The 72,089-nt window shown below is 27.7% G+C and overlaps 1 protein-coding gene across 2 annotated transcripts; it reads left to right on the top strand.

Moving 5' to 3' along the window:
- Window positions 1-46,046: 46,046 nt before the first annotated feature.
- Window positions 46,047-67,334, top strand: LOC129984222 (nuclear factor interleukin-3-regulated protein-like). Of its 2 annotated transcripts, none has more exons than XM_056094047.1 (2): window positions 46,047-46,320; window positions 63,425-67,334. In XM_056094047.1, the coding sequence occupies exon 2, from the start codon at window positions 63,444-63,446 to the stop codon at window positions 64,884-64,886; it is 1,443 nt and encodes a 480-aa protein (XP_055950022.1). In that variant the 5' UTR covers window positions 46,047-46,320; window positions 63,425-63,443; the 3' UTR covers window positions 64,887-67,334. The 2 variants fall into 2 exon arrangements, with proteins under 2 accessions (XP_055950022.1, XP_055950023.1); XM_056094048.1 differs by lacking the exon at window positions 46,047-46,320 and adding an exon at window positions 60,327-60,645.
- Window positions 67,335-72,089: the final 4,755 nt, after the last annotated feature.

Genomic DNA, 72,089 nt, shown 5'->3' with positions numbered 1-72,089 from the left:
TTTTTCTTATATGTTTATATTTATTATTTTTGCATTTTAAGTTTATTTATGTAGGTGTCTTTCCTAAAAAAACATGATTTTGCACAAAAAAAAAAAAAAAACTATTTTTATAACTAACTATTAGAGCCTTTTTCTGTCTGCTGACAATGTCATACAGCGCCCTCTCGGACACAATTCCACCTTGGCAAAACTGAGTGTAAATTCAAAAATATAAGTAATGATAGATAAAATGTAAAATGAATTCTGTAATTCAGCAGATTGTTTGAAATAACATATTAAACTAAGAGCATTGATGATATTTTTTATTTAATCGACCAGTTTATATGTAGGTAAGATTGAAAAATATTCATATGCAATCATTATGTGATTCTTATCTAAATATTTCCCCCCCCCCCCCAAAAAAAAACGCTTTTACAAAAAAAAAAAAAAAAAAAAGTTGAGTAAAGTTTGGTCTTTCAGATATTAATAATTATACACCTTTTTACAACTGAAAAATATCCATAAAACTAAGAAGTTATCTTACTTGCTCTAATAGACTTATTCTCATCTTTCTTCTAGTTAAAAAATTTATCAAGATTTGGCAGTGTAAACTTCAATTACAAGAAGTCTGTGTATATTTCTAATGCTTAGAAGTTGCCGTCTCACCTTCACATATATTCACAATGACAAAATCTCCAATCGGTATTTTATTATGAAATTCGAAGATCTTAGATAATACAAATGGAAACTTTTCTGTGTTTGTGATAAGGGTTATTAAGAGAAAAATTTCATAACAACTGGGAGCAGTTTTTGATTGTTTTGTGCCGTTTGTTCTAGAGAAAAAAAAATGATGGATTTTATGACATGAATAGATTTGGCGTTTTTAAGTATGAATTCGTAGCCTTTAATCCAGTTTTTGATTTCGAAAATTGTATTTGTTCAGTGGAACCCTGCTAAATCTCAAAAATTTGAAATGTTAAAATTTCACTTTCTTACAAATTTTGTCCTGTTTACAAAGTAAAAACATGAGAGATAATCCATTGAAAACTGCACTGAAAGTTTAAAAAAAATTGCTTTTAAATTACAAAATACTGAAAACGGCAATCACGTTGAAAAATTGACTAGTAAAAACTGGTTGTCGATACTGCTACATGCAGTATCGACATGTAGCAGTCGATACTGCATGTAGCAGTATCGACTCTAAAAATCTAAAAATCACTCACATGCGCCATCTCAACATATACTCTAAAAATCACTCACATGCCCCATTCATAATAAAGAGCGTTCCGTTATCGGCAATGAAACCGTTAACTAGTCTCGTTACTGGACTGCCATAGAAACTGGTAAATCTACATGCAAATGAACGGCAGGTAAACCCGTAATCTAGATAGGATCCTTTAAACATTTCGAATCATTGATCTTTAATTAAATTTGCGTGGCCTTTCGGGCAACACGAGAATTATTTTGAGATATCCCTCAAAATTTCAAACGTGTCAAATAATGAGGGCGATACATGATCGGGCTCCCTCTTTTCCAAATTTTTCCATAATCTAATTCGAACCTGTTAAACTTCTGGGCCTATAACCAACTGTTATCCTTCTAGGCTCATAATCAACTCTGTTATACTTTAGGGTAAACTAACCCAAACATTAGTAAAGCAAGCAGTGAAATTTTTGTGTCAAGAAGGCATAAAGATGAAAGCAGTTTCTTAAAAAAATGACTTTTATTAAAAATCAAGAATAAAGTCAATGTGCTCGTAACTGGAGCAAACAAAATAATAAGTTGAATAATAAAAACTTAAATCAACATTACCAGACCTCAGATTTGAACCGTCTAAAATAACTAATCGGCATAGTTAAAATGTTGAAGCAACAAACAGTTGCACAGCCAAACAGTCGACGCTCTCTCTATCTTAGAGCTAAAACACATTTTCTCATATCCTTCTCCTCCCTAAAAACTACGACACGAGCCGAAATTAAAATAGTCGCTCGATTTGCAGTGCGATTGCTGCCAACCACAAAACTAGCAAAAAGATCGGGTTCGAATCATTGGTTTGTTTACTTTCATTGAGATCATGGAACGGGATTGGAAAAACAACACATGAACCGTAAAATTCGGATCCGAAAATAACTTTCGCATGGTTTTTCTTTAAATGTCTAACAGAACCTCTGCTCTTTAATTAAATTTACATCCCGTTGCGTAAGAATAAGATAATTATTTTGGGATGTCCCTGAAAATTTTCAAGCGTGTTCAAATAATGAGGACGGCATCTGATCCTATCCCCTCTTCTCCAAACTTCTACACACATCAAAAGGCGACAGGACTCTAATGAATTTAGCGTTACAACAGCTGCTTGAACTACCACGACCGAATAACTGGTCTATTCCTTCACGGAAAGAAGAAGAAATATTCACTTTGTTAGAAATAATGAATTAGAACAGTTTGTTACCCAAAACTGAAAATCTTTCTGAGCGGAACTTCTCTGACTGGTCAATTCTAAAATAAATTAAGGGACAGCATTGTTGAAATGGTTCATTATGTATGGTTTTACTCGATTCTCATTGTTTTATCTGATAACTTTTGATATTACAGTCTAAACAAAGTACCAACAAATTTGCTTTCCTGTTTTAATATAAAAATAATTGCAATTGACGTGCGTTATTCGTTTGTATTTAAACTAAAAGAAATATGAGTGATAGATGCATTCCAACGTTCATCATGGTATCTCACTACACGTGGCTTTGTTATGTTAAAATAATCAGCAGTTTTCTTTAGATAACACATAACTTTTTTTCTCTGTATTTTGATAAGGAATTGGTGAAACCAGAAATATGATTGCATAATGATTCATCGATAAAAAATATAAAACAGTAGTTTTCATAATGAATGAATTGAATGCTTTCACACAAAAATATTTTGCAAGCTTTTTTTATTTCACTTTGTTATGAATCACTTTGCATACAGTCGTTTGCAAATAAGCAAGATTTTTAGCGGAATAAGCCGGTAAGGTTATTTTAGATGAATTTAAAAAAGAAAAAAAAAGTGTTAAAATAGTTTCAAAATTGTATATTGAAAAAAAAAATGCTTTGAGAAAATTAATTAAACTTTATAATATGACAATAGCTTATGTTTAAATACAAATATCAAATTATATTAAAAAGTGTAAAATTTGACTTTAATTAAAATTATGCTATATTGAAAAAAAATCTAAAATTAGATTAGATATGTTTCTGTAATTGTTATGTAAGTTTCTATAGCTTATATTACCAACTGCTTACGTAATTATAGCTTATATTGATAATATGCTAACGAAATGCAATACATCAGTTTATAGCAATTTATAGCGTACCATACTATATCTGTCACATATCAGCTTTCAGTAACCAAGTCCTACAACATTATTGAGCCCTAGGCCATATCTAGGAGAGCAATTAGCTCATGTTGGTTATATAGAATTTTTTAATGTATCTTCATGAGAAAAAACTTAATTTTCCTTTAAAAATCATACATTTTTTTATTAATTCTTAATAATACATTTTAAAAATCATACTCTCTTTAAATTCTTAATCATACATTTAAATCTCTAGACACATTCAAGTATGCTAATCTTGTCATTTTAAATTTTATGTCTTTAAATCTTTTAAATTCTTAATATACTTTCATGTTTCTTATATTATTATGATATACTCTGTCCCTCTATTGATAATAAGGCAGAGTATATGAGTATAGAAGGGAAAGTCATTTACAGGGCAGGTCATTTATTTTATAGCTATCAAATTTGAAACAGATACATATTGGAGTTTGGGAATAAGCATCTAAAAGTTATTTTTCAAAATTCAAATTAATTAATTTAATTAATTAAAAATTAAGGAGCCGGCGTCCTGGCATAGGGGTAGCGCGTCTTCCCCGTGATCTGGGCGTCCCGGGTTCGAGTCCCGGTTTGGGCATGGTTGTTCTTCTGTTGTTCTATCTGTGAGATGTGTGAATGTGCCCTCCTGTAAAAAGGGGTTGTGCAAGCGAATGAGTGATGCGTGAGTAGCAAAGTCGTACTCTTGGCCCTAGTTGGCGCTGCTATAAAAATAAGAGACGTCCCCCTCAGGCTTAAATCGCTGTCTTCGTAACAGCGGGCTTGTCAGTGGCAAGTGCTATAAGAAACAAACAAACAACAAACAAAAATTAAGGAAGAGTTTGGCTTTCTTCATGGCAACTCCCGAAAAAATTTTCACATTAAATTAATTACCAAACCATCTTAGAAATTTTTTTATTGTTTTTTCAATTATAATTTAGTTATTTCGTAAATTTTTCCTGAATTTCAGCAATTTTTCAAAACTATTTTCCACAATAAATTACATTGTTGCAATGTCGATCAAACAATTTTCCATATTTCATTAAATACTTAATAGAGAGATTTCCTTCCATTATTGAATATTAGGAAAGGAGAATTCTTCTAATTCTCTGCTTAGATTATGTGAGGAATCAAAAAGTGAAATTAAATTACCATTTACAAGAAAATGGTAATTGAGTGGTAATCGAAATATTAATTTAGTATTGAATGGTAATCGAAATATTAATTTAGTATTGAATGGTAATCGAAATATTAATTTAGTATTGAATGGTAATCGAAATATTAATTTAGTATTGAATGGTAATCGAAATATTAATTTAGTATTGAATGGTAATCGAAACGAAAGATACGGAATGCATTTTATGTCTGAAATAAATGATAATGAAATATTTTTTTTCGCTTTTATATGTATAATCGAATAAACAACTCTTTCTTCTATATGAGATAAACTTGATCACATTTTTCTTTCCTTATAAATAAATTTTTACACATAAACCATTAGTTACAAAAAAAGTAGATCTTTCATCAATGAAGAAAAATCTGTCGTTCATTATTAATGAAACGTCTGTTGTAGATTTCCTTTTTTTGTGTATTTTTCCACGATAACTTCCGAAAATATAATTACACAACAGTAAGGTTTACTCCATTTTGCAATTCAAGAAACTCATTGTTCTAACAACAGTAGTTTAGTGATTATTCAATGCTTTCCTGAATTTTAATGTCTTTTTTAAAAAATTGTTTTGCATAATTTTCAATAATAACTCTCAATGCTGTAATGAAATTCAAACTATTTTCATTTCTTCATCAATATTTAACTTCTTTATTTATTTACATTATAGAAAACTAACGATGAAACAGTCTATTTATCAAGTGTGTGGTTTACATGAAAATTTTTTTATGATAGACTACGGTGTTTACTGAGAAGATAAATTACCCAAAATGTTACGACTTTAATGGCACTATGTCATAAGACTTTTTTTATTATTCATTTACACTATAGGCAGAAAGGATATATAGGTATTAAAATGACATGGTTTTGATGCTTATAACAATTTGATGTTATAAAATACTTCCATAAAAGGAACTTGAACAATTATGTATAACGGATTTAATTGAAATTAAAAATAACCAATAGTATAGAAGAACAAAATGGTCACCAAAAGAGACAAGAATATAACATATTAAATTAAAAACTGCATATACAAATAATGCTAATAACGGATTTAAAAAAAAACCCTTAAAATTAAATACCTTATTGAGTATAAATAATTTAAAATTTCATAACTTTTTCATAAATAAACTTGAGAAATTTGTTAAAAAACATTTTTAATGCATTTCAAGAATGATTTTTCAGTAATAATAATAATCGTGTCACTGTCGAAGTGACAGAATCACCTATAAAATATATTACTAGATAGTTATATTTAAAATAATATATTCGAAACATCATAATAAACGAATTAGTCATTATAAGATTCAAATGATGATCATGAGAACCAAATTTGGTGATGAATATTCCAGAACCAAAGAAAATGATTAATGGAAAGAAGTTGAAAATATGAATTATGGGGGCATAATTAAGCTTTCTTTGCATAAACAATTTTCAATCCTTATTATACACTAATTTCAACTTACTAGTAATATAAGAGCCATTTGATCACAACAGTTGATATGCCATTGCGATTAAAACAAATAAGGTAAATTTAAGAATTCGAAAGCAAATAAAATACAATGTTTTCGAAATATTTCGCTTTTTTCTCTTAAATTTCCCCTTTTTTGCATTCTACCTTTCATCATAATGACAAACTTATGCTTAAACTCGAATTTAAAGATCTAACAGAAGATCTAATTCATTTTTAAAGATCTTAAAAAAGATCTAACTGAACTCCTCTCTCTTATTTTCTTGCTGTTTCGTACACAAAGCATAAATGTGTATAATTTTTCATGTTATCAGCCATATGTCTTTGGTCATGATCAACAATAACAATTGCTTTAAAATCAACCACAATCTTGCAATGTTGTATAAATACGATTTTTTGGCATATTAAATTATGGGTATTTGCTAAAATTTTAAATAATCTGATATATTTTTGATACTGTGTATTTAATTGGATACATATATAGAGGAAAAATGGCATACTGACTCACCAATTCCAATAAAACGCATGACCAGGTAAGTTAAAAATCACACATTGCCCAAAAAAATTTCTAATCCGCATTCGGGACTTTCCACTAGTTTCGGATAAATGAGACATTTACTGCAATAAAATTAATTTAGCCCAATTAATCAATTTTAAAATGTAAATATTATTTCCTTTTCGGTAAGCTAAAGTCTTTATAATTAAAAATATCTAGAATAAAATTGGCATTATTAAAAAATTATTATCTGTCTTGTAGTCAATACACAGAATGATATAACAATAATAATTTTAACATACATTTTAGCAAAGAATAAACACTGTTACTAAAACAGATTACTGATTTATTGATTGACATAATTGGCTTGAATTTCAGTACAACAATTTAAATTATTGCTGCGAAACGAATTAAAAATATTTATTCGTTTTTTATTTAAAAAATTGAATAGTGGCTAAAATTATATAGCAATTTTTTTGAATTTAAGATTGTAAAAATAATTTTTCATACTGTAACATTTTCAGAAAGCTAATGAATAAATGCCGTAGTTTTACATCGTTTTTAATAAATTGAAACTTAATTAAATTATTTAAAAAATCACTTTAAGCGAATATATTTATCATAGTATGTCTGTGCAAAATTCAAAAGCTTTAATCTTTTACCGACTGCTGATAGACAGACAAACTTTTGTTAATAGTAAAAATAATCAATTTCTTTTCGGTTTTGAAATCGTTTTTGACAATTCAAATGTGTTACCGAATCAATAAAATTATGCTCCATATCCAAATGATCATTTCGGTTGGTTGCCCCACATATTAAATATATTATTTATCATCATATGAACTTTGAACAGACAGTTATTATTTATTATCCTGATTGTAAGCGTTTGATGTAAGCCCTTCCCAAAGGTTTTCGGTTTTTATCTCCTACACGTGGATTCATTACGTTACAATCAACACTCTTCTACAAAAACTGAAGGCCTTAGATAACACTTAGAAACGGAAACTCTCAACAACACAGATAAGAGGATACTCGCGATGATGACAAAGTTACATTTATAGCAAAAATAAAGAAAAAAGAATCAGAAAGTGACGTTAGGTGTCAGCAAATAAACAATCCCCCACAATCTTTAAACGGCCCTGAAAGAGCAAAGTTGCCTCAATATCTTAAACTCTCAGTCGGTCAAGGAATTTACGGAAGAAGTCAAAGCACTCTGGCGAGGCTAACTGATTCCTGCCTGCTTTGACTGTCCAGCCACGAGGACACGAACGCCTTAGTTGGCAAAGAAGTATTTTTAACGTACTATCTCATATTACTAATTGCCTTATGTGGCAGTGATTCAGTCATTCCTTTTTTTCCATCTGATTTCGAAATATTAAATGATATATGTATGGATTTGGAAATGATTTAAATAAATTTCCCTTGGGGTATTCAAATTATCTTATGGATATTTAATACTGGGTTTGTCAGAAATTGCAATTCTTGGTAACCGTTTTACTTTCTGTGTTGGAATTGGAAATGATTCACTGTTCTTTCAAGGTTGGTGAATTTAAGGATTGGTTTGAACTTATGGTGGTATAAATTAAAAATATATTCGTGGGAATTTAAAATTAACGAGAATTGATATTTGGAAATTTAACAATATGAATGTTATAAAAAAAAGAAATGTTTTTAAAAATTAATTTGGATTACTGAAATTATACACTATAGTTTTTTTTAAAGATTTAAATTAATATATTAAAAGTAATAGTTCTCAATTTCTATAAATCTTGTGCTTGTTAAAATTAATTAATTTATCAATTAATTCTAATTTTGGCTTTTTTCACTTTCTCATGTACGAAATATAGAGGAAGTATAGGAATCGTCAAAAAATTCGAACCCGAGATTTTGACCATTCTCCATATTTTAGACTTTACTGAATTCGAAAAGAATATTTTTTTTAAAATGTCCGTCTGTCTGTGACATAGATAACTAAAAAAAAACTTGAGCTAGATGGATGAAATTTGATATGCAGACTTAAAATCAAACTTTCAGATTTCTATCAAATTTTTAGCAACACATATTTAGAGAAAATCTGTCTGTCAGGCTCTTCGAATTTGTTAGCACGATAATTTCAAAATAAAGAGAGCTAGATAGATGAAATTCGGTACACAGATTTATTATCTTTAGTATAGACGCCTACTAAATTTTGAAGGAAATTTAATAAAGGGTTCTGTTCGTCTGTCCTTCTATATTTTCAGAAATATGTAAACGCGTTGACTCAAATAATGAATGACTTAAATCTATCAAATTAGGTACGCGATTTTGCGATTAAGTTAGTTTTATATCAAATTTTTTGTTTCAGTCGATCAGAAAAAACGCGTCTGAAATCCAAATTCGATTTTTGGACACTATTAACCGCATTCAAGGGATTATTCACCAAAAATGCGCCAAGGATGGCGCAATAGATTAAGTAAAAAAGCCAAATTCAAGCTAAAAGTTAATACTTCGTAATTATTTCGCGTCAATGCATCAGCGTATTTTTCATGCAATGTCAAAAGATAACACCTTTATTGCAGAGGGTGCGAGAAAGTTTTGAAGAGACGATTCCCACTGGTATCATGGATTTTGAAAAATTTAAATAAATATTAATAAGCCTTTTAAACTTATTTCTATATTTTTATTTCCTATTCTATATTATTTTCTATTCTATATTTTTCTATTTTCTATTTTTCTATTCTATATTATTTTCTATTCTATATTTTTCTATTTTATATTTTTCTATTTTCTATTTTTCTATTCTATATTTTTCTATTTTATATTTTTCTATTCTATATTATTTTCTATTCCATATTTTCTATTCTATATTATTTTCTATTCTATATTATTTTCTAGTCTATATTTTTCTATTCTATATTTTTCTATTTTATATTTTTCTATTCTATATTTTTTTACTTTATATTTTTCTATTTTATATTTTTCTATTTTCTATTTTTCTATTCTATATTATTTTCTATTTTATATTTTCTATTCTATATTATTTTCTATTCTATATTTTTCTATTCTATATTTTTCTATTTTATATATTTCTATTCTATATTTTTCTATTCTATATTTTTCTATTTTATATTTTTCTATTCTATATTATTTTCTATTCCATATTTTTCTATTCTATATTATTTTCTATTCTATATTTTTATATTTTTATTTTCTATTCTATACTTTTATATTTTATATTTTTTTATTCTATATTTTTATATTTTATATTTTTCTATTCTATATTTTTATATTTATTTCTATATTTCTATATTTTTTTAATACATCGTATGAAAACTGTTTGTATTTCAACAATTAATTTTATGATTTTTTTTTCCTTTTTAGTGTAGAAGAGGAAATATTAGGATAAGTAAAATCGACTTGGAGAATTTGACAAATTTGAACGCTTTAGATGCTCAGAAGCAAAGCAAAGGAAAATTATAAAAATTATGAAATTATATTGAAATTATGCCTATCCGAGAATAAAACACATAATTTCAAAAATACTAAGTACTATCTCTTTCTATTTTTGAATTTATGAAATCATGCAAGTGATTATTAAACCAAAATTGTTGTTTAGAATCGAAAAGTGGCAATAACCCATTTTCATTAAGGGATAATTAACTTTACTCCACTTCAGTATAAAACAAGTAAATAAAAAATGCATTTACAAAAAAATTTATTAATACTTACGCATCGCAAGTCAAATTAAACAAAAATTATATAAAGCGCTAATTATATGTATAACAAGGGACTGTCGTAAAACGACGTATAATGGAAAAGGCATTTGTTGAAATTTTAATAAACAACTTTGATTATTACAAATTTGTTACTATTTATACAAATTCATCTAAAAGTAGAAATATTAAGAATTTTGAAAATTAAAAAAACAAAACAATAATGAAATATTGTCATTATTGTTTTGTGAAAAGTGAGTAAAAATAAAAGAGAGAAAAATCTTGTTTTTATTTGTTATTTTTATTATTGTTTTTGAGTACAAATTATTCATTTTTTTAAACAATCGATAATTATAATTTTTATAAGAAATCTTTATTTATCTACTGATCAATTGATTTTCTGTAAATATTGAATGCAATTAAATGCAATAATTAATGCAATTATAAACAGAAGGGATATATCAACGAATTCTAAAACCCTTCGCTTTTTTGTGCATGCTTTAGGATGGGTTTAATTCTTCAAAGATGAGAGGGATGAGAGGAAAGGTGAAAAGAGGAGATGTTCACATATAGCAATAAAGTAAACTCGGATTAATCACGGAAGTAAAATAAATTTTGAATTAAAATAAAATCAGATGCCACATGATACTCACATTCATGTGAAAAAAAAATTGGGCGAAAAAGTATCGAATAGGGCGGACATCAATGTCAAAGAGTAACGAAAAATTTCGGATGTGCTCTCATCTCTCACCACTTGGGTCTTCCGGGTCTCACCCCTTGGTGAGATAAAATCATCGAAAAGTTGCAGTGTCAGAATACTGAAACAAACAGCAAGTGAATTGATTGTTCTCAGATAGTCTTTTAACAAACAAAATAAGTTCGAAACTTTTTTACTTTAATCCATATTCCAAAAAAAAACCCTGGTGTTTTGGCATAGGGGTAGCGCGTCTTCCCAGTGATATGGGTGTACAGGGTTCGAGTCCCGGTTCGGGAATGATTAGTTTTCCTCTGTGTTCTATCTATGAGGTGTGAGAATGTTGCCCCCCTCCCCTATAAAAAGAGTTGTGCAAGCGAATATGACGCATGAAGTAGCTAAGTCATACTGTTGGCGCTGCTGAAAAAAAAAGAGACACTCACTCGGCTTAAATTGCTGACAGATAACTATCATCGTGCTTGTAAAGTGCCATAAGTCACAACAAAAGAAAAAAAATTCTTTTCATCTTTATTTCCAACTTTGCATGAATTATTTAAATGGCTGGGAGTAAAAGGATGTTATTCCGCCTGTTTTCTATTAAATTTACCACTTAACATTAATGGAAAAATAATTACTGCAGCAGAAAATTTGCGCATTTGAAAAAGCAGGAAAATCATTGCAATGGCTATGAATGAATCAAGACTGTCTATGATGAAACTACCGGTTACGTAATCGGCATATAAATAAGTAACTCATAAACAGTGCTTCAATGTAGGTATTATGTATATTCTTTACTATCTTACTTTTTTACTTGCGATTTGTTACTTAATCCGATGAAAATATTATACAGATATTTTGTCACTACGCTTATTTGCATACTGGCAGGCTGCCAATTCTTTATGATTAAAAAATGATTTTTATCTGCATTATGATTATAATTTAAAAAATGAAACAAATTTTGTAAATCAGAAAATGTAGAGCACCACACTCAAACTGCTCATTCTTGAATAGAATAGTATTCAGGATAATGCAAAAATGCATTTATTTTCGGATAATACTTTTTAAAATATCGTAAACAAATCCATGAATTGGAAAATTAAAAATAATAATAATAATATCAGCTAAAAAATCATTTACAGCAAAAATAATTCTGTGCACGTTCAAAACATTTTTCTTAATAATCACAGAGATAAGTAGTCTATGGAGTTGATATCCTTAAATGAAATTGATGGCAGTAAAAAGAACTGGTATTACTAAAATGGAATTAATATCGATAGGATTTTTCTAAATGGAATTTATGAAAATTAAAATAAATAATAATAACAGCTAAAAATCATTTACAAAAAAAATAATTCTGTGCACGTTCAAAACATTTTTCTTAGTAATCACACAGATAAGTAGTCTATGGAGTTTTTGATATCTTTAGATGAAATTGATAGCAGTAAAAGGAACTGGTATTACTGATATTCTTAAATGGAATTGATATTAGGGAAACGTTTAAATGGAATTAATATCGATAGGTTTTTTAAATGGAATTTATGAACAAATTGATAGCTGGAAACACCTATTTTGTTGTGACTTTTTTCTTCGTGCCTAAGGATTTGCCTTCCGTTTTTGTGATTTTTAAAGAAATATATTCTTGTAAATTCAGATTACTGTTTTCAAAACCTCGTTAAAAGTAGCCGTGATATATATATATAGCCCATGTGCACATCATTAAATTAGAATATTTGCACATTCTCGATACCCTCTTCTAATGTAATCGGACAATTTGGATTTTTAGGAAATATTATCCTTAAACTGGAGATCACTTTTTTAAAATCCTGTTACAAGTAGTCGCGAAATGAGACATGTGCACGTCTCTGAAATAGAATATTTCTACATTCTCGTAATACAACAAGCCACTAATCTCTCTAATAGCAACAGGTCACTAAATTTAACAAGGGCGCCATCTACACCAAATGAGTCCTAATTACAAGCAACCACCTTTCTAGAAAGAATCCAAATAGAATTTATAGATTCCTAATCTTCATCCTCTGAGATTCATTGCCTAGTGCAAATGGACATCACAGTTTGGTTGAACAGGTAACATTGCATATATTTCATTGACATGCGGGTTATTTCTAAATTTGTTTTAACCCTTGAAAGGGCCATTTTTTTCTAATCATGGTATATTAAAATATTTTCAGGATTGAGATTGGTTTAAGAAAAGTGATTCATTTAGCTTATTAGATAAATTTATTTTTATTAATTAATTAATCATTTTAATTAATAACTGAGTAACAAATCAAACCATATCATTTTGTGTGATATTAGGAACTGAAGCCTCTGCCTTTTTAAAAAAATTGTCAAATTTTATGCCAATTTACATAACTTCATACAAAAATTGATGAATTTGTTGGTAAGCATACTTTAATGCTAAGCATATAAATGGTTCAATTTCTCTTTAACTTACTACTATATTTATAATCTTGGATGGATTTTTAAACTCATTCGCCATCATTGTAATAAAAATCAATGGGTCTCAAAGCGTTAAAGAATCCTTGCCAAAAATTTCTTATGCACATATTGTTTCATTTCACTTAAGTGTTCAAAGAAATAGATCATCTATCAACTAGACAGATCCGAGACAATATGACTGTAAGACCCGCGGTTATTCACATATTTTTTTTCATATTTATTGATCTATTTTATTCTATATGACAATTCTGTCAGATGCATCCGTTATAAATATTTTGATTACTGTTACTATAATATATTTGAGAACTTCAGAAATTACTTCCATATTTCTCAACCACTTCAAGAAAGATTACTTTATTTCTTTGCAGTTGGAAAAGTAATAAGAAGACTGGTGAAATCCGACTCAGAGTCACATGATTCTTAGAAATATGGAACAAATCATTTCTGAAGAACCCGCAAATATATAATATTACAAGTAATACAAATATTTTTAACTTTGTACTACTTCACCCTCTAAACAATAAAAATATATTAAACATAGCATTTATACATTTTTATAGCTATAGATGTATTTTAATAATTAATAATTTAATTAATATTAAAGTCATTTGAGTCTTTGATACGATATGGTTTTTATAATAATCATTTATATATAGTTTACATAGTATTAATTGTAACATTCACATTTTTGAAACTATCCGTAAAATGAATGTAATGGGTGAAAAATTTTATATATTCTTATTATGTATTTCAAAATTAGAATAAACATTTATTCTGAACAAAAGTGACTTGCATATTTATATAATAAATTAAATTTCGAAAGATAGTGATTTGATAGATTATAGTTCCTGTTTCTAAGTTAAATGAGATATTTTGAGACAGATAACATAAGTTTCAACCTCGGTCAGATGTTATGTTAAATCAGATGCTAAAATGCTTAAGTTATTCAAGTAGCCTCCAAACTTCTAAGCTTCATCATCATGAGGATGCTTAATTGCTGAACTCATCTATATTTTCTGACAAATTAATATATAAACAAGTTTATTTTCGGAAAATTACAAGATAAGCCGAAGCAGATAACTTAGATAGCTTTTTCAAAGAAGATACAATCTGATAACAAAAGCATTGTAAAGTAAATTGAATATGGGACATTGTAAATTCATATCTGTTAAGTAGCCAGAAATTTCAATACCAAGAAAGGGCGTTTATATTTTTCATATGTACACGTCTTTTGCTTTTACACATCGTTTCATCAGAGACTCCATTCATAACTACTTTTATAATGATTGCTTGCATTCAGAGTTTCCGTTATGCGTCAGTTTCTGCCCTTCAAAAAGTTGCTAATTTCTGCTTAAGTCATTATTTTTCAGTTCCTCCAGGTAAGGGTGGAGGCTTTTATCTGTGATATCGAATAACAGTTAATATTCATTCTAGAAACGCTGACCTATCATGAACCGTTCGGAATGATGAAGACTTGATGCCTCAACCCAAATACCTTAGTACAAAAGCACAATATGTACAGAAAACTTATATAGTACATTAAACATAAATAAAATAAGAAATATTTACATGAAATACCATTTATAATTAAATGTTGTGTACATTTAATGTCGAATGGTAATCGAAAAGATAGATTTAAGAAATGCTGTTTCGTCATGAATAGTTCGAAGGAGAGAATACTTGCTACTTCAACACAAATACCTTGCTACAAAAGCATGATGTATGCAGAAAACTTAAGTAGTGTATTGAAAATAAATAAAATAAGGAATAGTTTACATGAATTACCATTTACAATAAAATGCTGCTTACATTTAATGTTGAGTGGTAATCGAAACGAAAGATTGAAGAAACGCTGATCTGTCACGAACTATTCGGAGCAAAGAAGACTTGCTTCTTCAACACAAATACCTTAGTACAAAGGCATGGTATATACAGAAAACTTATGTAGTATATTGGACATAAATAAAATAAGAAACGGTTTACATAAATTACCAGTTACAATAAGATGTTGTTTACATTTAATGTTGAGCGGTAATCGAAACACAAGAAATGCTCACCTATCATGAAGAGTTCGGCGGGGAGAAAATGTACTGCCTCGAAACAAATACTTTAGTACAAAGGCTCACTATATCTAGAAAACTTACGTAGTACATTGAACATAAACAAAATAAGAAACAGTTTACACTTATATATATAAACAAATAAATATAAAAAAATAAATAACTCTCAATAATAAAAAATAAGACATAAAAAAATAAAAACAAAACAAAAACAAGAAGGAAATAAAATAAATATATTAACAAAATAAGAAGTAAAAATTCACGAGCCTTATAAAATTATATGTCTTTAAGAAAATAATAAAGTTTATAGAAGAAAATAATCTTAAGTTAAATACAAAATTAATTTATAAAATCATTGATTCATTAAAAAAAATCAGACTATTATCTTCTATTAAGAAATCATGATAAAGGATGCTATGAAGTTATTTTGCCTTATTTTTAACACGTTAAGGACTTTTGAAAAAAAATCACACTTAGGATGTTAGTCAAAACACAAGGAAAACAATCAATAAATGTAATTCTTCTCGTCCTTAACTCTACGATATGTTTAATGCTCACACAAACAACAAATCAGATGGAGACAACGTCTGTTTTAATAAAACGCCTAAATGCACGTGCATTAACACGTATAAATAATGAATAATCTTGAATAATTATTCTTCAATACATACAATAATGATTTTTCCTCAGGTAATAAGTGCTTAGTTTAAAAATTCTATTACTGTTTTCAATAATTAGAAGTAATATGATAAAATAGTTTAAGAACCTTTGTTACTTTATGAAATTGCACTAAATTTGTAATCAAAGCTGTATAAGAAAATATTGTTTCTGCATGTTTTATGTCAATTCCGTAAAAGGAGAAAATGGCTCTCACTTTGCAGTATTAAATTGATTATTTCGTTTTCGTTGTTTGGGCAAACATCTGATATATATTTTGTATCTTTACTGAACATTTTACGTCACTCTTTCTAATGGTGAGATTTTGAAAAATGTTTGCGAAACCCGTTTTTTTAAGGTTATATCTTGAGGTTAAGGCCTTTCTTGGGGCTTTTGAGATGTAACGTGATTCAATGGAAAATCCATCTACGTACTTTGAATAAATCGATTGAAACCTTCATTCATGATAACATACAAAAATATTGCTATTATCTTAAAGAGTTCTTAATATCGTGCTTAAAAACGCGCAATTGATTGTTCTGATTAATTAGTGGCACTATCAGCAATAACATGCGTTATCTGAACACATCAATTTGGCAACCATCATGACGTAACATCCGTTATCTAGTGTAACGACATTTTATCTCATGCAAATAACCGAAGAGATTCAAAACAGCAGAATTTCATTATCTTTCGTTCAATTATCCGACATTCCATTAGAACTGACATGGGTTCTGTGTTAGTTAATTGTCATAAATAGTAAAATATAATCTCTTTAATTAAATGGTAATTAATTTCACTGTCATACTGGCGTGGCTACCGATTGGTCATTTCTTTTTTCTTGGAACCCCAAGCCAATAAGACTGTTATAGGAAAAAATACTGTTGCTCCTTAGTTCTAGTTTTGAATGTTTTTTGGCTTTTAATAAGTTAGATTTTTAATTATATCTTACTATACTACTAGATTCATCGACATTCTTTAAATGAAAATATTTGTGAATAGATGAATGTTGATGGACAACACATTCATAGACACCGAAATAACCTAGCCTCCAGAAGAACCTCCAGAAGAAGAAGAAAGCGAGATCAGTGGTATTAAATTTATTAATAAGAATAAATAAAAGACTATTGTACTTAGAATGAATGAATGATTAGGGTTTTGGGTATAAGAATGCTTTAATTGAAGATATTTATGAATATATTAATAATAAAGAGTAATCTTCTTATGGGCGATAAAATATTCCAACTTTTAAATAATGACAAAGTCCAGGATGATGAACAGCAAAGCGAGAGCTATGGTATTAAATAATTCTTAAAGATGGGTTTTTAATCATTTTATTCATGGATATTGAATAGACGAGTGCTAGTGGGCACTGATTCATTGGTGCTGAAATAATCCATCTTTAAATAATGTCAAAACCTAACCTGATGAACAGTCAAGACATTCTAGAACTAACGAATAACATTTGGATCAAGAAAGGATGAATAATTATTGGATTTTTGGATATTAGAATGCTTTAATTGAAGATATTTATGAATATATTCATGCTGAAGAATAATCATCTCGTGGCTATAAAATATTCAAACTTTTAAATAATGACAAAGTTCAGGATGAAGAACAATCAATCGAGTTCAGTGGTATTAAAATGATTCATAAAAATGGATGGTTAGTTATTTGATTGTTAGATATTGAAATAGAGAGAATGCTAGCGAGCAGTGATCGATGCTAAAATAACCCATCTTTAAATAATGGCAAAACTCTTGCCTCACGAATAGTCAAGGAACTCCAGAATTGATGAATAACAATTGGATCAAGAATGAATGAATAATTATTGTTTTAGGTATAAGAATGCTTCAGAGGAAGATATTTATAAATATATTAATGCTGAAGAGTAATCTTCTCATGGGCGATAAAATATTTCAATTTTTAAGTAATGGCAAAGTCCTAGATGACGAACAGCCAAGCGAGATCAGTGATATTAAAATGACTCAGGAGAATTGATGATTAATTATTTGATTTTTGGATATTGGATAGATGAGTGCAAATCAGCCGTTCATTCATCGGTATTGATATAATCCATCTTTAAATATTGGCAAAACCTAACCTGATGAACAAACAAATAACTCTAGAATTGAGAAATAACAATTGGATCAAGAATGAATAAATAGGTATGTATCGAATTTTTGGGTAATAGAATGTTTTACAGGAAGATATTTATGAATATGTTAATGCTGAAGAGTAACCGTCTCATGGGCGATGAAATATTCTAATTTATAAGTAATGACAAAGTCCAGGACGAAGAACAGCCAAGCGAGTTCAATGGTATTAAAACGATTCATAAGAATTGATGATTAATTATTTGATTTTTGGATATTGGATAGATGAATGCTAGTGAACAGTGAGTTCATTGGTGCTGAAATAACCCACCTTTAAATATAATGGGAAAATTTAGCCTGATAAACAGTCAAGTAATTCTAGAATTGACGAATAACAACTGGATCAAGAATGAATAAATAATTGTTGGATTTTTGGGTATAAGAATGTTTTAGTTGAAGATATTTATGAATATATTAATTCTGAAGAGAAAGCATATCATTGACGATAAAATATTCCAATTTTTTAAATAATGACAATGTTTAGGATGTAGAACAGGAAAGCGAGAGCAATGGTATTAAAATGATTAATAAAGATGGATTATTAATCATTTAATTCGTGGATATCGAATAGATGAGTGCTAGTGAGCATTGAGTTTATTGGTGCTGAAATAACCCATCTTTAAATAACGACAAAACCTAATCTGATGAACATTCAAGAAAATCTAGAATTGACTAACTGAGCAATTGGATAAAAAATGAATGATTAATTATTGGATTTTTGGGTAGTAGAATACTTAATTGAAAATAGCAATAAATATATAAATTCTGATGAATAATTATGTCATGGGCGATAAAATATTCAAAATTTTAAATAATGATAAAGTTCCAAATTAAGGACAACTATGCAAAATAAATGATGTTAAAATGATTAAAGGGATCAAGTAAATGCTATTAAAACAATCATTAAATATATTGAATTCACACATGAACATTAAATATCTTGAATTCACACATGAACATTAAATATATTGAATTCACACATGAACATTAAATATCTTGAATTCACACATGAACATTAAATATATTGAATTCACACATGAACATTAAATATCTTGAATTCACACATGAACATTAAATATATTGAATTCACACATGAACATTAAATATATTGAAGTCACATGAACACATGTGAAGCTTTCTATAAGATAATGTGATATAGTAAATAAAAAAAAAACATAGCAGCTTTCCGACACAAGCGCAAAAGTATTGTTATCATTAAAAAATTTGATTTCGATAAGCGGGTGATATATGATTCCTGGAAAACACATTTTTGGAATTGTGTCTATCTTTCGGTCTATGAAAACAGTAATTCGATATATTGACTTAAATATAAACTTGAAATTTAATATATAGCTTTTCCACCAAATTTGCAGATTTATTTTTTAAAAAGGTTTTATATATCATTATTATTTGGCAAAAACTATTTTATAGTTCAATTTCTACAATCAATATTTAAAGTAAAGAAAATGTTTTTTTACTTTCTCCTAAATAAAATATGCTAAAACAAACTATTATAATCGCAGAAACTCTGTCATTTCATGAACATAATATTTAAAAATGCAACAAGATGAACGAAATTTTTCTTGTGCCTTTATCACCAATAATGTAATAGATTACAAATGTATATAATCACCAAACTATTAAAATTTGTACCATGAACATCAAAGGAAACAAACACAAAACGAATATTTTATTTTTTTAATATACTGTGAAACTAAATATAAAAAGTACATTATTGCATTAATAGATACTTAAAATTACAATGTCATTTCCCCCCATCAATAACAGGGCCCACTGCTCATTGGTGTATGGTGTAAGTTATTGAAATTTAAAGATGGAATACTCATACTAGCTTATATAGCCCAAAAAATGTATAATTAAAGAAACCAGCGGAAGTGATCTGCCTAAAACTTCCTCGCATACTCTTTAATAAACTTGTTATGTGAGAGATGCCTTGCATGAGACTACCGCTCAATAGTCACAAAATATTATCTTTTGGCACGAATTTAGCTTTTTTATTCAATTTATCGAGTCGTCCTTGGCGAGTTATTTGCCGATTAATCACTGGCATGCAGTTAATAATATCCAAAAATTGAATTTGTACTTTAGGCACCATTTTTCAACCGATTGAAGCAAAAATATGACACAAAACTTCACTTGTAGTCACAAAATCCCTTATCAAATCAGACGTATTTAAGTCGTTGCGTTTTTGAATGATCACTTTACATGTTTCTGAAAGTACAGACAGACAGATAGTCAGGCTGTAGTAGGATTTATCTCAAATTTTGATAGCCGTCTACACTATAGATATTAAATCTGTGTACCGAATTTTTTTCACTTTTTTTTTCCATTTTTTCCATAGAAATCTGCAAATTTCGTATAGACCATATTCCAAATTTCAACCATCTAGCTCAAAGGGTTTTGAGTTACCTTTGACACAGAACACACAAACGGACGTTTTTCAAAAATGTATTTTTTGAACTTAGGGAGGTAAATCTCGATTATGAATTTTTTAACGATTATTATAATTTCTTTATACTACATACACGAGTAAGTAAAAAGTGGATTCACACTGAAGAACTCCATTATGCTGACTCAAAAGCAGAGGTATTCCTTAATTGACCATTCATAAAATACTATAAATTTGCTTAAAATGTAAATAACCATCTAATATATTAATTATAAATACCATTTTTAAGTAATACTGCCGAATTTTCTACCCTTTCAAATTCTTTGGAAATTCTATCTAACAATTACAGAATGACTAATTTAAGAAAATCAACAAAAAGATATATATTCTGTAGATCATTATGAATTTCTCTTTTGTTGAAATTTTTCGAATACGAATATCTTAATTTAAACATAATAAATCTAAATTCAGTGAATATAAAAAGTAAAATAAACCAATGAAATAAGCAAGCGAAATTCTTATCAAAAATTCCATCAAGCAAAATCACTGAATCACGCTGATCACTTAATCGAAGAAATTTCCAGAATATTTTATGTCGTCTGTAAAAAGGTATTATGTTACGTTTGTCTATGATGTAATCCAGGAATCATGATTCATGTAATATTTCGTTCATGTGTTCATAGATTAATTCGTAAATTTTGTTCTTCTAAAATAGTTATTGCGTAAGAGAGTAATTTTGTAGATTAATAATTTTTTTGTAAATTAAGGTATTATTTAAAATATTGATAGTTTAAAAAATTGCAGAAACATAGCAAAAAAGAAAAGAAATCGCAATTAAATTTCCGTTTATTTTTCAATAAATTTATTTACACATGTCATCCATCCCATGGTATTTCTCATGTCTCACATTGAGTTATCGTTAAAATTTCATCACTGAAAGATAAAACATTGTTTCGTTATTTAAGCAATGATTCATTTGGGAAATAATTGAGTATCAAAGGATATAACTCAAATGTACTTTCTTTTTAAAATTTCGTTTTTTTTTAAAGGAATTCATGATGTGATAGTTTTAAAGAAAAAATCGTTATAAAAATTGTGCTGATTTATTATTTAGAAGTGCATAGTACAAAAAAAAAACCATCTTCAATTCATTGAATACATTACGAAAAGAATACTAAGCATACAAAACTAATAACTATTAGGGTGTCCCATAAGTTCCTTTCCTATTCCTAATATGAAATGAATACACAATATTTACTGTTTAAGATATTATTTATTTTGTTATATAAGAATCCTTTTGTTCTATTATCTTCTTCCATCTCTCATGAAGCCTCATTATGCCTTCTTTCCAAAATTGTTGCGTTTTGGGCAAGAAATAATCCTAGAGGTGCTCTTTTATTTCGCTGATGAATTTAAAGCTCTCTTCTCGAAAAGAATAAGGACAGAAAGAAGTATTAATCAGATGGAGCGAGATCTGGAGATTATGCAGGATGCGGTAAAATATCCCAATCAAATGTAAGAGCTTCTCTCTTAGGACTAAAGCAATATGGGGTCTCGCGTTGTCATGATAAAAAACAAAGTCTGGGCGATTCATTAATTCTGGTTGTTGTTTTTTTACTATGGCAGCTTTCAATTGATCCAGTTGATGACAGTATTTCGTAGAATTTATTGTTTTACCTTGAGGAAGGAGATCGTAGAAAATTATGCCTTTCCAATCCCACCAAATGGACAAAAGAACTGTTTTCGGATGTAGTCCTGGCTTTGCGACAGTTGAAGGCCCATTGTCCTTACATCAAATGCGTTTTCTGTGCACATTTTCATACAGAATCCAAGTTTCGTCTCCAGTGACAAATCTTAAAAACGGATCCTTTTTGCGCGACGAGAAAGAAACTTTTGGGAAGCCCTAATATAAAAAGTAAATCTTAAAAACAAATCCCGGATTTTGCCTACCAAATTTTAAAACGGTACAATCAATGTAATAAATTGCATCAATTGTATGACAATTTGCAAAAAAAAAATGGTGAAAAATTCAGAAAAAAATGTTTTTAAATAATAATTTAGGTTATAGAATTTCTTCATATTCTGATATTCTTACGCGAATTATCAATTTAAAGATTCTTAAAAAAAAGTAAGTGATTACAAAATGTTATGAAAGAAACCGTATATTTCAAACAATGACACCCTAGCTTAAGTGCAAAGCAAACTCCAGTTTCATGTGTTTACAAGCGTTAAATAAACCAAACCTCAGGAAAAATAGATCACAATCTCGTAGTGACCTTATCCACTCAAAAGCCAATAGAAATACCACGTGAATAAACTGAAAACATCCACGTGACCGGGCACCTTGTGTAAAACAATTATGGCATATTTTTTAACATAATAGCAAAGCCGCAAAATCGATGCTGTAATCGATTTCACCCAGCTTTCGAAAAAATGTTTTCAATTTTTATGACTCGCATGTTGGAGATCTATTTTCGTTTGCGATTCGTTTCATCGTTTGCGTATTTAAATTCCAATATGTTTGCGTGCTTTCTAAAATTAAAAGCAGAGTTTGGATTCAATTTCAAGTTGAACGGTTGTAATAAAATGTTTAAAATAATAGCCAATAACAATGTCAGTCCATTCGACATTCTAGTATATTTATACATTGTAAACATTTTTGTGTTTAAATCCGTAGCTTGGAAAAAATATCATACATTTTGTAGCTTTGCTTTTTTGTTTTAGAACTTTGGTGTTAGAAGGATCTCTAAATCTCATTCACGTAACTTCTGGCGTTTTGCAGTTATGACGTGTCCAAATTGGCAAACTGCCATACAGTTAATTCTTGGACAGAACTTGACAAGATCTATATATCAGGTACTTCCTTTGTACTTATTTTTTATGCAATTATTGTGCCACGGCATTTAAATTTATTATACACAATTTGTAATGTTTTCTAGGAATCCTTAAATGGATAGACCGACATACAGTTAACTCTTTAATGCAATTAGTCCAGAATTTACCAAGATCTATATATCTGGTGATAATTTTTTATCTTTGCACTCATTCTTTTATAATTACTGGTTCCAAGATTACAGTTAAATTTCTTATACGTAACTTCTAGATTTTTTGAGTTATCATGTATCTGAATGGACAGAGAAATCAAACATTTGATGAATTTAATTAAGAATTCGATAGTATTTATATATATATATATATATATATATATATATATATATATATATATATATATATATATATATATCTGTGTGTGTGTGTGTGTGTGTGTGTGTGTGTGTGTGTGTGTGTGTGTGTGTGTGTGTGTGTGTGTGTGTTGATAAAGCCAGAAATTATATATCATCCATTTACTGTTTTGCATTTGAGTTGCCATGTCGAATACATATGCATAAAGAGAGGATATATTTTTCGACGACAAATTTCACTCAGAATTTTTATGTATTACTATAAAATTCACATACGACATTTCATCCGTCTTATTTGTTGCATTTTTGGATTATTGTTTTATCGTACATGATAGCAAAAAGGGCTTTAAAAAAATGGAGATCTACAGCCATAAGATTCATTAAAATTTCAGGGTTAAATGATCTGACGAATATAAAACCTACTTTTTCTTTTCTCTCACAACTTTTCACCTTTCTTTCTTCACTCTTTTAATAGAATATAACAGATAACGCTTATAAAATATATAGAGTTTATTAAAATTATATTATTCTGTAAATACTTTGGAAAAATATCCTTTGTTACATGAGAATGTTGATGGCAATGTTAGACACCAAGATATTTTAGACAGTCTACGAGACAACGAAGTTTTGTCGTGTTGTTTATAAAAAAAGAATATCATAAACATGTAACAAACATTAAATCAAATTATAGCTGAAATATACTCTTATTTAGACTGAAAAAGCAAAAGAAGTTATTATGCTATATTGACAGGATTGTGATTGAAAAGATCTAATTTTGTAAATAAATAAATTATAAGACCGCGTTGTACCAAAGAGAATTATGAACATAAATATCTAATAAACTAAATTTGAATGAATATTTAAAAATTGATTCTTATTTAGATTAAAACAGGTAAAGATGATTGTTTTACATATTGACGTGAATACGTATTGAATAATATGTCTTAGATATAAAAGAATTCTCATAAAAATACAGCTTTAACTGCATTAGAAAAATATTTTTCTTATTTTTCTGAAAATGAGTTAACGGATGATTAAAATTTTGCTGGATCCATCTGAATAGGAAAATAACTTTTCTGCAGAAACTTACGAATTAAACGGCTTATAGCTATTTCTATCAGATAGCATAAAGGTGAAAATAATGTTCCAGGAAGGTATAAAGTGCAAATTTATTACGAAAAAACTTCCTTAAAGATTGGAAATGGTTGTAACTGTATTATAAACAACGATAGAAAGAACAAAATTTGAATACAATATAAAAGGAAGCATTTGGAGTTTCTTGGGGTACGTAACTATAACGATGGGTGACTTCTTTTCTTTACATCAGCAACATCGAATCCACTTCACTCCAGGCACATTAAGCGTAATATTGCCTCATTTATGCAATTATTTAAATCTTTTGAAATTCCGTATGGATTTTTATCTTATTAGAATGTATACTAGATACTGTTTCAAAACCTCTTTTGGGTGCAACATTGAAAGTATGCATGCAGGAAGGATACTTCTCATAACAGCTGTGACGGCTCATCCGTAGAATTAGAAATGCTAAGTTTCCGTTCGATATTATTTCAGCAAGTTTTTTGTTTTTAATCTTTAGTTATTGTCTTCCACTGAAAGTGACTACTAAATGACAGATCGGCCACTTTACTTCTTTTAAAAAGCCACTTTACTTCTTTTAAATTAAAAGATGGCTTTTTAAAAACTTTTGCTTCTGAAATTTTATTTTCGACCAAATTCTCGTCAGATGGAAGACTTTTTCTGCATTCTTAATATTCGTTCTGCAGCACTTTCTAGTTAACTTTTATTAGGATCTCTGGTCTGCTTTCATATTTTCTCATATATGGTTTAATATAATTGGTTTTCTTTTATTAGAAATTATTCAGCAGAAAAACACATGTCGATATTTTTTGACAGAAATTTAGTTGCATATTCTAAATCATATTCCACCGATGAATCAAGATGTAAACGGATTGAGCGCATATTCAATCATTTAGAATCAAATGTCCTCTAGCCAGTTTGATTATCAAACTTGAATTGGAGAATGACACAATAGGTACATTTTTCGTTAAACGATCACTATCCAAAATCGCAAATTCCAACAGAAAACTTCACTTACGTTGAATCAAAACGAAATCTAAAAACACTGAACCCAAAAGTACCAGAAATGCGAAAAAATGGGGTCAAATCTCAATAGAACTGTAATTGCAATGAATAATGTTTAAGTGCTCTGCTTCAAATTTATTATAAATAGGTAGTTTGGTCAAGAAAACAACTTTAAAAATAACTATACTATCCTCAACGATTACTCAAATGTTACTTAAGTTGATATACCCGACACTTTCAGGGAATTAAAATTTTCTCGTGAATAATATTTTAAACATAAAAATTACTTTTGTATAAAATATTATAAAATACAAAGTCCTTTTATAGTCTCAGATTTTTATCTTATTTTGTCGTCTGCTTTTAATTAAAATTAGAATAATAACTGAACCAGACGATTTGAAACACGATCAATAGCTAACTTTTCATTTAATTTACTAATACTTTTTACATTAATATTGCACTCTTTGTTTACAAATGTTGAAGTTTAAGAAAGGTTTTTTTTTTGTTGTTCGTTTAAGCGACTAGACTTAGTTTCAAGTATGATTAAATCACTACTTTATGAGCATTAGGCGACTCGAGTGAGTTTTAAGTTTGATTAAAATCACTGTTTTATAAACATTAAGAGATTGTTAAAAAATGTATTAGAATAAAAAAAAATATATTTTTTTAATGTAGAGTCGTTCAAAGTACAAAAAGGACAAAATTTTGGTTAAATTCTAATAGAATGTTTAATTAATTATGTATTTTATAAAATTGACAGTTTTTAAGATATGAGAAAGATTATTGTCAAATAATTTTCAATTAATATTCAGTCCTAAAGAAGTAACCAAACATATTATTTAAGAAATTTATGCGTAAAATTTGGTTGGTATTCGGCCCAGTGGTTTAAGAGGAGTCTTGAAATATACATATACAATTACAATAAGTTTTATTTAAGAGAATACAACACTTAGATATTTTTTTAAGAAATGTGCACTGATTGGATATTAAAAGCGAAATAAGCTTAAAATAAACAATAATAAACCCTTTGAATTATAATAAGCCTACCTTACAATAAACCTTATAAGACAAATACATTGAAAGTATTTTCTGCTTATCATTTACCAAATTATAAAATTCAACAAGAGGATAAAATTACAGAAAAAGGATATTTAAAAATTACCCGAACAGAGAGAATGAAAGAAACAATTATTGATGACAATTTTTGAATTTTTCTAATTTTTTCATTGAAATTAGGTTGCTTCTTTAGAATTAATTATTGAATGAAAATTATTTGACAAATCAGTCATTAAGATCACTAAAAATTGACATTTCTTGTCCTTTAAAAGAATCTACATGAATGATTTGTTTGATATAGACAAAAAACAAGTTAAATAAAGAAGACATTTCTTCTATGTTAAGCATTTTTCTACTTAAGTTTTATGCTGCCTTGAATACCTACTACGGTTTTCAGCGTTTTTCATAAGAAAATCTTACATTTAATGTCTAGAGTGAAAATTGTTAACATGATAAAAAATTTAATAAAAGAGCACTGTAATATAGCAGTTTAATTAATGTATTAATAAAGCTTTGAATTAATAATTTAATTGAAATTTCTTTGACGATATTGAAAACTGTTATTAAACAGCTATTTCTCTATAATATTATGTTTCCTTAAACAAAATAAATAATTATCGTCGAATAAAATAATTTTAAAAAAATAAAAATAAAAAAATCAATAAAATAATTAATTTTAAAAAGCTCTCGTCGTTAGACTGTTGAAGTCAATAGACGCAAATAAGATTATTACTAGATATTAAAACAATAAATGGATCTTAAAATTACAAAAGCATTACTTATTTCTTAAAAATTTAAAAAAAGTATATATATGAAATGATCAAATGTTTATATTGAAAGGAAATATAATACTAGATATTTTAAACAAATTTGAAAAAAAAGTTTTTTCTGGAGAAAAAATAATAATTCAAAGTGTATCAAATTATTTATCTTCAAGAATAAAAGGTTTGACTGCTAGATGAAAATGTTCAAATAGAAATAATAAAATATGTACTTAAAGAAAAATATATAGTTTCTAATGAAATTTCTGTTGCTCTATTTCTCAAGACGGTTTGTCAAAATTTGATGAACGGACTATTTTTTTTTCAAAGGAGATAGAATTGTCGTATTTTTTTATTGTAGATCATGTTCAAATATATATATATATATATATATATATATATATATATATATATATATATATATATATGTAAATCATTTAATTTTCTTGAAATATCCTTAGGTAGTCGACTTCCGATTATATTAAAATATTTATAGTCTCATATATTATTTTAGGTTAGAAAGGTTAGAAAATCTAGATTCTGCATTTAAAAAGTCGCAATTTGCAGACTCCAATTCTAAACAAATATACAAAAAAAAACATTTTTTGAAGTATTTTCCAAAAATAAGAACAAATTCTAGATTATCAAAATTACTTGTTGAGAAAGGACAGAAATCAGTAAATCCTATTTACTTCTAAAAAAAGAATCATTCATAATTTTAAAAAAATATATGAATTATTTAAATTAAAAATGTTTAAATGCATCTTGGCAAGGATATAAATTAGAACTTGTAAATAATAAAATTATAAAGACTATTAGACTTTTCACTAATGTATATTAAGCAATTTTATTCTGCTTCTCTAAGTGCCATAAAGAAAACCAAAGTTAAGTAAATAATGTAAGACGTTTTAATACAATGCAAAGCTTAAGCTACTACTTAAAAGTGTAATAAAAAATATAGATACCTCAGCTTTGCTAATTAGATCAAATTATAACGAAGAATATATCATAATGTTTTTCCCATAGGTCTTTGAAAAAAATGAGGAATTAAAATTGCTGTCCAAACATTCAGTCTCGAAACTTGCTGAAGGTGATTTTTAGCTTGATATTGAAGCAATATTTAATTAAATCTATATCTTAATATTAAAAGAACTGAAATTTATTCTTAAATATGTTGTAAATAATTACAAAAACCTTCGAACAATTCATTTGTTGTTACATGTTTTAATGAATTTTAGCATCATCAAAAAGTCAGAATAACTTTTCAACAAACAGATTCTGAGAGCATATTTATTTGATTACAAAAATGAATTGTATTTAATGGACATCTTTTACGAAAAGAAACTTTTATTTACTTTTCTTTGAAATATATAACTGTAATAAATTAGTTACATTTTATTACTGTACATTCGTACTAAATATGCGGTTTTATTCTAATAAACGAACGTGGAAAAGGGAGATGCGCAATGACTTCATAATAAGCAGAGGGAGGGGGGGAATTTTGTTCTATTTGTTTTTTCATGATGGCATCATCATTGCAAACAAACATCTTGATGATTTAATTTACATTATAATTACTTATTTAAGGTCACAAATAAAAATTTTTCACATATTAATCGTTTTGAAAGCCATAAACATTTATGAAAGTAGATGAAAGCGACATAACCCGTTTTGTGATATATTTTTTTCGTTGTTTGCTAGTTCATGTTGTGGAATAGATTTTGCATTGAAAAGGATTGGTAGTAAGTAATTGAATTCCATCATTAGCGTTTAGTATAGTTCAAAAAGTAATCAAAATCTGACCTAATGGAAAATTGCTTCTAAAAATAGATTAATACATTATTTCAAACTAAACTGTAATCTGATATCCAATCAAGCATTAGAAGACATTATTGAAGAAGATTTCAATAATCTAAGAAAGTATTTTATTGTAGAAAATAATTTTTAATCTATTCTGTAAGAATGTTTGAAATTGACGTAGAAATGCATGCTTACAATTTATTTTTTAAGGCCTTTTAGATGGTACTAATCCGTGACCATTTTGGTGGGAATGGCATAGAAAATCGAAACAGGAGAAATCGTAATAAGATGCATCAAATAAGTGGGTGAATTTTTCTTATAATTTTAAAACAATGAATTTCCGAAATTAGAAATGCAATTTTATAAGAAATCGATAATTTTGTACTTCTAATAAGTTCCCAAAGTTAATGGAACAACAAACTAACATAAGCCAAAAAATATTAAAACAATTATATTTTGAAAAATTATATATTTAAGTATATATGCATGCATATAAAGCAAAAAAAAAATCGTCTAATTTTGTAGACTGGCATTTCAACCGAAGGTGTATTAATAATGAAAGTTGGGAATTTTCAAGCATCTCATCCTGCTTTCGAGGTGTCCCCCGGAGGTATGCTTGCTAATAAAGAAGTTTTCATTTAAATATATTTTTGATTAATTAAAAACTAAAAGAAATATAAAATTTTTCCACAATAACTTTGAAGCATATTATCACACCAAATCCGCTTTATATCATTTAAAAAATAAAATTTAAAAAAAAACTTTCTCAACAGTGCTAAATTTATTTCCCTGAAAGTTCATCTTTATTTTTAATAAATTTATCAAAATTAATTTTAAAGGGAATTTCTCACAATGCTTTTTTATGTCATGAAATTAAAAAAAATATATCATTGAATCACTATTTTTCTCACATGCTTTTACCAATATTAATATTATGATGACGGCGTCCTGGCCTAAGGGTAGCGCTTCTTCCTCTTGATCTAGGCGTTCCAGGTCAAGTCCTGGTTCGGGCATGGGTGTTCTCTTCCTTGTGTTCTCTCTGTGAGGTGCGTGAATGAGCCCCTCCCTGTAAAAAGGGGTTGTGCAAGCGAGTGTGTGTATGCTATCTTCATCTGAGCTAGAAGTCAGACTTCTGTCCTCGGGTGCTCAGGGGTCTTTACCCTCAGAAGCTACTGCGCAAAAATTGGGCTTAAAATAGTCACATGACTAAAAAAAATATTATGATAAAAAGTACTTTTTTTTGAAGATTAACTACAATGTTTTTTTACTCTTATGAATCTGACAATGCTTTAAAGATGACCTGCTGTCTCTAAATTTCTTGATGCAAAATTATTTTACACAGAATTCAAGAGAACGTATCAAGACTATCAAACTTAAACATCATCATGTTTGAGACCAGAGATCTGAAATTGTGATGATTTTTTAAATGAAAAATGTACATAAAATGTTGGTATTGTATATAAAATCAGGTAATGCATATTTATCAAATTTATATTTTCAAACCACTGACTTTTCTTCTTCTTGATTTTTAAAATTCCCATCATATGATATTCCTAATACTTAAATAACATAAATTTTACAATGAACTTTAATTTTAAAGTTCCACAACAAGAAATTTTATTTTGCAAGACAAGCAACCAATACTTTTTTTATAAATAGCAATTATTGCATCATCAATATTTAGTGTTTTTTGGAAATTAAAAAAAGGTTTCAACTTTTAAGAATTATAAAAATATTCTTATCAAGTACAAATAATTATTAAATCATAATATCTAGATTTAAAATTAAATAATTCTGCCTTTTATAAATATATGTCTGGAGAGAATGCTTATTTTTTTCTCAAGTTTGAGAAATATATTTTAATAAATTAAAGAGACACACTAGTCTTTTGAGTATTTTTTGCACTATAATTAAACTCTGAACTGTTTAGGAATTCATTTCATAATAATTACTAAGGATCATGTGATATAATTCTATACCACGATTTTCTTTATTCGGCAGAATATAATATATTTGAACTTATTTTGTAATATTTGATTTTCAAATAAATTTTAACATTTCTCTGCTTATTTTAATTTTATTTTGATCAAAATTAATCAAATTCTAAATATAATTTAAATGAACCGACTAAAAATAATTTAAAGCTAACTAATACAAAAACAAAACTAACTGACTAAAGCTGCTAAATATAGTTAAAAGCTGAACTGTTCAAGGTAAAAGCTGGAAATTAAAGCTAGAGTAAAATGTAAGAGCAATCTTTTATATTTTAATATAATTAAATGAAAGCACTTTTCCGCATATGTAACTAATGGTTACATGATTTAAAATTGTCTATGAGTGCGTTGTATAGAAATACAAAACAATGTTTTATAATTGATAGCATCATAGTATATAAAATCAAAATACCGGTAATTTTGAAAGTGCAAACACAAAACCAAAATTATAGCCTATAAGATAAAATAAAATATATAATGAGTTTGTGGAAAGAAGAAGTATAGGCTTGGACAGATATAGAAATTCTATTACTCCCGCATTTTTTGTAGATGATGACCAAATAAAGAAAAGGTTCTGAAAATGGAGAAAGAAGAAAATAAAAGATAAATCCAAGATATGACAAGAAAAAAACAGAGAAGTTATTTCCAGTTCTGTTCTTGCCAGAAGCCGCATGAGCAGAGGCGTATCTATATAAAATGGCGCTCAGGGCAAATAACCAAAATAGCACCATTTAAAAAAAACATTTTGTATAATATGACCCCTTTTCTGAAACTTTATGCCAAGGACCATAATGATTAAAATATTAATGAAACCTTAATAATAATAAATAAACCATTTTATATTTACACTCTCCAAAGTAGTGTTAATTTTTTGATGCTACCTTTAACTTAGTTATCAGACTAGTTTAATTTTTGTCACTTTGAAAGCATGAAATGCTACAATCATAAATTAAATAAAAAAATTAAAAAAAAAACAGTGGACATACGAAAAACGTTTTACAATTTCAGCTAAATTTGAATGTATGCGCAAAATGAAAATACCCAGTATGCTAATTAAATTAGGGGCTATATAAATAACTATTAAAAAAGTCAAATGGAATTTTTTTTTTAAATATGAGACTGATTTCAAATTATTTAGCATTTGGTCTTAGCATGAAACTGATTTTCAATAATTTCACATTGCTTTCGGTGGCTATTGCATCTACAACTCCAACCTCTGTATTATTGTTTCCATTTTCTTTATTCTTCCTCCATTTTTACATTTCATTTCATATATTTCTGTTGTTCACCGAACTTTCAAAGTCGGGAAAAATAACTAAATCGGATAAAAAATGGAAGGAAAAAAAAGAAGGTTCAAAACAAAATTTCAAGGGTGGGGGAATAGGAGCAGACGAGCATTACACTAAGGAATTCGCAATATTACAATGTAAGGCAATTTTAAAACTTTGTTTCATTTATTTTTCTTGACTTATAAATTAATGTGTAAAGTTTAAATTATAATACAGTATACTCCCTATAAAGCGGTTCGCGACTATCCGGCTACCGTAGTTTTCTTTATTGTAATTGAGGAAACCAAGGCATTTCATTGGCAATATTGCCAAGGTATTGGAAGCGGCAGTCTACTACGATTCTCCTACGTGTTTGTGCAAAATACAAGTTGTGACAGGTAAAGAGCAGTATTCTGTTCGTTTTTCATTGTTTCGTCAGTGTGTAACGGATATCAAATGTTTGTGTTGTTACTGACTATAACTGCACTGTACGTACAGGGTTTGTAAATTATTCTTGGAGTAGGCCTAATATTTTTTTTTTTTAAATATACCACAGTGAAGTGTACAGAATCCATGTAAAAATGTGAACAATTTATATCCTTTAACTTACTTTTTCTCTAATAAATTCTTGCAGTGCAATATGGAAACATATATAAACTATTAGTACAGAACCTTCAATTTTAACTCTACACATTACCGGTAACTGCTTCTATGTTTTAACTGGCCGCGCTCACATTCTACGTGGCTTGGGTGGGCTTAATAAGAAGTGAGATAATGTACAATAATAGTGAGTTTGGGTATAAAAACTTCACCTTCTGATATTAGTGAGAAAAGAACGGGTTCATAGATTTCCGGCTTATACGGCTTTTTTATTTTCCGGCCTGCCCTTCATTTATATTAAGCTGGATACTTGGGTGTGTATTGTATGTCCTATTCTGTGTGATTTTCGATATTATTAATTTCTTTACAGCCGATAGACAAAAAAAATCACATTGTTGCAATTTCTACAGATTGAATCGTAAAATATGAGCAGGCAAGTTTTAAAATAATACATTCATTGATCTGGAAATATTTCTTACAGGCTTCAGGGAGATCTTGCGTTGCCGATTAAAAGAGATTTTGTTGTATCAACATACAAATATCTTTCATTTTACAACTAGAGCAATGAATGATTTTTATAGCGCCGAGGAAAAAGTAGAGACAGTAAAAGAAGCCTCTTTATTGTATCTTTTAGTAATGAAAAGGTCAATGATATCCGGAAGAAAATTATGTTGCAGACATTATGCAACCACTGTAAGTCTGGTTTTTTTTTATTCTACATCATTTTCTTCACAAAACAACGATTCTTTACTTAGGGGACTCAGAAAAACAAAATCTTTTCTAGCCACAAAAAATTTCTATTTGTTTTAGATTCTTTAATATTTGCAAACAGAGGTGATCGGGAAACTGAAATATCAATATTTTTAAACAATGGCGCATAGGTATTGTGGAGCTGCAATATCCCAAGCTTTTCCACCATAAATTTAATTGTTAACTATAAAAAATATAACCATAAATTTATTTAATTTCTTTGTATGACATATTTCAATCTTTAAAAAAATATGACTCAGTTTCGATTTAAAGCCTTCAGTGAAAACAAAAAATAAAATTTTGTCAAGCACTGCCGTTTAACTTGCTACCGATTTTCTACTGTTGCGCCTGGGTAGTATATTCAGACACTTTGCAATTACTACTAATTTGTATTCTTTTCTGCTACATGTTATTTTTTTAAAGAAGAAGAAGATCCTTTGAATATATAATTCCAAAATGTGTAATCTTCTGCGATTAAGCCCTGGCATTTAGCTATAAGTACCTAAAAATCAAATTTGTGTTTTAAATGCATGTTGATGGAAACCAAAATTTGATTAAAAAAAACTATAGCCGCAGATAAAATTTCCAGTTTTATACACAATTTTTTTTATATTTAAATTATTGCGCTTTTGAGTTAGCCCTTTTACAGGTCTTTGGAAGCAGAGACAAAAAAAAATCTCCCCCGGGAAATATTTAGTTTAAAATTTAATAGGTGTCTATACTTTAGATTTAAAATCTATATACAAAATTTTACATGTCCGTTATTATGTTCTCCGTTTCGCAATAATCGTGTTAACTCAGATTCAGACTGCCTGACAGACAGACTTTTCCAGAATCGAATTTTACTCAAAATTTGATAGATCTCTACAAATTTATTGTAAACGTTATATACTACATTTCATCATTCTAGTCAAGGCCTTTATGAGTTAGTTATCTTTGTCACAGACAGACATAATGCCAAAAAATTGTTTTCAAGTTTGGGGAGGTCTAAAACATAGAGATTCATCAAAAGTTTGTTCGAAAATTTTGGGAATTTCAATACTTTCTCTATAATTCCTATGGAGAAGTAAAAGAGAAAAAAAAATTCACAATCGCTGAAACTAAATCATAAATATCAGGAGAAAAATTGGGAAGAGCCTCAAACTTGAAAGAAATTAAGGAAGATCAAGAGATCTCCACCTTTTTAGAAAAAAACCGGGAAAATCACCGGCCCCCAGGTATGTTAAGAAATATTTTTTCTTTTCCTTTTAGTTCAACAAACGAAATTCCTCATCCTAGCACCTCATTTTTATATGAAAATTAAACTGTCCCAAAACTCGAAATGATTTTTTTTTTTTTTTACTTTTTCAAAATTAAATTAAAGTAACTCTAAAAAGAGATTGTTTACCGGAACATATGACTGAGATAGATTAGATAAAATCTGATTTTAAAAGTTAGATATACCGATATTGATTGTCTATCTATTTTTAATAAAATGTGTCAGTCTGAATCATAGAAAAATGATAATTCATAATAATTAAGGGATATTAATTTAATTTAAAGAAGTCATCTATTTTAAACAAGAAGTATGAATCATGAAGTGCACATTTTATTGAACACATTCGCTTGTGTATAATTTACATTTTTGAAATGTATTTTAGGCGGACATTTTATTGAATATACTGCAAATGTAAATCGTATAACAGCATTCTAGAAACTTTAGAAATGCTGAATTTAGAATGCGATTAATTAAATAAGCTGACAAGATTGGACATAGAGACTTACGGATTTCTAGGATTCTTATAAAAAATTAATGAAAGTGTGTTTGAGCAGTTATATATATATATATATATATATATTTGGAATCCTGTTGACTTTTTAATATGGAACATTATTTGTTGTGAAGCAGGATGCAGTTTTGAAGACAGTGAAGATACCTTTTTTTTCTTTTTAAATTCTTTTTAATCCAATCGGGAAAGCATAATTATTTACAAGCAAAGACGTGGACATTGCGCGTCCGCCACAACACGTTGCAAAAGCAGAAGTGGAGAAAAAAGGGCCGAAATAAATTATCCCTCTCCTTATATAACCTTAGATTTTGATAGGAAAAATATTTCTCCGCAGTGCTTAATATATTATTAAGATTCTGATAGGGATTTCTGACGCATGTCAATCACATGTAAGGGAAACACAGGGATCTTTTAACAAAGAATGTGCTTACTGGACAGTTTTTACCCATTCACGCCGAGCGTGTGAAAGTATCGGCGTTTAGTTGATTAAGCAATTTTATGAAGCTTCTCTTGAATTAATTAAGTAGAGAAAGTGGAATTGGATCAAGAAATAAGAGAATATTTTTAGAATGAAGTTACTATGGGCTAAATTAAGATAAAAGCTTGGAAATTAATTAAATTGAAATTAAGAGTTTAAAATATCATTACATATATATATATATATATATATATATATATATATATATATATATATATATATATATATATATATATATCGCATTTATTCATAAAGTGTATGTTGTTACAAAGAAACAAAAATAACGGACAAAATTTAATTTATTAACGAATGGACATTATCATGAAACTCAAAATGGTTTATTGTTAGATATATTTTCATCGGTTAAGAAGGGGGAACTGTATGCTTATACATTCGTTAGTTAATAAACTATTGATTTATGAAGAAGTTTTAATTTTTAAAAAGGATGGATTTCAGATAGAAACGTGCACATTTGGCATCAAATCTTGCGATAGACTGCGAAACAGAGTTCGTAATTTGCTGTCTCTTTTAGACATTAAAGAGAAACTGTTACCTTATCTTTTTTCGGGATGGAGGAGGCGGAAATATTTTTGCATGCCTTGAATAAATAACAAGAAAATAAAAACAAATAAGTAATATATTAATTAGATATGAAATATAAAAAATATTTCATTTAATATGGTCTTCAAAAAAATTTAATTAAATATCTTAATCCAGACAATTTTTGCATCAATGTTTCTTGTACTTCGAGAGTGGGATGAAAACAAATCCGTTGAGCTGTATAACTTAGAAAGATGGATAAGAGGAGAGGGGGTGGCCCAGATCAAGAATAATACCTCGTCATCAATCCATGGTTCCCGAGGTCCATCAGAAACTGCTGTCGTGTAGTTACAAAATGGGAAATAAATATTTACACGTATAGAATCAATTATAGTAACAAGCAGGTGTTTTTTACGAAACGCAAAACAAATGCTTGAAATAAAAATAAATTAAATAACTGAAGCACGCGTTTATATTTGTCACAGAAGCTTCTTGATTTTCGTACAGTTCAGTACACATGCACTAACACAATGCACTTCATAGATGTACTTATAATAAGAAACGTATAAATTTGGCTACTCGGATTGAAATCAGGATTGATTCACCAATTAGATTTGGTGAAAGAAACTAGGAAACTTTTTTCCATAAAGGCGACATGGTAAATAACTAAATGTTATCGTATTTTGCAAAATGCTATGGTGTTATAACTAAGTATTATTGGAATAGAAAATATATATATTCATATTGAACTATTCACAAGACCTAAATTATATTTTGAACTAAATAACGAGTTATTGTACTAAAGCAAAGTATTGAACTACTCACGAACTCCAAAATCACGTATTGAATTAAACAAAATGCTATCAAAATAACCGCAATTCCAAAATTATATTTTGAACTAAATGATATGTTATTGTAGTATAACCCAGTATTGAACTATTCACAATTCCAAAATCATCTATTGAATTAATCACAATACTACTGAAATATTCACAATTCTCAAATTATAAACTGAATTAAGCAAAATTCTATTGAAATATTCACAATTCGAAAATTATAAACTGAATTAAACAAAATGTTATTGAAATATTCAGAATTCCCAAATTATAAACTGAATTAAACAAAACGCTACTGAACTATTCACAATTCCAAAATCATCCATTCACTTAAACAAAATGTTATTGAAATATTCACAATTCCAAAATTATAAATTGAACTAAACAAAATGCTACTAAACTATTCACAATTCCAAAACCATCTACTGAATTAAACAAAATGCTATTAAATATTCATGATTCCAAAATTTTACTCTGAATGAAACAAAATGTTTTCCGGATAAGTATTACAGAAATATTCGCGACACCGAAATTATGTATTGAACTAAATAATATATTGCGTTACGACTAAAAGCTATTGAAATATCCACGATTCCAAAACTGTGCTAAGATTGAAAAACAAAGTTATGAATTAATTTTAGTTTTAAATAAAATAAACAGAGCTAATATTTTGTATGACTTTAATATTATAATATAAAAACTGAAATCCTGTATTTTAAAGTAATTAGAATTCACTGTGTTCATCCTATTATTTGCATGATTTGAACTGAGCTGAATTTCAAGTTCCGCACTTGCTGTTAACTGGATATCCATTCTAATTGTGATTCAATAGTTAATTTCGAAATCATTAGGAATAAGGATATGCATACAACTGAAAAAACTACTTTAAATGGCATAAGAATTATAAAGCTGTTTTATCAAATAGATAGGGTATTAGCCAGCTGTCTAGCAGTCCCCAAACACTTCGTGGTCTTCCTTTTGTTAATTTTTCGAAGTTAGTGTTTTCAATTAATCTGCAAAAGGAGTGTGCTTGAATTTATTAAAATTAAAATGATAATTCATTTAAACTTCAGAATATATTTTTAGGATTTTTCATTTTGGAATCGCTCGCAGCTCAAAGAGGAATAATTGTTTTCCAAAGCGTTGATTTATATAATAACACTAACACAATTTGTATTAAGGTATTGATATTGTGTCAAAAAAGTTTTGTGATTTTTTTATTAAATTTTTTTAACATTTAAATTTAAATGCGCATTTTTTTTTATTGCGAGATAAATGAAACTAATTCTCCTGAGGGTGATTCGCGATTAAATATTTTATTACTTCAACTTGCATTGATTACAGTGTCCGAAACACCTCTTTAGAATAAATTATATGAAAATCGCCAAAAAAGGAAAACTTTTTTTTGAAAATGAGGCTCTGAAGCTTTTATAACTTATAGGCACTTGTAGGCATTAATATGGTCCTGCTTATTTCAATCATTAAATGGACTATTGAAAAAATTGCGATTTTGAAAATTTTCGGCACTTACTTTCTTTTTTTCGTCACAGAATATCCCCGAACTTGGAATCTCTAGGATTCTCTGTGGGTTGAAAGGATTTGTATAAACCACATTTAGTACTACATTCTTGCCGCACTAACATTTTAAACCATTCCATTCTTCTTTCCATTCCCACCAGTTCCATTCTTCTTTCACAAAAACTGTCAGCAGCTATGAATCTTTAGATATTATTATTTTAGATTATTTTAAACCATTTTGACCAATTCGACTGCTTAAAGGAATTTCATACAATCCATGAATGTTTAACATTGTTTAATATAATGACATTCAAAGCACTACATTAGGGGAACAGAATTTCCCCTTTTCTCCACCGGAGGGAGTCAAAACTCTAACACGCAGTATGACAAAGTTTCTGGAATTTTAAAATACTTCATGTGCATTATATCTTTATTCACAATCTTAATACTTTTCAAATACGCTGTAAAAACATATAATGATAAAATTTTGCATGAATGGCCATGGACAAATTCGTCGCCAAATGGTCGCCATGTTTATCGCAAAAGTCGGGGGTCATGAACTCCGGCATTCATTCAGCATTAACCATAGCTATCTGTAAAAATGTCTTCCTTACCATCGACCTAACTGCACTGCAAAGCGATGTTGCAAATTCGTAATAATATTGACTATACGACGAATGGAATTGGACTAATCTGGTCTAGTGTTTTGCAGATAGAAGTACTAATGTATTTAAAACACTAATTAGAAATGGTTCTAACTTCCATGTAAATTATGATAGAAAGTATAAAATACATAACAGAAAAAAAATCTTAAGGTTTTGTCTGCCAGCGTAATAATTGCTCTATGTGACTTTCATTGGTCTTCCAAGCGGTGGAACTTTTCATTACTAAATGAATCTTTTTCTATGTAAATCTTCAGTAGTTTCATGGTTGCATGAAAAGGAAGTGTCTGGAATATATGGTAATGAAATGAAGATCCCAGAAGTAATTTCAGCATATTTTAAACATACATCCGACTATTCAACGCGCAACAATGGCTGCGCACTTATTCTTAGATAAAAATGAAAGTCTATATCAATGAACTACTGTGAATGCTATGCCAGCGCCTTATCCACTATACTATTCGGGCACTCAGTGTGCTATTACATGGATTTTTTCCCTTTGTAATCAAATTAAATGATTTCATGGCAATTATTCCATATATAAACTAAATCTTACACTGCCTTGTTGTTGTATACAAAGTTTATCTTCCTATCATTTTTTACAAGAAACTTATATTCACTTCTAAAAGTTGCAGTTGATATAAAAAAAACTTTATATTGGATTCAGTTTCTGTCGAAATGGAAAAGATCAACTTAATTTCTACTTATGTTCACGATTTAAAAGTTAGACCAAACAAAATTGTAATTATTTTAAAATTTATCAAAGGATGAATGTGAAAAAAATTCTTTATAAAAGAAATCGGCAGGTATATTTTATTACATAATTGTAAGAGCATTATAAATGATCTAACGAGACTCAAGTCTCTTTTATTTTTTAAGAAATAATGAGTTAAAAGTATATTGAAAAATGACTTTCTAAAACTGTACCACTCATTTTTTTAAATGTTCAATCATTGTATAATGTTTCTCTTCGTATCATCGGAGGGCATTTCTGAGATTTTGATTCATTAATATTGGGAAAGAAAATAGACAGAAAAATAATGAGAATATATAACTTCATGATTTTGATACAAAGTTGCTTAAAAATAGGCGGCAGTACTAGAAATTCTGGTAAAATAAATTTAAGTTATAGTAAGGGTATTTATTAACTTTTCTTAATTTACTGCCATTGAGTTTAACTATTTGTGTTCAGAACAACAATTTCATTATTTTTGCACAATTTGCTTTGAAGAATCTCCGAGTGCTAATAGATAAATTTCGTACGATGCGATTAATAAAAAGATCGAAGATTATGCGTATTAAATAATGATATTCAAATTTTTATATCTCAAATCCTTTTTTTTTCCTGTCGTGTGATTAGTTTAAGTCAAATTTTTGAGCAGTAGCTTCTGAGGGTAAAGACACCTGAACACCCGAGAGCAGGAGTCTGACTTCTAGCTCAAATGAAGATAGCACACACACACACACGCTTGCACACCCCCTTTTTACAGGAGGGCTCATTCACGCACCTCACAGAGAGAACACAAGGAAGAGAAAAACCATGCCCGAACCAGGACTCGAACCCGGAGCGCCTAGATCACAAGGAATACGCGCTACCCCTAGGTCAGGACGCCGTCACCCATACCCTTCTCTATCCCAAAAGAGCAGACGGAGCTCTCTATTTATTAGTGCCTCAAAAATATTTTTTTAAATAAGACTTATAGGACTAAGATGCCTGTATAAAAATTTAAAATTTTGTAATTCATCAGGACATACGAGTTACATAAAATATTATTGTTTATTTTATTTAGACCATCATTATTAGATGTGTATGCTAATTACTAACAGTTTAGGAAATTGTAGTTCGGCCTCAATAAACGCGGGCTCGTAAGCCATGTTTCCCTTAAATAACACGGAATTATTGAATTATAGATATATAAGATTATGAATTATGATTTATAGATATTTTAAGAGTCACATGCCTATTTCTTACACTTATCTTTTTATATAATCTATTCACATATTTTTTTATATAATAACATAAATTTGAAAATATGTTCAGATTTATTTTATTTCATCCAAACACGTATTAAAAATCACATTTTTCTAACTTTAATTCGCTGTGAGGATTAACTTAATTTAAAAATTTGAGTTTTTGTCAACTGTTGCGATATGTTGGCAAAAGCTAATTTATTTCATACAAGCATAACATGCTCGTGAGATTTAAATATTATTTTTATTTTTTGTGAAATATATTTTTGTAAAATATGCTTAAAATACTTTTTTTAAGCTGATTAAAATTGGAAAAATTTTAAAGCGAAAATAATAGGTATGGTTGAAAAAATATATATTTTTTTTAATTTTAAGGTAATGCAAAAATTATTTTATACTTTAATATTTTCCAACTTTATAGCCGAAAAACGCCACAATTTCGGTTAATTTCACTTAATTAAATTTTTAATTAAAGTTTTTAAAAAATCGCACCAAGGTGCACATTCTGACTGTCCAAAGTATATATGTGCCAACTTAGGTAGCTCAAACGATCTAGCTTGCAGAGCGCCAACTCATAAACACACACCTATGCATTCAATCTTATTAAAAGTAGAGATATAACTTTCAGTATTAAAGGAAAGCGTAGTGATAGAGAAAACTTTCAAACTGTCGTTAGTTTTTGCAGCAGCGCAAACAAAAATTAATTTAAAAATTAAAAAAAAGCATTATATTATTAAATTTTTGTATATAAATGTGCAAATATCTTTATCTGTATTTATTTTAAACTATCAATTACTTGGAGTTATCTGTTTGTTCAGTCTTAGTAATGAGCCATAGTCAATAAACAAAATTAAAGAAAATACGAAAATTTATTTAAAAAAATGTTTAACGGTAATCAAAACTTAAATTTTTAATTAAAAAATTATATTACCTAATCATATTTCTTTATAAAAATCTACCTACATCAATCAAATTCTAATAATTAAGTCATTGAAAAGTTGTTTGAAAAGGAAAAATTTGAGCAATTCAAAAGCAATTTATGTGCTATTTAAGATAGCACAATAGATCTACGTCTATGGCGTGTGCAATAGATCCCCGTCTGCAATGCACGAATTGTCGCTGGCAAAAGCAAAACAAACTTTTAAAAAAATGGAAGAACTGTTGCCAACTCAGAAAAAATAAAATATGTTTAGATGTAAAATACTTTACAAAGCAACATTCCGACCGCAGAGGGGGATGGGCCTCAGAAATGAGAATAAGTAGCTTTTGGTATGGTGGTTGATTCTTGCCACCCTGGTGAGTACAGAAATTGTGGAGTCGGATACCTCTCATCGATAAAGGAACCTATTTCCTACGGGAAGGGATGCACCGTGGCCGGTGATGGCCCTTAAGACTCATCCATAGTTCTCATCAGTGTTGCTGTCGCCGCGGTTCGACCATTCATATTTTTCCGTGTGCCGTCAGGCGGTTCGGAATAGTCGGTTAAGGTTACGGAGCAGCAATTTTTAAAGAATATGAAACAGAAAAAAAAAACATTTATATAAACTTCTTTATCAAATTTTTTTAGCATCTGATTTGATTTTTTTTAAAATAAATATTTTCCTGCGAATTGTAAGATATTTATATTAAATGCTTTTTTGTATTTCTTGTGAGTGACTTAGCAATCATTAATAGAGAAAACTAAATATTATTCAAAAAAATATAAATCTCAAGTTTTAATGTTCAATATTTGAATTATTATTACATTTAAGAATTTACACATTCTAAAATTTTGTCCTATTTTTAAGATAATTTAATTTACACAAAATAGTTATAATTCTAAAAATGAAATTATGGACCATAATAAGTAAAATGAAACGATATATATACTTATTCTCCGGTACTTCTTCAAAATTAATATATTCTTATAAATTTGAGAAATATTGATGTAATATTATTATTTCGATTCCTACTTTATTTGTAAAAAAAAAGGTTTTATTCGTGAATTCACTCTTTAAGAATACATTGAACAGAATTTTGTAGATTTCCTGTTTTTTTTTAACATAATATTTATTAGTTTATTTAAGTTAGTTAAGTGCAGCTAACCATTTTTAAAAATGCCCAGAATAAAATGTTAATGCTTTATACAATTAAAACTTTTTAATGAATTTTGTATGAAATAACGCCATTAATTTACTTTCACATTTAATTTATTTGAATGAAAGTAAAATATACTAAGCTGTAGTCTGGAATGAAATCAGAAAAGAAGTAGCAAAATAAACAAACAGAATCTTTAATTGTTATTAATTAAAGTATTTCAGAAATTATTCATAATTTAAAAAAATCTCTAAAATGCTACAATAAATTTAAATTGTATCGTCGTTTTATAATGACCATTCATTTTTTTTTTGGTTTCTATTTATTTTTAAATGGTGATAGTAAAAAAAATTGAAGACCTTGATCTCAAAAATTCTGTTCTTCGATAAGATTGAAAAAAAAAAATGAAAAAAAAAATTAATCTGAGATAAGTATAAAAGAAAAGAGAAAAATCTAAGCTCAGAGCTGTAACACTAAGCTGTATAAGAGATTTGAAGTTTCCAAGCAGTTTTAATCGCGGAAAATAAAAGTGTGTTGAAAAATCATATAAAACAATGAATTTTTTTTATATTTATAAAATGAATTGTAAGGCAGATTTAGGAATTATCCTATGTCCAGCGATAATAAGGCAATAATATTTGTAAGATTCTTTAGATAATTTTCCATAAAATTCTTTATCGATAGAAAATTATCTAAAAATGTATAGAAATTGTTTTAGATATTTTTCTATAAATTTTTCATTCATACAAAATTATCTTAAAAAGTATTTAATTTGTCTTAGATGATTTTCTATGAATGTTTTTTATTATAGAAAATTATCTTTAAAAGTGTATAAATTGCTTTATATAATTAAGCAATTTATATACTTTTTTATTCACTAAAAATTATCTAAAAAAGTATATAATTTTCAATAATTTTTGTAATTATAGAAAAATTATTTTAAAAAGTATGTGAATTCTTTTAGATAATTATCTAAGAATGTTTTTTATTATCGAAAATTAACTTTAAAATTATATGAATTGTTTTAGATAATTATTTATGAATTTTTTTTATTCACTGAAAATTATCTGAAAAAGTATATAAATTGTCTTAGATAATTTTCAATGAATTTTGTAATCATAGAAAAATTATTTAAAAAAGTATTTGAAATGTTTTAGATAATTTTCTATGAATTGTTTTAGACAATTTTTTATTTGAATTGTTTTAGATAATTTTCTTTTCTTTTGAGAACCAAAAAATTCTATTCTTATGTAAAATAACGAGTAGCAAAAAAGAATTCTTGTTTGGAAATTGTTGCCAGTTTTTTAAAAATTAAAGTGTGTTTTAGAAGTATATAAAATACCATTTAACTAAAAATTATTCAGCAAATTTCCGAATTACTTCTATGCTCAGTAAAATAATTTTCACTGGAAAAAAAAGCTTTAACCGTATTCATGAAAATTTCAAGCGATTTTGCTGTGAAGAAGACTGACTCTCATTCTTAGTTAAATCAGTCATGTTTCAAGCAGCTGCATAAACGTTTGGTGAGGCGTTTATGTTAAGCAGAAAACAAATCTAAAACCGTCATTTTGTAGATTATAGTAAAAGAAGAGAAAGAAAAGCGATGACACAACTGAATGATTTCCCTCCTCCTATTAAAAATCCAATTCTTCCAATCGTCTGTTCCAATCTTAATGTCACAAAACGGCACTTAACTCCCACTATCACGTTCCAAAACACGACAAGTAAGAATTGAATCAAACGTGACACTCCTCCAACGTAAGCATTGTCCGATGCAATCGAAGGAGAAAAAAGACCTGTTTGTTCATTATTAGAGTCCAAATAGAAAGAGGATTTAAAAGATAAGAAAAAAGTGATACTGAAAAAGCCTAATTATAAACAGAGCATCCGATGAACAAATTCTGATAGCAGCTGAAAGCAGCGAAAATGCTCACTTTACGAATCGGAAATACGGGAATGAGCGAGCAGAAGAAATTCTCTCACTCCACAAGCCGGCTCGACGCATGCGCACGCCACGCGCGCTCGAGTTGCGTAATAGTAAGGATGTTTAACTGCTTTCGCCTATCACAACAACACTCATATCCACACGTGGACTCCTACGGTGTGCGTCAACAGGTCGCGGGCTGCTACAAAATTTCAGTATCGATTTTTCAGTGAGCGTTTTCCGAGAATTTTCGGTATTCCCGGGGCGAATAAATCTCCGTGAGAATTTCCTTCGTTCTCCCGTTTTTCTCTTTGGCCCACGATGTTTTGACTGCCTTCATCAGGACATTTTATAAAACAAATCATCTTTCATTGAACTGTATCTTCTCTTCCACTTTGAAGTCGCCGGTATTTTATGAGTCATAGAAATATGACCAGGAAATGGTAAGTGAAGTTGTAAAGACGACTATTTTTTTACATTTTAGATAAATAAAGTTACTGCATTCTAATTTTTCCCTCTTCATTTAAGTAAAAAAGTGATACATTGAAATTTTAGAAAAAAAATTATTATTTTGGTTAGCAAAAAAATTAGTCAGATTGAGGATGAAGCATAATGTGACTAAATTTGAGTAGAAAATTACATATGAACGTCTCCACAAATTGTAATTATTCATCACTTTTTTTTTTTTTTTGCCATCATTGTCATAACAATTTTTTTAATAATTGATTTTTCTTAGCTCCATCTAGTAATTATTTAATGAACGAAATCGCGGCGCTTCGAGGGGTCAATGAGTACGGAAATAATTTTTTGTGGCATATATCTTTTTTATTTTTTAAATTTTCATTACTTATTATGAAAAGTTATTTGTCAAATATTAGTTTACTTATGTAATAGAAGTGATGAAAATCTGTTTTTATAATTGTTAATTCTATTTTTTTAACTTTTCAAAAATTTAAATTTTATTATATTTTTTATGTTATTTATTTTTTAAATTATTTTTTTGTGTTGTGAAGTTGTTAATCAAATGCAGTTAATATAGATTTAACAAATTTTGAAGTATTATGTCATCGCAATTTTTTAATTATGGTCCTTGAAAAAATAATTCATGAATATGTTATATTGTAAATAATATAATTATAGTCTTTAATAATGGAAATATATGCTTTTAGAAAGTAAATCTACTTGTTCTCTATTCATGAAATTAAAATACAGAAAAAACTCATTTAACACTGTTTTCATTTATTCATTTTTTTCCACTCTTGTATAAGAATGTTTTATTATAAAAAAAGTGTTTTTTTAAAAATTAAATGTGAATATACTAATATAGCTAAATCATTTTAAGTGTAAAATTTATGTTTTACGAAAAATAATACTTAAAATCAAAAAATTAACATTTGATGTTAAACAACTGTATTATAAAATCGATTCTATACGATTTTTTTTTGTTCATATTTTAAACAAGTTAATTGATGATTGTTATTTAATTTTAATATAATCTATACAAATAATGATAAATTGAAATATATTCCCATTGGGGAAACAGCCTCCGCAAGAACTAATTAATTAAAATGTTAATAAATAATTAAATGAAGTTTAATTTGAACTTTAAATAGAGGTGCGGTAGGGTTAAGAGCAAAGCAACAAAATGTCGTCTATTAATTAAGAGGACAGCAACAAAATGTCGCTGTTTCACTATGCAATATCTTTGATTTATTGTTCAATGTATTTTTAGTCTGTAATAATTTATAACGCTATGGAAATCACATTTTGAATTATTTTTTTTTAATTCAACTTTTTACTAATTAATTAGTGATAAAATTATTGAAGAAGCTTTTATTTTGAATGCAAAATTTAAAGCGTCTGTTGTATAAGGACACGTTTTATGGAAATTTTAGCTATTAATTGCATTGCAATTAATATGTTTTTGGAATAGTTTTATAAGAAATAAAACTTTATAAATTTATTATTTCAGTAATCATCTAGAATATATATGATTAAAAAATATATTCATAATGAATAATAATTTCTTATAATTTCGAACGTCTTACTTTATTAATTCATAATTTTCTTTGTTTTTTTTAAAATTATTTTTTAATATTATGTTCTAAGAATCTTCTTTGAATTTTGTTTTTGTCATATCAATTTTGATATAATGTAATGCAAATTTTTTACATGTATTTTATGATGAAATATTTAGTAATGCATGCGTCCATATTTAAATATATATTATGTGGTTTTTTTAAATGAAAAAAATAAATTATTTCAAGTAATATATACATGAATTTAGTAAAGATTATTACTAGCAACAATCTGGTCTACTTATAAATTCAATTTTAAAAAAGGAAAACGCACTTTTATTAAAATTTTAAGCATAATATAAAGCATTTTACGATCTTGAATAGTATATAATTTTCAAGTAGACACTTAAAAAATCTCAGTATCATCTAAATTATGTGTTATAAAATATATTGCTAAATTTTCTTGATCATATTGTTTTAATTTTAAACCGCATGCGTCTTTTGATTTACCAAAATTTTATTTAAATACGGAGTATTTAAATCAGAATCATTAAATGAATCATCAATTCAAATGTAGTCATAATTAAAGGTTTTCTTCTAATTTTGAACAAATTTAACTGTGAAAATTAATAGTTGATGTTTAGCATATGCTGACATGAATTTTAATCTTACGGCTGCAAATATAGTTATTGTATAATATATATAAGTATTTCACATTCCTTTAAATTTCATAATAAATCATGTATACTTGGAAAAATTTAATTTTTTTTAATTAGATGAATTTAAAATTAATTTTACATTAAAATTAAACTTAAAAAAATCAAATTAATATACATTCTAAATTTGATATTTTAAACTCTTATAAAAATGTTGCTACAAAAGATATTTGCTTATTTTGTGATATATATTTAAGAATAACAATCATTTTTTTTTTGGAAGAGTTATATTATGAAATTTTTATAATCAATTATTTGAACTCTAGAATCAAGCTTTTACAACTAAATAACCACATTTTAATAAAAGAATTTAAAATAAATTTCTTGATTTGATAATAATAAAATATTGATCTATAATCAATTATCGGGCTGATTAGAATTTTCATAATTTATACAGCTTTAATCATACTAATTCAGTTCAATTAAATGTGTGTATCAATAAAATTTTAAAAATTAAAAATAATTTTTTTAGTTATTTTAAATAATGCAAATCGTTACGTTTCATTCTTCTTTCTACTTTTTTATACTCTATATTACAAGTTATCTAACTGCAAATTTTAAAAGACGTGTCCATTTATAGATAAGATGAAGTTATGAAATAATGTACGTAAGATATATTTAGTTTGATTAACATCGTTTTAATGCCACATGAAAGTTATTTTGGGATGAAATTATTGATTAACAGACCACAGTTAGATGATGGTTAGAATATCACCTGATCTGAGACACCCATTCCGAAATTTCACGCCACATTACCAGAGTATAACTTTTTATTGTGTTATACTTCAGTATCATATATTAATATGAGACATAGATAATTTTAGAACTTTTTTAAGGCTGGACATTTTTTTTAAATATTAAAAGTATTTTCTCATATTTTTATAATTTTTGGTACAATTTTCTTTTTCTACTTTTATGTATAAATTTCGTAATTCTTTCATGTTGAGAAATATGAATCGGATAAGGGCATTGTTAGAGAGATTAGAGAGAGCAATATAGCACTGTAATGTATGAATAAAAGTTTTTTTTTTTAAAAAAAAGGAAATAAAAAGACTGAGAACTAATTGTTATCATAACTAAAAATATGTAAATAAGAATTGATTTCTGATTTTTTTTTTCAGTATATTTATGCATATTCATTTAAAGATTCACTATAAATAAATTAATATATGATATGAAATTTCACATAGGCTTTATAAATTAGTTTATCTGTATGAATGAGGTTTAATTGATGTAAATTAAATTATTGATTTAAGTCTTAATTTTTAAAAAATGATAAATTACTAATTTATTGCTAATTTAATTGGTGCTAATTGCTAAGTTAATAGGTGTGCATTAGAAATAATGCTTTTGATACTCGGGAATTTTTCATGCGATTGAAAAAAAAATTTAATGAATTAAAGCGGAAAAAATATTTTGAAATCAACTAGATAGAATTATAATATTTGAAAGACTTCTTAATATTCTTGCGGAAATATATCTCATTTTTAACTAGAAATTAAAATAATATTTTTCATCTAAGAATTAAAATATGACAATATAATTTATTTTCATGTCGCTGAATATGAGCCAGAAAATGAATAGTAAAATTTTCCATAAATTTTTATTTATGAAAAAGAGTCTTGTTTCTGAAGAGAAAGAATTTTAATCGTTATCGGAGCTTATATTTAAAAATTATTATCGATATATAATAATACTACACTGAATGAATATATTTAATTTAAAAATAGATGAAGCATACCATTTTTGCAGGTATTCATTTGTATTTTTGTCGTTTTCTTAAATATTTTTTTTTAATTTCATTCTTTTTTTTTTGAAAATATTAATTAAAATTTAAGAAAATTATTAATTTTCTTAACTTAAATTATTTTTTATTAGAAAAGATATAAGTGCCTTAGAAATTTGTGCATAAATTTTGTACATGAAGGATATTTAATTTCTTGTCTGCCTAAATTTTTTTCAAAAGCACTTCTCTTTCAAAAATATAATTTGTAATTATAATTTAGAACAGATTTATTTAAGTTATTATTTGAAAAAAATAAATATTTCGAAAAAATAAGAAATTTTTAAAAAAACGACGATGGAAAAGAAAATATAACTCTTAAGAAATTTTTCTGTGAAAATTAAAGGATGATTATTAGAATGTAATAAAAATAATAAAAAGTAGTTCTAATAAAAAGTAGCTTCCGAAATGGGCTCCGATAAATTGCTATTCACTTGAAAATCTTTAAATCATATTTTTTTCCCCTCATTTTGGAATACTATTCATAATGAAAAAGTATTTTATCTATTTATTTTATTTTTAAATTCTCATTTTGGAATACTATTCATAATGAAAAAGTATTTTATCTATTTATTTTATTTTTAAATTCTCATTTTGGAATACTAATCGTAATTAAAAAAACATTTTATATATTTATTTTATTTTTAAATGTCCTTTAAAGATATCCAAGTAAAAATAAAGAAATATTTGAAAACAACTCGTTAGGGCCCCGGACGAACCTTAGAAAAAAACTAATAAATCGGGAAATAATCAAACGATTTTTTTAATTAAAAAACTTTAAAAAACCATGTTTAATAAAGATACAATTATATTCTCATTCTTCTCTAGAGTAAAATTAATGGGCCGAAAAAGAAAAGAAAAAAAAAGATTCCGCAGACGATAAAACAAGACTATTCCAAGTTTCTTGTCCTTTCCGCATATCGGTTCTCTTCACTGTTTCATCCCTCTCTCTCCCCAATGTCGTTTGCTCCACGTGTGTACTGTGAGCTGTGACGTCACTGAGTTCCAGGATTTCCGAGAAATCCCGCTCAATGGAAAGGTTAACTGGAACTCTAGAACAATCTGTAAACATTAGTCAAATCCAAAATGGTCTGCTGTAACCGGCGACGCTCGCTCCATGATTTTAAAATTGAAATATTTTGTAAATTGTTTTAGAAAGGGGATAGAGTCCGGTTCTAATTGGATAATTATGTTTAATTATTCGAAAGGGGGGATTATTTGAATTGAGAATTTTTGCCAGGATAATTTTCTGACTCCTGCTCTTTACTTCCGTAATAGTTAAAATGCTCAATTATTAAATGGGAGCTCTCAAAATACTTCTAGATTTTGTTTAATAATTAATGGAATCCCTATAAATATCGGAAGTGATTCCTGTTTTATAAGAATAACTTCCGTGTTTTATTTATTTTTTTAATTTTTATCAGATTTTGATATAGTTGAATATTTATCGTTTACGGCTATAAATCTACTGCTCTTTAAGGGCAGTGATTAAAATCAAGAGTAAATAATTCGAGGCAGAAAATTTAGTTTTTAAAATGTGTTCTTCTTTTTTAAAAGAAATGTTAATTATTTGTTATCCTAGTAATTTTTAAATTTCAAAGTATAAAAAATGTTTTTTTTTTTTAGTGGCGACTATTTTTATTCATTTGATCTTTTTTTCACTCATATTTCTTAAAATTAATTATTTTTAAATCAGAAATTTCAAAACTGGGAAATATAGTTATATTCTTTAAAAATATATTAACACCTTTTATCAAGTTTTAAGAATTCAATATGTAAAAAGTTTTTAACAATTATGGGACAGAAAAAAAACATACTAAAAAGTAATACGTTTTATTTAGTATTTTCATTATATACAATCACTAAAAAATCATAAAAATGTTAGAAAAAAGGATTTACAAGTGGTTATTTTAAAAACATTTTAAATTCTGGCTTAATATAGCTAGTAATGTTTTCGACTATTTTCATGAAAATTACCTCGAAAAATAATGTGGGAAAGATTCATAAAGACAGGTTACCGAAAGATTTTAATAGAGAGTTAAAATTAATAGTTCTCTAAATCTTTTAAAACAATATATGCCCCCCCCCAAAAAAAAGGACATCAAAATTTTAAAACTAACTCTGTAAATTAAAGATTTGATGCTCCCAAACTCAAAAGAAGCGGATCACCTTTTAAAAAAATCTGTAAATTCAGGCTTTTGAATCTCTTTGCGACCAAAAAGAACGAGTCAAAATATTAAAAAAAATAAATGTAAATTAAAGCTTTTGATACTTTTTCCGCTCAAACAAAACAGATCAAATTTAAAAAATAAGTCTGTAAATCAAGGCTGTTCACATTTTATAACTCGCTATTAGCGGAGTAGAAGGAAAAAAATTCTAAACCACTATTTTTGGTCGAAAAAATCGATCACAAAATTAAAAAAAATATGAAGAAAGTAATAATTATAATTAAATAAGGAAAAATTCAGTTTAAAATATTAATATATAAATTTTAAGCGTATTATTCATTTAACTATATTTTTAGCTTTTAATATTAAACAACCAGATATGAGAAAATATTATTAACATTTTAATACAATTTAAACACTTTTGTTTGAATCTCTAAACTAATAAACGTTTTGAAAAAGTTATTTAAAAAATAAATAGAAAACGCAAAAAAGGGAAAACACAATTAAGTAATTATTAGATCTAACAAATTGATATATAGTAAAAAGTCTGAACAAAAAATAATAAAACAAAAAATGTTAATCCCCCCCCCCAAAAAAAAAACTTCTTTGTCTGAGGATTATGAGTATTATCCTTTGCAGTTGTTTACTCTTGAAAATTTAAGAATTTATAAAAATTAAATTTCAAAGTTTTAATAAGGTATATAGCGTGTTTTTAAAATTTTAAAATATATTTTTAATAGTTCAAATTTTAAAATAATTCAGTAGAAACATTAAACCATATAATAACTAGTCTTATAAATTAACTGAAAAAAAGGGTGTGTGTGGACTGAATGCATATAATAAAAAGGTATTTTTAATTTCAAATTTAGTTATGAAAATTTAAGATAAAAAACATTCATTATTTAAAACGTGAAATGCTTATTTGAATGTCTTGAGAGTTTAAAAATGCTTATGCTATATTTGAGGCGTGAACAAAATTTAAAAAAAAATACACATAAATAATAATTTAAAATTCTGAATTATTTTTTAATCAGTCAAGTGATGGACATAGATATACCAATTATTTTCAGTGTTTTAAATGTTTCATACAAAATTAAACAAATAACTAAATGTTTGGAAAAAATGTAAGATGCATATCTTTGTAATTATTATTATTATTATTATTTCAAATGTTAACATTTATTTATTATCTATATATCTTTAATAAGCTTCTACGAAATTTAAATTCATCTTACAATTTATGTTACTGACAACAAAGTGCTTGCGCTGACAAAAGTAGAGTGATTTGACCTAAATCTAAGAGATATCGATTTTTCGGCTTGATAGTAAAAATAAATTTATCAAATTTTAAAACTCTTTTGTATTTCAAAATGTATTTCCTTATCTGAATTGTTTTAAAATTGAAGTGGCAGAAACGCATAGAATGTCGATAAAACCGTAGAAATGTGATTTTTAGACCCCCCACCCCATGTATGTGCCCATGATTTCTACTAACCTAGATAGATAAAAACATTTTAACCTGAATGGCGTTTATATCATATACGTATGTTACAAGGTATTTGATCATCTTTCGTTAATAGAGAAACAACACTGTAACTATGGTGATTATACAATGAATGCTTTAATAACGGCAGAAAGCACTTTAAACTATTACCCAATAGGAATCAGCAATGCATAATTTTCAATAATTTTAATTTTTCAACCATTTTATATCAATCGTATAAGTTCGGTACTTATTATTCTTATTATTGTCGAACTTAATTTCAAAAAAGAGATCTCATCACTCATTGTAACATTTTTACGTATTATTCACTTATAATTTTGAAGTTATTGTGAAAGAAAATTTGATTTATATTATTAGTAAAAAATTAGTTTTGTAGTTCTATTTCAAATTTATTTAGATGACTTATTGACGTTAAAATAAAATAGGAAAGAAATTGATTTGCAAAATTGAACGTAATAAATACAATAAGTTAGATTTTTTTTTCATAGTTCATTAAAAATGTATTTTTTTTCATAGTTCATTAAAAATGTATTTTTCTCAGATAGTTTCTATACCTCGGGCTACATGCATTTTCTTTTATCGTGTAATTTATGCAACCAGCAGAATCTATGAGGTAAAATAAACTCTCTCTTTTAAGAGTTGAAAGGAAGTTAAATTTGAATTAAAAAAAAAGTCTTACATACTTTAAAATTTGGAAGCCGGCGTCCTGGCATAGAGGTAGCGCGTCTTTCTCGTGATGTGGGCGTCCTGGGTTCGAGTCCCGGTTCGGGCATGGTTGTTCTTCATCTGTTCTATCTGTGAGATGTGTGAATGTGTCCCACTGTACGAAGGGGCTGTGCAAGCGAATGTAATGCGTGTTTAGCTGAGACGTACTCTTGGCCCTAGTTGGCGCTACTAAACACAGGAGGCGCACCCTCTGCTTAAAATCGCTGACTTCGTCAGAGAGCTTGTCCATGGCAAGTGCCATTAAAAACAACAATAATTTGTAATCCACCTGAAAAAGAAAAATTTAAAATTCAAAAAAAATAAAAACTAATGTCGTTGAATTATTAGAGTATAAAACGCTGTTCGTAAAAGAAAAAATAATTTGTTTTAATAAAAACTTGAATATGGGAAACCAAAATCAGTGGGTTTTTATTAAAAATTTTCAAAATAAATATCATGAATATATATATATATATATATATGCGAGTAAACTAGTACTAATTGATAATGAACTGAATTCTATAACACTTCAAAAACACTAATTATTCCATAAGAATACAAAACTTTAACTGTAATTGACGAATTGGAATAGAATGTTGCTCTCTTTCTCTAATGTATTCTTCAAAATAGCATGAAATGCTTCATCGGTTCAGTTTGAATCAATGAAAAAAGATTCGATATTGTTTCAAGAAAATTTTTATTAATAGACGACAATAAAGTACAGTGTCTTTTAAATCCTTCATGATTGCGATATTAAGAACTTTTTCTGTAATCGTATTTATGATCAAAAATGCAAAAAAAAAAAAAAAATCATATGATGCGAAATCTTATATATTTTCCCCACATATCGCGTTAAAAATTTAGATTTCTTCGAAATTGATTAGGTCATTTCAAATACTCAACTGTGTTTGCAATGAATTATAAATAATCCTCTCGAGAATATGATCAGAATGAAGTAAAGATAAATTATAAATTATGTCAGTAGATGAAAAAAATTGCTAGAAAATTACCTCTAGAATCCTTTTTTTAAAAATAAAAAATGATTTTTTGTTAAAAAAAAATCTATTTGTGTGTCACCATTTTGCGGTCATTATTAGTAATTGTATTTTTAAAATTATAGCCTGTCGCAAAGAAATTATCGCCGACTTGCCATCAATTTTTTTTAAAAGTGCCTTAATTAAAAGTAATTTTATGTTGCTTTTATGTAATTAATTACGTTATTTAATGTTACATAATTAAGAGCAGATAATTTTTTTGTACAAAATGTATCGTTTTGATGATAAATTGAAAATGTTCATTGTTTAAAAAATTAATTATATATGATGTTTCATAAGAATTCCCAGATTTAAATATGTGGTTTATTTAAATAAAAAAAAACCCTATAAATTATAAAAATGCATGAAACCCTTTAAATCTAGAAAAAAAAAGACTTTTTAATTACAATGTTTTATAGCATGTAATTTCTGTCTTATAAAATTGGTTTGTTAAGTAAAGGGAAAATAAAGAAGATAATGCGTGTACTAGAATGTTTCACTTTTACACATGACATCTTTTGTAACAAATTATAAATAAATAAAAATAATCTAATATAAATTTTAAATATCAAAATAATCAAAAAAAAAGGGGAAATACAAAAAGGAAGTATCAAATTGGTAATTTATTCTATTAAAGAAAGAAATGTTTATGAAGAAGATTTATAAGAAATGTTTATTCTGTTAAATTCTCTTCATCATTAGTGTAACTGAAAAGCTACACAAAAAGAAGAAAAATCGTCTGAAGAAAGATATTTGTGAAAATTTCTGAAACATAATTTTTTTTGTTCACTCTGTTGTGATGCATAATTACATGTATATTTTTGCCTTTGTGCATTATTTTTAAAGTGGTAATAATTTAAGTTCTGAATTTTTTTAAAAAATATTTTTAATAATCAGCTTTACTACAATAGTTAAATTTTGTTTAATTAATCAGGTGAAATTTAAGTTGGAAAATTTATTTTTATTAGTTATCCTTCAAATAGAATTGTACAGTAGTTGCTGAAAAAATAATCAAAGAATTGTACACTTTAGAGTTAAATAATTATGTCTTTTGTGCGGAAAAATGCAAAAACAAAATGCTCCGCAGTTTTTATGGAAGTCAGCGTACAATATTCAAAAATAACGGATTCAGAGATCCAAAATTTGCGATATAAAGGAACCAAAGACTAAAAATAACTGTAATTGTAATGTTGCAATAAAATTGTACTGCAATTATACTTGTTACACTTTAAACACTGAGTTATGTATCTTTTAAGTAAAAAAATGTCATATTTTCTTTGTATTGCACTTTTCAAACAGAAGATTTCGAAAAGTGGAACAATGTAATTACATTCGACAAGTACTTCAGAATAAACCAGGGACGATCAGATTATCGTTTGCATGAACAAGCAAGCGAGCGTCATCGAAAGTTCATCGCCTTTCTGCGTTCCATTCGCTTATTTATCCTCCACCTAGTTTCGCGCGTGATGATTTCACCAACCCTTCTTTTTTCAACCACACAATTTCACCCTCCCCACCATTTCCATTTCGACTGAAAACAGCTCTCACTTATTTAAATCAACTCAACTCCACTCTAGGATTACCTGATTCAGCTGACACGAGCACGCCGCACTTGTGCTCTCAGCCTTGGCCTGCTTTCTGCTGCCATTTTTTCTTTCTTTTTTTTTTATTCGGTTGTTTTGTTTGTTTGTTTCGCTTTCCCCATGACACGTTTTTTGTTTTCTTTTTCTATTTCCCGCCACTCTTACTCTTTGGGTTGCGATGCTTCTTAGAGCTATTTATTAATTTGAGTTGCTTTCTATTCCCACCTCCTCCGCGCTTTAGCCGTTCACGGTCGTTCATTCCACTTCGGAACAAGAAGGCTATTTACCACTCAACTCTATTTTGAGGGACATTATTCTTTCGCAATTAAAAAAATTATTCCCCCTCTAAACATGTATGCGTGTTCTGATCGAAGTTTAGAATTGCGTTTGTGTATTAATAATATGTTGAGAAATAGCTGGTTTTTTTTTTTTTTTTTTTTTTTTTTGTACATACCGTGCATGGTAGAATGATGATGTATTTTTTTCCCTCCCAGTTTTGTTGATAAAACTTTTCTTACGTAAAGTTTATAAATTTCTGAAATACAATTCACGAAAGAGCAGTTTCAGTTGAATTGTTATTTCAAAATTGGAAGTACTTTTTTTTTTTTTTTTTTTTTTTTTTTTGCATGCTATATAATAGGGCAGATTAGGAAAATTAATCGCGCCATATAATTCTACTTATATTTCTGAATCTTTAAATTCCATTTACGTTAAAAAAAAATAAGCATGGAAATTCTTAAACAACCATTATACAACTGTGTGTGTTCATCACAGAATTAAAAGTATATTTATTAGAAAACTATTGAAAAGACGAACTTTTCAAAGACCGACTCATCTAAGCATTCTGTTTTTATTAGTTACGTTTATTATTTCAAAATAATTAGTAAGAAAATTACATACTTACAAATGTGATTTCAACATTATTTATGAGGAAAAAGTTACTTTTTTTGAATATTTTGCTGAAATCATGCAGCATTTCTTCATCTCAATTGAATTCTAATATATAAAAAAAAAAAGAAAGAAAGAAAGAAAAGAAAAGAAAACGTAAAAGTTATGTTCCTTTTTAGTGTTTGGTAATTTTCTCGTTGTAAAGCATACAACGAGAAAATTATATAACATTCGTGAAATCTAAAACGCATAGTTAAAAACAGTTAAAGAAACATTAAATTTACATATAAATACCATTTTTTTCATAATTTTTGTTATAAAACAGAATATTTTGTAATAGGCATAAATTTGTATTTCATTATAATTTTTCTTTTATCAGTGTTCTTTATTGCTGCCTCAAAGTTGTACTTTGGGTTGCTATGGTTACGTGAAAATAAATTCTATTATGTATGTTATATATTTTTATTGAACTAAAACTTTTTTCTTAATTTAATTATTCGCTTCACGAATTTTGTTTAGTTAATATCCTTTAAGTGAAAGCAGCTTGGAAAGGTTAGTTTATTGATAGATTTAATAGTAAAATATCTTTTTATTTGCTACAATTGATTGGAGTTACGTCCATTTTGTTACTTTTATAAAACCATGGTTTCAAATCCCTTTATGAAGAAAAATTCTCTTTCAAAACATATTAAGCTCTTATATTTTGTTTATTTCATCAATTCTGTTGGTGATTGTGTTTATGCGTGTCTACATTTATTTGCATTTGGTATATTGGTTGTAATGAGAATAGGCTAGAGGAAGGGAATATTTTATGTTAGATGAAATAATATATGTCCATTTTCTTAAAACTAAATATAGGGTACTAAGAAAAAAATTATTTAAATATAACTCAGAATGCAGATTATATTTCCACGTTAATAACGCGAGCTAAAAAAAAAAAAAAAAAAAAATATTATTTCTCTATTACGTCCCTAATTTTTTTTCTCGTCGTGAACACCATTTTTTTATTGCCCCCCCCTTAAATTGTAACGGTAATGTAAATGATTCCTCTTAATTTATGCACTATTCGTCTATTTCCTTGAAAAATGCTCAAACCATAATTTTAGCACTGTATGACCATTTTTGTTTATAGTTGTAACTAAAAATGCGCTATTAAATCAAATCAATGAACTTTTGAAAAATGTAAAAGCCGAAAATCGTATTTTGAAAAAAAGAAGTATTGTTTTTTATTTTCTAAGTCACATATGAAAAACAGCATCTTACCGGATTTGAAATGGCATTTGTAGCCGTCTTATACCTTAATATTAATTATAGATCTTGGAATATAGTATTGCAGTTATTTAATAAATTCTGCTTCGTTATTTTCATGCTAGAAAAATTTATAGATAGATGCTTATTTCACGGACAAACAACTCAAAATAATTTAAGTCATCCATTCATTCGTATTATCTTTAAATCCTGTGCGAGGACATAATGCAATATTACACTTATTTCACGGGACCAAGCAATTTATTAATGGTGTAAATTAAAGAAAACTCTTTAAATTGTAGAAATTATTATAAATTTTGAAGGGATTAACATAAGGTGCAAACATTTAAAACGGGAAGTTAAACGAGAGGTAATATCCTATATAGCTTATTCAAATATTTTATTGATTGGAGCAAACTTAAAATTATCTAATACCCCAACTTTGTTACTTTGATGCCAACAAACGAATATGTCGCAAAGAATTCGGCGAGACAATACAATGGCAATTCTTTATTTCAAACCCGATCGCTGCAGAGAAGCGCAAATTGGGTCAAATTGGAGTGACAGTGCCTCAACAAGAGGTCGCTGCTGGTAGTGAAAGTGCAACAACCGCGTCTTACGCTGCTCCGAAAAAAAAAAGAAAGAAAGAAAAAACCCGTAAAAAAAGAGTCAATCGCGAGAGAAACAGAAGGTCTAATCCCTTCCGTATATTAGCGGAGCGTCGCACTTGGCGGGGAGATTGGCGACCTATTAATACAGTCGAGGTCACGTGGTCGCAATGAAAACGTTAGGCACTTTCAATCCCTCCGCAGATAGAAACTCGTTTTTACTCTTTGAGCACTCACTTACTGATTCGCCACCTCTCTTGACTGTTTGACTTGGTCTTCTTTTAGATGCGAGAAAAAGAGATTTTGAGTCAGTTGGTTATTTGTTACAGACGTGAACGGTGTTATTGACTTTGTGCGAGTTCGACGCGCGTTGCGCTCGCTTTGGACTTTATTATTATTTATTCTTATAAATATATTTTTTTCTTCTGTGATCTTCATTTTGTGTGATACATATATATGTGGATTATATTTATGCTGGATTTGAGAAGATGATTTTCATTTCGAAAGTTGTATGTAAGTATTTATTAAAAATAATTCTTTGATTAAAAATTGAATTGAACGTTAAAAAAATAGATTGATCATGGAAAATTGAAGATTTAAAAATTAGTTTTATTTTATAAAAATAAATTTTTCCGATCTTTTGATGTCTTTTTTTTATCATATTAACTTAAAATTTTGTAAAATAAACGAATTCAAGTTTGAAATTTTCCGGTAACATTTTTATTTAATAAAGTTTTAAAAATATCTTTATTACTTTTTTATTTAATAATGTTTTAAGAATATCTTGAATATTTCAACTTTTTTTTTATTAAATAATCTTTTAAGAATATTTTGACTATTTCCTTTTTTTATTAAATAATGTTTTAAGAATATCTCGATTATTTCAACTTTTTTATTAAATAATATTTTAAGAATATCTTGACTATTTCAACTGTTAGTTATAGATGATGTTTTCCATATTAAGATTCTTTTCTTATTTAAACCAAACAACCATTATCATGAAGCTACATTCAAATTCATGCAATAAAATTTATAAACTATTCAGTTCTTTATTTTATATCTCATAATTTAATTTGGGCTTTTCTTTGATGCTATGTTATAATATTTCTATATATAAGAATTATTTAAGGGTCTTCATTTTTCTTAAGAAAATCGTGATGGGTTTAATGATGGTTATCCGATTTTTGTATTTTTATTTATTGTAAATTGTACATGCACTGTCGGAAACTAAAATGTGTATTATGTGCTAAAGATTCTTTCGTAATGTCAATAGTTAAGTATGCTTGCATTATGTTTCCATAAAGAATTTTACTTTTGAACTGTAAATTTAAATTGCACTAGTGAAGAGTCTATTTGTTGGTTGTCGTCATTTAAAACATGAAAAAGTCATCATCTTGCTGGCAAGCTAGAATTATTACTCTAAAGCCTGGTATATGCTTTTATTAAAATTTGGAACTTATTAGATAGAGAGTGAAAAAATTATTTAATAAATTAATGTGTAATTAAATGAAACATGTATTTTAATTATTTTCAGTGTCTTACTTTTATATAACAGATTTATTGAATTGTAACTGCGAAAATCGTTATGCTATAAATGTTAATTATTCAGTAATCCCTTAGCAAGGAGCAATAAATAATGAAGTCGCTAGATTGAAATGCATAGCAATTTTTTTTTTAAACTTTAATAGAGATGCATTTTTGAAGTTTTATTTGACCGATGATAATAGAGAAAAGAATAGGATGTTTGCACATAAAAACATTTTAAAATATTAGATTTTTTTAAATTTTAAAATAAATATTCGTTATTAATGAGTTCTATTTTTAATTATATGTAAAGGATGTTGGCATAATTAATAATTCGAAATGCTTTCAAGATTTGATTGCTAAACATTATTTTTAAATGTATATGATAAAATCGTATAAAATTTTTAAGAATTCTAGAATTTTTATTCCATTTAATTTATCTTTTAACACTAAGTATAATTTATATGAAAAATTTCTACATTAAGATTTTTCTATTTGAAGTATTTATATCGCAGATATTTTATAAATTGCTTTCCCTATTCTTGAATTTTTAATTTTCAGATTAAATGAAAAAATTTTTTGAGGCTTCCCTTTCATCAAATTAGTTCAGACGCTTGATCTTTTGTAACTGAATTTTTCTGCGCTTGTAACTTCTAATTCGTTTTTTCAAAGAACATTATATCATTAGAAGTTACCAGTTGATTTTAATGGTGATTTCTTTAAAGATTGAAATACATTTGAATAATTTTTTTAATTTTTTGAATGAATTTTACACAGATGTGCAAATATTTTAGAAAACATTAATTAATTGATCTTTTTATGTGAATTTTACTAGTGATTTTTTTTGAATTTCTGCTGCTTAATAGTTATATATATATCAATCAAAAATTAAAATAGAAGGGGAAGATTTGATTCATAATTTTCTCTGCTCCAAAATCTTTAATTTTGTTGCAATAATTTTTATAATTTTTTTTAAATTTCTGAATTATTTTTTATATTTAAAATGTTTCGGTGAGCGCTTATTTAAAATGGTTTCCTAGCAATAAAAATGATTTTTTTTTTTAGATTTTAAATTTTTGAAGGAATATTGTTTCAAAAATTTATAATAAAAAATCAGTATTCTGTTATAACTATTAAGGATTGAACCCAAATTTTATAATAACGTAATGACCGCATACTGATGATAAATAATTTTCTTTTGTACGATTATTTGCCTAATCAGCTACTTGAAATTGTCACACATATTTATACTTTTGAAGTGAAAAAATTATTTTTTCGTCTCTAACTAAAGAAACTTTTTTTGTTTTTACATCCGAACTTTACATTTAAAAATTTGAATATATAATGCATGAAAACTTTAAAAAAAAACCCTTGAGGTATAGATCTGTAAATTATTGACAGTAATTCATCAGTCGCTTCATTATATTTAAATTTAGTTTGTACTTTTTGATAACTTATGTTTGTCATTTAAATGATTACTTGATTGTAGACCAACTCATTTCTTTAAATAATATGTAACTTCTTCGATATATGGTTAAATATAGTAGAATTTAACAAAGAAACAGCCACCAAAGCTGCAGCAGAAATTCAGCAGCAAAAACAAAAAAAAAATCATTTGCATAAACAGGTGTTATCTTTGTTAATTCATACTACGTATGAATTGCTACCTGAATTCATGTGCCATTGAAATTTTATTGTTATTTAATATGCTGTTTTCCACTTGCTTTTGAAAAATTAAATTCTAAATTTATTCTTTTTTTACTTCTAGAACCTCGTATGATTTCGTTATGATGATAACGGCAGCCGAACCACCTATTATTCTGCGTAAACCTAGATTGATTGAGATTCCTTCACCTCAGTGCACCACCAGTCCTCATCATCCTGCATCTCGCCCTCTCTATTCACCACTCAGTCCGAGCAGCAACAGCATGTCACCTAACCCATATCCAACCTCATCTGCACCTTCATCAGTTGTCTGGAGCAACCCCATTGAAGTTCCTGTTGACCTGACTGCAGCCCTAAAATCGAAGGAGATTTTCCCGGCCAGGAAGCAACGCGAATTCATCCCTGATTCGAAGAAAGATGATAGTTACTGGGATAGGCGAAGACGCAACAACGAGGCTGCTAAAAGATCTCGTGAAAAAAGGAGGCTCAATGACATGGTACTCGAAACCCGCATGTTGGAACTGACTAAAGAGAACGCTATGCTGAGGGCCGAGCTGGCTGCTGTAAGGGACAAATTTGGTTTGCCCCCACAGCAGTTAGTGAATCCTGAACAATTGCATTTGCACATTCCTTGCCCTACTGTAGATGTGAGGAATCGCAGGAGCAAACTCCTCAGCACGCTTTTGCCAAATTCAGAGTCGGGAGTGATGAACGGAGCACCAGCTCTGCTTAACCATTCTCCAACTGCCAACAGTAGTGTTCCAGAGCACCATGTACACCACATGATGCCTCACCTGCACATGATGGATCCTGCTCAATGGCAGGAGTGCCACGAAACTGCCATGAAAGAATCCCAACAGCATCATCAAGTAATGATGATGAATCATCATCACCAGCAGGCTCAGCAACAACATCTTCATCAACAAGTCATTCAGCGTTTGAGCGTGAACAGTGCCCCGAATGAACCCGATTTTGTATCGAATCATCGTGATCGTCACCAGCCTGAGGAAGACAACAGAAGAATAATCTCACCTCGCGAATCTCCGCATCCTGACGAAACTCTTTCATGGTCATCCGCAGACGAACCGATCCAGAGTCAGATTCATTCTCAACACTGTCTGCCTCACAAGTTGCGACATAAGACTTTGATTGGAGACAAAGATCATTTTGTCACTGTTCCTTCATATCCTGACAGCGGCCGAAGCAGCGGAAGGGAGGACACTTCTTCTGATGGAGATAGCAGCACGGGAGGTGGAAAGGAATCTCCTGTCCACAAAATGAATGAACCTGATTCATCCCCCGATTCAGGACCACCTAGAAAGATGCCCAGACTGTCCAGACGAAGCAAAGGCGTCAATTCAGACCTACAGGCGGAAAATTTCCACCTCAGGTTTGAATTGAAGAAGCTAGCATCGGAAGTTGCAGGTCTGAGGGACATGCTGCTTTGCAACAGGCCACCATCGTTGGATATGCAGACATCTGTCGATCCAACCACTCCTCCTCACAGCAATCGAACGTCACCAAATATTATTGAACCACAAGAACCTCAAACTGTGAATGAATGAGGTGAACTTTAAGTGATACATTGCAGAACTATACTGTGAACTCTTTGAGTTACTGTAGCTTTGTACATGACAAAACTCAGATTCGTCCACCACGAGTGATCATTTGAGCATTTGTTTCAGAGACTTATCCAGATTCGAAGTAGTGCGAACTTTAAAAAAAAAAGCATTATAAACTTTTGAAGCAGAAAGACTTTTATCTGTCATTTTCAAAATTGCTTTTGAAAGATTTGTTTGCTTTGTATTTTGGAATCTAGACTTACTAAAAATGAAGATAAAATGTTTTTAAATTTCACTTGTTTTTCTCAACTTCATTTGAGTAAATTTCAGTTCCCATACTTTTTACTGAACTTTATAAACCTTATTAAGTGGCTGAAACAGTACTTACTCTTAGTCTAACCTGAAGCGGTTGACCTGCTATGTAAACGCACTACTTTTATAATTCATTTTTTTGTGCCAAAATTGAAAATGAACTCAGAAATTTAAAGGTGGACGTTACTGGTAATAATAAACTAAGTCATTTACGTTTTTTTTTCATACTTTTTCATTCAGAAGCTTCGTATTCTGTTTTGTCATTCAACTTTTCTTTTGTATGTACACCAGTGACACCAAAGCACTCTTTAATTACTTACTCTGGAACTTCTCTAGCTTGTTGTAGTGACAAGCATATAATATTTAATTAGTATTAAAAACATCCGAATTTTGTAATTTAAAAAAATTATTTCTTTTGTGATTTTGACATTTCTCTTTAGAAAGGTGAATTGTTAATAAACGTGTGACCATATTATTTAATGGACCAAAATGTACTTTTCTGCACAAACTCCTTACAGAAAGTCTTAGTAACTCTTTCTTATAATTTATAGTTAGATTTTTCTCTTCTCTTTTCTGATAGAAATTTAACATGAAGTAATTGTTGTGAATTCCCATAAGCATGAAAATATCTCAAATTTCTTAGAATCTATATCAACCTTCATCCAACCTAAAGTATTCCCTTTGCTCAATTGTATCTTGTGCATTTTGACATGAACAACGTTCTTGGGACATCAGTATTTTTTTAACAGAAATATTCCAGAATTTTTATATATATTACTTCAAATGAAGAATTCTTTGGGAACAAACTTTTGCCAACTCCAATGCTACTCATTTTTGAAAAAAAATCATTTTGGTACTTAACGGAACCTCAATAGGACTGTTTTTAGTATCTGTGTTATTTGGAGCTTAAATGTGGTCAATATAAAAAAAAAATTGCTAACTAATTTTTTTAACATTTATACACAACCTGTGGAAGAAAGGTTGTATGAATGAGTAAAAATTTTATCATTTAGTAATTAATAGTTAAAGAATGGAAAGAGAGAAAAACTCCAATTTACATTAATAAAAGAGTTGTAATTTTTTGAATGAATATTTAAAAAAAAAGGAATAAAATATATTCAAATAGTTATTAAAAATGTAAATTTTGAAAAAAAAAATACTAGATTCACTTTCCTTAATAAGTAGCTAGCAATCTCAGATGTATTATTTGGGTGTAGTAAATGTACATAAAATAGTGATTTGTTTTAGTTATTAATTTGTTGCATATGTGACTGTAGCGCCATCGGTGTTTGTTTAGGAATTATAGATCTGAAAGAGGCAAAAAGGATTGAAATTTAATGTATGTGAGTTGCTCAGTGTTAATTTAAGTAAGTGTCTGAATTATTGCATTTGTACTATAGATCGTTGTTTGTAATCTACTAGATGTGCTAGCAGGCTATTTCTTTTAAATTTCAGAGAATTTTAACTAAGGAAATATGTAAGTGGATCTTTAAAAAACTCTTGCTCAAATTTTTGAGAGTTAAAGCGTTTCAGAGCTTCTTATATACATATATATAATTCTATATTTCAAAACTCGAATTTTATACTATTTTTAATTCATATTTTTATCTAAAAATAGTTCTTATTTTATTTAAGCAAAATTCATTCTTTTAATTTTCTAAAATCAAATATTTACAAAAAAAATTTTTTAATCTAAAATTCCAACTCAAAGCATTAGAATGAAAGGCTATATTGGAAAAGAAAATATTCTAGAATGTTTTTAAATCCGTGAAACTTTCATTCTGTGAATGAATTTGTTAATGTTTTCGTCATCTGCGCACTTTTCACGCGAAAAAACATTTTTTTTTCGTAATAAAGCTTATCTTTTCGATTATTTATTGAACTGTGCTTCTGTTGTTATATGCCTAGTCTAGAATACATAAAACAGTAGTTTGTAGTGGTCCCATAATGTGGAATGTAGTGTACTGTATGTCCTTTGCTTCTCTTGTCATGTGTTATATCTTCAAACATGGAATGTTTCTGTTCTGTTTGTACTTCTCTCTAATAAGGTTTAGTCACATCAGTGACTTTTAACCCTTTATCTTCCACCCCTTTGTGAAGTGATGTTGACTATAATAAAATATTTTATTAATGTTAAAATGTCTGTCGTTTTATTTAAAACTGTGTTGTCATGCAATTTAATTTGACTAGGTTTTTTTTAACTGAATATAATATGTATTAGGAACAAAGGTCCAATTTGATGGGGGGAAAAAACCTGATTCAGGTGTCTTATTTGATCATGGATATAATAATACTTTGTCTTGGTACAATGTCCATTAATACCCACATTAGGCAGATATTAATTATAACAAAATAAAATACCATATTGAACTATTCATTATTCTTTAAAATAAAATAATCATATTCTATATGTGAGAAGAATGGTCATTTATTTATTCTCTACGCAGTAGGAACGCTTATATTTTAAATTTACCTGTAATGAATTTTTCAGAAATGAAGTTTTTTTGTTTTTTTTTTTGTGATTAAGGAAATTGTAATTTTTTTACTTATAAGTAATGGATTTAAGTAGCTCAGAATTTAATAATACTGCAAAAAAAAGTTTTAAAATAGTACAGATTTTTTTTTTTTGCAAATATATTTTTATCTACTTAAAATAATAGAATGAGTAGGTTTTAATATTTATGGCGAAATCGGGTTAAGGAGCGAATAGGGTTAAAAAGATGTTAAAAAATAAAGGATTTTACTGATAAAATTTTTCACCATATGAATAGAATAAATTATATTTTTAAAAAAATATCTTTTTAATCTTCTGTGTTCAGTAAAGGCTGATAAAAAAGGTATTCTTATATATGTGGAATTTTTACTATTTTAAGAGAAATTCGTTCCATTTGAATAATAGATTTGTAACAGAGAATAAAGAATATATAATAGCAAAGAAAAGGAAATAGGTGCTCTCTTATTAAAAAGAAATCATTAAAGAATTCTAAATAGGTGCTCAATTCTTAAAAAGAAATCATTAAAGAATTCTAATTGGCGAACAATTTTAAAAAGAAATAATTAAAGTATTCTAATAGGCGAACAATTTTAAAAAGAAATCATTAAAGTATTCTAATAGGCGAACAATTCTTAAAAAGAAATAATTTAAGAATACTAAAGAAAAGAACAGAAAAATAATGCGAAGGTGGATACAGATTACGCTCTAAATACAATTTTCTTAGAACAGTAAAAGCATAAAGATTTTCATCTCCAAGCATACCATTTTTTCATATTTAAATTGTACCTGGACATGCATTATCATGTAATAATATTTGATTTGCAATCGAAAAATCGTTTCACGGAATATTACATTATGATTTCGCCAATGACGATAGCATTTCGCAACTAAACTGCCTTAGGGAAGAGATGATTAAACAATTATTTCCGTAAAATAATTTCAATCTGAGTACTATAAATGTTAATAAAAATAATTTTTTGAAATAATTATTGCACATACTGCAACATTCCTGGTCTAACTACTTCCACTTATAAATGGGAGAACCGAACATTTTTTTTTCAAGTTTTTTTTTCCAAGAACATGTTTATTCCTTTTTGGTCATTTCAAAATAGTTTCCACATATCAGCTTTCCAAGCTTTGATTTAACACACGCCAAAAAAAAAAAAAAAAGCATTACTTTGTATATAGTTTTACAAATTCCATATCAGCGTTTATGGCTTTGAACTCAATAATGATAATAAAATTATACATGTAATTATTTCAGCTGTTTTGTGATGATTAAAAATCGAGCAATAATGCATACATGATAGTTGAAATGGAATATTGTTATTTGAAACGGAGATAAGTAAATAAGGTAAAAAAACAATTAAATTACTTTTGAAATCGAAGTTACTTTACGCTCTAAATACAAAAAGCACCTTGAAAAGGTTATACTGACTTGAAAAGATTATATTAGCATTTAAAAAATGATTATTATGGGTTTTGTTTTCATTAGACAAAGCAATTCTTTTACGTAAATCAAACTAAATAAGAAATAACTTTTACTTGAAATAAAAAAAAAAAAAAACAATGTCATCAACAGAAATTTGGAAAGAAATTCAAAAAAAAAAAAAAAGAGAGAGAATATCGATACATTTTAAAATATAAAATGTAGAATCTAATGCATTAATTAGACATGGAATGCATTGATATATGGACTTTTTTTTATTACGGATTTTTTTCATTCGGGATATTATTATTATTTTTTTTACGTAAATGAAACTAAATAAGAAATAACTTTTACTTGAAAAGGGAAAAAAAACAATGTCATCAACATAAATTTGGAAAGAAATTCAGAAAAAAAAAAGAAAAAAGAGAGAATATCGATACATTTTAAAATATAAAATGTAGAATCTAATGCATTAATTAGACATGGAATGCATTGATATATGGACTTTTTTTATTACGGATTTTTTTCATTCGGGATATTATTATTTTTTTTACGTAAATGAAACTAAATAAGAAATAACTTTTACTTGAAAAGGGGGGGGAAAAAAACCAATGTCATCAACAGAAATTTGGAAAGAAATTCAAAAAAAAAAAAAAAAAAAAAGGAGAGAATATCGATGCATTTTAAAATATAAAATGTAGAATCTAATGTATTAATTAGACATGGAATGCATTGATATATGGACTTTTTTTTATTACGGATTTTTTTCATTCGGGATATTATTATTTTTTTTACGTAAATGAAACTAAATAAGAAATAACTTTTACTTGAAAAGGGGGGGAAAAAAACCAATGTCATCAACAGAAATTTGGAAAGAAATTCAAAAAAAAAAAAAAAAAGGAGAGAATATCGATGCATTTTAAAATATAAAATGTAGAATCTAATGTATTAATTAGACATGGAATGCATTGATATATGGACTTTTTTTATTACGGATTTTTTTCATTCGGGATATTATTATTTTTTTTACGTAAATGAAACTAAATAAGAAATAACTTTTACTTGAAAAGGGGGGGAAAAAAACCAATGTCATCAACAGAAATTTGGAAAGAAATTCAAAAAAAAAAAAAAAAAAAGGAGAGAATATCGATGCATTTTAAAATATAAAATGTAGAATCTAATGTATTAATTAGACATGGAATGCATTGATATATGGACTTTTTTTATTACGGATTTTTTTCATTCGGGATATTATTATTTTTTTTACGTAAATGAAACTAAATAAGAAATAACTTTTACTTGAAAAGGGGGGGGAAAAAACCAATGTCATCAACAGAAATTTGGAAAGAAATTCAAAAAAAAAAAAAAAAAAAAGGAGAGAATATCGATGCATTTTAAAATATAAAATGTAGAATCTAATGTATTAATTAGACATGGAATGCATTGATATATGGACTTTTTTTATTACGGATTTTTTTCATTCGGGATATTATTATTTTTTTTACGTAAATGAAACTAAATAAGAAATAACTTTTACTTGAAAAGGGGGGGAAAAAAACCAATGTCATCAACAGAAATTTGGAAAGAAATTCAAAAAAAAAAAAAAAGGAGAGAATATCGATGCATTTTAAAATATAAAATGTAGAATCTAATGTATTAATTAGACATGGAATGCATTGATATATGGACTTTTTTTATTACGGATTTTTTTCATTCGGGATATTATTATTTTTTTTACGTAAATGAAACTAAATAAGAAATAACTTTTACTTGAAAAGGGGAAAAAAATACAAAAAAAAACAATGTCATCAACAGAAATTTGGAAAGAAATTCAGAAAAAAAAAGAGAGAGAATATCGATACATTTTAAAATATAAAATGTAGAATCTAATGCATTAATTAGACATGGAATGCATTGATATATGGACTTTTTTTATTTACCTAAGTGAATCTTATTATATTTTTTAATCAAACACTTTAAATTTAATTGAATATTGTGAAAAAACACATATTAATTACTAAATTTAAAAAAAGAAAAGGAAACTTTCATCATGTTATTTGCATAATAATTTTTACCGACGGATTTATCTTTAAATATAATGAATTAAATAAATATATGCACTTACAGCGATGATTCATAATCACTAGTATAGAGAACATTCTTCCAAAAGTAATACTTAACAAGTTGATAACATAAACCTAAGTTAAAGAAAACCATTTATTACCTAACTCATGCGTTTTCTAAGCATAATTTCATATGTTAAAGTAATGCATGATGTACTTCGGCGTAATAAAACGCAACACCGAAGATGAAACTCCCAAGAACTCAGGCTCCCAACAACCAAAATATTAACCATTACCTACCACCAGTGGCAAAAAATACCTAATGGCAACAAAAAAGAAATCACAAAATATGAAATTTGAATTATTATTATCTATAAATATTTAACGTTGAACTTTTTTCAAAAACATTGCATATATTTAATATGAATTTCTGAACACACAAAATGCAACCAAGGTGCAATCATTTCTTGATCTCGTGATCATCTAAACTCCAAGAAAAAACATCATTGTGATCGGGTTCGGCGATGGCCAAATTTTATCATCGCGATATAGCGTCCAACTTAATTCGAGTTTTCCCGATATACCATCATTTTATTATTTATTTATTGGAATTATAAATAATCTTTCCTAATCTACTGACTAATCAAAATTTCTATAGAGATAATTTTTAATTTTTTCCGGTGAATTATGCTTTAAGTCATAAAAATATTCGTGATTTTCTTCCTAATAAAATAATTTAAAATATTCTATTAAAATCTCTTTAATAGAGTGTTTTTAGAGAGTACTATATCGCTTAAGAAATTCCTCCATTTTGCAGTTCATCATTATATTTCAATTCTTATAATGATGAAAGGATTTTTAAATTTTTACCCTTTTAAATGCTGATTTAGAAAATGCCAGTTTCCGGC

This window comes from Argiope bruennichi, chromosome 9, assembly GCF_947563725.1.
Source record: "Argiope bruennichi chromosome 9, qqArgBrue1.1, whole genome shotgun sequence".
Lineage (NCBI taxonomy): Eukaryota > Metazoa > Arthropoda > Arachnida > Araneae > Araneidae > Argiope > Argiope bruennichi.
The sequence above is the reverse complement of the archived record's forward strand: the minus strand, read 5'-3'. Positions and strand labels throughout refer to the sequence as shown.

Excerpts from the sequence above, each read along its gene's own strand:
- LOC129984222 (XM_056094047.1), top strand. The coding sequence starts at position 63,444 with ATGATGATAACGGCAGCCGAACCACCTATTATTCTGCGTAAACCTAGA.